This window comes from Lonchura striata, chromosome 1 (genome assembly GCF_050655825.1).
Source record: "Lonchura striata isolate lonStrDom1 chromosome 1, ASM5065582v1, whole genome shotgun sequence".
NCBI lineage: Eukaryota > Metazoa > Chordata > Aves > Passeriformes > Estrildidae > Lonchura > Lonchura striata.
In genome coordinates this window covers 597,707-667,964 of record NC_140703.1, presented here as the reverse complement: position 1 = coordinate 667,964, position 70,258 = coordinate 597,707, and the positions used below count along the sequence as shown (strand labels likewise).

Here is a 70,258-nt window from a genome sequence, read left to right as displayed (position 1 = left end):
TTGTTAAGTAGGAAGTGGATGTGTTTCCCAAAGAAAACTTCAGAAATTAAGCTCCAGGGGCAAATACTGTGAGGTTCTACCACCTCCTTGAGGACAGCGTTAAAACCACAGAGGCATCAGCAGAGCTTGGAGCAGGACTGGCCAACCCCAGAGCGCCTCACGAAGCCCTCTGTGTGTCTGTGGCAGTCGAGTAGCACCTGGGGGGTGCTGAAAGTCCCAGTTCTGAGAGAAAATTCTGTTTAACTTGTACACGTTGGCTGGGTGTGTCCCCCCAGTACAGCTCGGTTCTTCTCTGAGGCGGTGCCTGACAGGGTCTCTCCCTGTTAAGGGCCGGGCGTGTTTTTGGCACAACACAGCAAAGTGGATTATTTGCCCGGCGTTCTCAGGAGAATAATGGTGAGCAGCAGAATTGCTGGGTTGTGGCTGCTGTGCGGCTGAGATCGTGCAGTGATGTTTGGTGTTCTCGATTGTAGCTGAGCACGGGACCACAGCCCGGTGACCATAGGACATTCCCCGCAGGCGAAGCAGCCTCCATTGCCACGCGACGTGGATTCTCATCCCCAGATGCCAGAGAGATAAGTGGAGGGCTAAGGCCCACAGAGGGGGTGAAAGTGGGGTGCTGGGAGGGCCTTTTGAATCAGCTTTGGGGGCAGGGATGTGCAAGAAGTGTCCCCTTAGACCAGCTAAAGGGAAAGTGTCTGTTTTGATCACAGTGCTGAGGTGCTCAGGGCAGAGCAGTTCTGGTGTGTGTCCTGTCGCTTGTCTCTGGTGCACTCTGTGTTCTTTGGGTCTCTCGGTCCTTTCTTCTCCTCAAAAGCTCTCTCTCCCTGTCCTGTGTCACGGGTGTCTGCACGTATTTGTCCCACAGCTGCTCTGCCCTGCTGCATAGCCTGTAATAGCACAAGTCCTGGGGACTTGAAATTTGTAATTTTAGGGTGTAGTTGGGCTCTAGATTGTATCAGGAGATTGACATAACATGTTTGGTGCTGTTAAGTTGTCCTGCAGCCATTTGACACTAGTCCTAACTTCCTTTCAGATGCAGACAGTTCAGATCAGTGGCAGAGAGCCCCAGTCCTGGGTGAGGGTTTTCCCATGATCGGGTCAGTCATTGTTTGCATTTTCAGGGGAAGCCTAAATAGTGACCATGTTACAGCAGTGTTCTTTGCCTTTATTTTTAGGAGGTCCAGGCAGATAGCAGCAGTCAAGGCCCTGTGTGCCAGGTGAGCAGTGGACAGAAGGAGTTGTTCTTGCTCAGGTTTCAGGTTTTGGTGCAATTGTAAGCATCCACTCTTGGTTACTTTGTTTTATTTTAGGCAGTCATCTTGCAAGATGTCTCTGGTCCGGATGTCTGGATGTCCAAGGCCAGGTGGGTGCAAGCGTAAGGTCTGGGTGGGTGTGCTTTTCAGGTCAGGGGGATGTTGTTTTCACAGTATCTCAGTGTGGGTTGTTTTGCTTTGTTTTTTTGCAGGTGCTGTCGCTGCCCTAGCTGTGTGAAGGAACAGAGGCGAGCGGGTGAGTTGGCATTTTGGCACAGTGACTCACAGGTGACCCTTATGCAGCAGCATGCTAAGTGTGTACCTTTTTGTTTTTCAGGTATCCTCCAGGCAGCTTGTGGAGTCAAATTAAGACTTCAGGTGAGCCGGGGCAGCGGTGTGTCGGAGTTTCGGGGATTCCTCTTTTCGTGGGCACTAGTTGCATTTTCTGTTTTGTCTTAGGTACCCTGAGGAGGAGCGTAGCTGAAGTTTGGAAACGGCAGCACCGAAGCTGATGCAGAGAACGTCTCGCCGTCCACATCCAACTGACATTGGATTCCATCCGGTTGTCTTGCAAAAGCCAAGTGCTGGGGCCAGTAGGTGGGAGATGGGGGGAAAACCTTTACTATCACAGGAGGCTATTTGATGTTAGCTTGGAGAATAGGCCCATAGTGGGACGGGCCCCTCGGGAGCAAAGGGAGAGGGTTTCTCCTCAGCCCCCCCAGAGTCTTCGCCGGGCAGGGCAGTTCCGATCCCTCTCTGGTTCTCGTGACGTTCGCATCGGCGGCCTTCTTTGACTCTTGACGTTGTCGTGGATCTTTTCACCATAGGAGCCCGCCTTCATGTCTGGAGCTATAGCTACAGTCACCCTGTAGTCATTTCTTCCTTCTCTAGGCCTACTGAGCTTCTTAGGCTTCCTCTTAAGTGCTTTGGCACTAACATCTTGAAAGGAGTTGCATGTCATCATCAAGTGCTACTGCCCTAGGGCTTTCTTTTCTTTGGCATCATCAGCCCATGGCTCATCTTGGGCTAGGAATCTTGGGTCCATAAGGTGAAATTGCCAGGCAGTTTCCACTTGTGTCCGTGTCACGTTGTCTGTGTCCGTGTCACGTTGTCTGTGTCATAGGCCTTTGTTACATCTCCATGCTTTAGCAACATCATTTTGTGCTGTATTGGCCATATTTTGCTCACGTACCTTCCCGGATATCAATTATTCTGGCATTTTTACATATTTACTTTTTGGGTCCGGACGATGTACACGAGATGTTCTCATCCGTCTTCATTCTCAGTTTTGGTAGCCCTTCTCATGGACTTCCGGACGGAGCTTATTAGCCCCTCATCACCTGACCACAGTAGTTCCGTAGCATCTGCCTTCTCAAAGGATATAGGGCTCAAAAATTAGTCTTCTGGAGAATTATATCAAGTCCTCACTTATCTTGTATCTCTGTCAGCTTATGTTGTATGCACTTATGATGCACCTACCTGTGTCTGCTTCTATTGTATGTGCGTATGTTGCACCTACCTATGTTAGCTTATATTGTTTGTGCTTACACTGTATGTACCTACGTTGCCTTATGTTGTTTGTGCTTATACTGTATGTACCTACGTTGGCTTATGTTGTTTGTGCTTATACTGTACGTACCTACGTTGGCTTATGTTGTTTGTGCTTATACTGTACGTACCTACGTTGGCTTATGTTGTTTGTGCTTATACTGTATGTACCTACGTTGGCTTATGTTGTTTGTGCTTATACTGTACGTACCTACGTTGGCTTATGTTGTTTGTGCTTATACTGTATGTACCTACGTTGCCTTATGTTGTTTGTGCTTATACTGTATGTACCTACGTTGGCTTATGTTGTTTGTGCTTATACTGTACGTACCTACATTGGCTTATGTTGTTTGTGCTTATACTGTATGTACCTACGTTGCCTTATGTTGTTTGTGCTTATACTGTATGTACCTACATTGGCTTATGTTGTATGCACCTCTGTTGTGGCAATTATGATCGGAGCTGCCTTGCCCGGGCAAGTAGTCACGCTCAGGTAGAGCAGTTATAAAGCTTTGCCGTTCATCTGTTCTCTACGGGGTTTGGGGTACAACACTGATGGGCCCAGAGTTGGTATAGCTCCTAGCTCTCAGATAGTCAGTCACTGACCGCCTCCCCTTGTCTCGTAGGTCCCCGGGTCCCTACAGAATTTCCTGGAATCTACCATTTGACATGGAGGTCCTGCGGTCAGAAGAAGCGTTTAAGCATATTCTTCAGTGCAGCGTTTCACGTAAGGGTGGCAGCCAGCGTGTCAGCAGAAGAATGTGTGAGAGTGTGACTGTCTGTGTCTGTCTGTGAGAGTTTGTGTGTGCTTGTGTCTGCAGCTGTGTGTGTGTGTGGAGCAGATACAACCTTGTGTGTATGGCCTTTGCCTTTCAGGGGGGGTTTTCATCAGGCAGGAGGATTTTTTGGGAGTCTCCGGAGCGAGTTGCCGTGAATGTGAGTTTGTGCGTAACGCGAAGGGGGCGTGCACGTCGGCGGAGCGTTTTGCGCCGTTTTTGTTCCGGGTGCGTCATAACAATAAAAGCGTTGTGGACTTTTCTGAAATGGAGACACGGTTATATTGTGTCAATATGTATTTGGCTTGTAGTACATTATATTGTTCTGTCTTTGCAGTTGTTCCTATCTTTTGATGTATTTTGCTGTATGTAAATTGGACTTGTACTTGTGTGCCTAGGTATGATGTATTCTTTGTTGTATTTGTCTCTGTACTTGCATTTGTATGCATTGTTTCCCTGTGTATTGCTGAAGTTTAAGGGAATAAAGATTAATCAGCCCTAATAATGATGCCTCTTACCCTCTGCCCTGCCCACCATTCATCTCCTGTCTTTCTTTGGTGTGGTTGAGTCCTATCATTTTCACCCTTTTTCTCCCTTTGCCTCTTACTTTCCTCTTTAGTCTATTCCTCACTTTATCCTTCCATGTGTAACTCTTTGTCTCTGGCTGTGTTTTCCTTTGTTTCCATTTCTAACACATCTCTATGTTTCTCTAACCCTATTTCCTTCTCACCCTATTTTCTTCCATTCCTCTACATGTATTTCCCCATGTCTCTTTGTCTGTCTCTTTCAATCTAGGTTTCACTATGTTTTCTTCTTTTTTTTTTCTTTGTCAGCCTTTGTCTTTCTAACACTTGCTATCATTGTCTTTGTCTCTGACCCTTTTTCCTTTTCTGTCCAACTTTAACTTTTTTGTCTAACTCTCTATTTCTTTCTCTCTTGAACCCTACCTTGTGTTCAGTCTCTCCATTTGTTTTCCTGTAGGTTTTCAGCTCTATTTCTTCTTTTTCTTGTCTCTCTATTTGCTTTTCTCTTTCATTTCAAGTGCTTCCTTTTCTGTTTGTCTTTCACTCTTTTTCTCCTTACCCCTCCTTTCTTTTGCCTTTCTCTTTCCAATCTGACTTTTTTAGTTTTTCTTTTTATCTCTCTTTTATTTTTCTTGCTCTGTTTTCTTCTTACTCTCTTCCTTTTCTTCTTCTCACTCTTTCTTCTTGCTCTCTTCTTCTCTCTTCTTCTTCCTCTCACTATCCTCGTCTTCTCCTCGCTCTCTCCTCTTCTTCTCACTCCTCTTCCTCCTCTCTCCTCACTCCTCTTCCTCCTCTCTCCTCACTCCTCTTCCTCCTCTCTCCTCTTCTTCTCACTCTCTCCTCTTCTTCTCGCTCTCTCCTTTTCTTCTCACTCCTCTTCCTCCTCTCCTCTTCTCACTTTCTCCTCTTCCTCGTCTTTCTTCTTCCTCTGACACTCTCCTCTTCTTCTTACTCTCTCCTTTCACTCTCCTCTTCTTCTCACACTCTCCTTTTCTTCATCTCACTCTCTCCTTCTCACTCGCTCCTCTTCCTCCTCTCTCCTCACTTTCTCCTCTTCCTCCTCTCCTCTTCTTCCTCTCTCCTCTTCTAGTTCTCTCTTCTTCTCACTCTGTCCTCTTCTCACACTCTCTCCTCACACTCTCTCCTCTTCTCACACTCTCTTCATCTCTCTCTCCTTTTCTCCTCACTCTCTCCTCTTCCTCCTCTCTCCTCTTCTTCCTCTCACTCTCTCCTCTTATTCTTCTCACCCTCTCCTCTTCTTCATCTCACTCTCTCCTTTTCTTCTCACTCTGTCCTCTTCCTCCTTTCTCCTCACTTTCTCCTCTTCTTCCTCTCTCTTCTTCTTCCTCACTCTCTCCACTTCTCACCTCTCCTTTTCTTCTCTCTCTCCTTTTCCTCCTCTCTCTCTCCTTTTCCTCTCCTCTTCTTCTCACTTTCTCTTCTTCCTCCTCTTTCTTCTTCCTCTGACTCTCTCCTCTTCATCTTACTCTCTCCTCTCACTCTCCTCTTCTTCATCTCACTCTCTCTTCTTCTCACACTCTCCTTTTCATCTCACTCTCTCCTTCTCACTTGCTCCTCTTCCTCCTCTCTCCTTTTCTCACTTTCTCCTCTTCCTCTCCTCTTCTTGTTCTCACTCTCTTTTCTTCTTCTCACGCTCTCCTCTTCTTCTCACTCTCTTCTTCATCTTTCTCCTTTTCTTCTCAGTCTCTTCCTCCTCTCCTCACTTTCTCCTCTTCCTCCTCTCACTTCTTCCTCCTCTCTCTTCTCACTCTCTCCTCTTCTTCTCACTCTCTCCTCTTCTCACACTCTCTTCTTCATCTCTCTCCTTTTCTCCTCCTCTCTCCTCTTCCTCCTCTCTCCTCTCTCCTCTTCCTCCTCTCTCCTCTTCCTCCTCTCTCCTCTTCCTTCTCTCTCCTCTTCCTCCTCTCTCCTCTTCTTCTCACTCTCCTTCTCTCTCTTATCTTCCTCCTCTCTCTCTCCTTTTCTTCCTCTCACTCCTCTTCCTCCTCTCTTCCTCTTGTCACTCTCTCCTCTCTTCTTCTTCTCACACTCTCTTCATCTCTCCTTTTCTTCTCACTCTCTCCTCTTTCTCCTCTCTCCTCTTCTTCTCACTCTCTCTTCTCACTCTGTCCTCTTCTTCTCACACTCTCTTCATCTCACTCTCTCCTTTCCTTCTCTCTCTTTCCTCTTCCTCTTCTCTCCTCCTTCGCACTCGCTGCTCTTCCTCCTCTCTCCTATTCTTCTTCTCTCTCCTCTTCCTCCTCTCCGTCTCCTCTTCTTCCTCTCACTTTCTCCTCTTCCTCCTCTCTCTTCTTCCTCCTTTCTTCTTCTTCTCACTTCTTCCTCCCACTCTCTCCACTTCTCACTCTCTCCTCTTCATCTCACTCTCTCCTTCTCACTCTCTCCTCTCTCTCATCTTCCTCCTCTCTCCTCTTCTTCCTCTCACTTACTCCTCTTCCTCCTCTCTCTTCCTCTTGTCACTCTCCTTTCCTTCTCACACTCTCTTCTTCCTCTCACGCTTTCCTCTTCTTCTTGCTCTCTCCTGTCCTTCTCACACTCTTCTTCATCTCTCTCCCTTTCTTCTCACTCCTCTTCCTCCTCTCTCCTCTTTTTCTTCTCACTCTCTTGTCTTCCTCATCTCTCTTTTTCCTTACTCTCTCCTCTTCCTGCTCTCTCCTTTTCTTCTTCTCTCTCTCTCCTTATCACTCTCTCCTCTTCTTCTCACTGTCTCCTTCTCTTTCTCTCTTTTTTTTCCTTTCTGTACTTAGAATAAAAAAGCAGGAGTAGAAAATACTGTGCTCCGAGGAAGTAAAAAAAGAAAACAACTTTAAAAATAAAAATTTCTACTCCCTGGGAGCATCAAAGTAAAAATAAAAATTTTTACTCCCTGGTAGCATCAAATTTTCTACTGCTGCGCCTGACAATATTTTTGGGTAGGGGAGGGGTCTGTCTGGTAGCCACACCCCCACCCTGAATCCTCCCTCTACCCTAACCCCTTCCCTGACCCACCCTCCACCCCCTCCCCCACACCCTGACCCCGCCCCTAACCACGCCCCCAATGCTGACCCCCTCCCCCTAACCCCCACCCCGTCCTTACCCCCTCCCCTGGCCTCGCCCCCAGCCACACACCCTCCCCTGACTTCTACTGATACCTATTAAGATACGTATAAAAATCTGAAATAAAATATAATAGGAATAAATGTAAGAAATTATGAAAATATAATTTTCCATCAATATCCATTACAAATCCGAATGTGAATATAAATATGAAAAATAGAAAAATAAAGCATATTGAAATGCAGCTTAAGAGGAAAGCTTTTTTCTTTCGGTTCCTATCGGGTCGCAGGCAGGCTTTTTGTTCCGTTCTTTCCCGCGCGGACGCTTTGGGGCGTTCGCTGCCGAGGCCGTGCCGGCGGGGACGGCGCGGTGCTGCCGCCGTGTGGGCAGAGAGCGGTACTGCAGCCCCCCAGCCAGTGCCCGGCAAAACCACCGAGTGGCTTGGCGCGGACTCGCTTGAAAAGTGCTGCCGCCTTGTGGGCACAGGGCGGTACTGCAGCCCGGCTGCCTTCTTGGGAGCGGCTAGGCACGGACTCGCTTGGAAAAGTGCTGCCGCCTTGTGGACAAAGGGCGGTACTGCAGCCCGGCCGCCCTCTTGGGAGCGGCTTGGCGCGGACTCGCTTGAAAAGTGCTGCCGCTTTGTGGGCACAGGGCGGTACTGCAGCCCCGCCACCCACGGCCGCCCTCTTGCGAGTGGCTTGGCGCAGACTCGCTTGAAAAGTGCTGCCGCCTTGTGAACACAGGGCGGTACTGTGGCCCCACCACCCACGGCCGCCCTCTTGGGAGTGGCTTGGCGCGGACTCGCTTGAAAAGTGCTGCCGCCTTGTGGACAAAGGGCGGTACTGCAGCCCGGCCGCCCGCGGCCTCCCTCTTGCGAGTGGCTTGGCGCGGACTCGCTTGAAAAGTGCTGCCGCCTTGTGGGCACAGGGCGGTACTGCAGCCCCCCCAGCCAGCGCCCGGCAAAACCGGCGGGAGGGGCGAGGGGCGGCAGCGAGCGGCGAGCGGGGCGGTGTCTGTGAGTGAGGGGAGGGCTGGAGGCGGCTCCGCGGCGGCGCCGGATTAGGATGGCAGCGGCGAGGGAGGCTTTCTGTCCCGTTCCGGCCGCCGTCCGTACCGGAACGCTTTGTGCCTTTCTGTCCCTCGCCGGCCGCCGTCCCCCACGTGTCGCGAGCCCGGCGCCGCCGTGATGGCGGCGGGCGGTGGGACCGGGCTCGGGCGGCTCTGGAGGCGCTGCTGGAGGTGGGATTCGGGGCCCGGCGCGCTGAGGGCGGCGGCACCGGGGGGACAGCGGGGGAGGGCGGGCGGGAGCAGCCGGAGGGGACCCGGCACCGGGAATGGGATTGGGGGGGGGCGGGACACACGGACAGGCCCCGGAGCCCTCGGGACCCCCAAAACTCCACCGGGACCCCCCAAAAAACCCCCCGGGAACCCCTCAGAACCCTCTGGGACCCCCCAAAAATAACCGGGAGCCCCCCGGTCCCGCAGGGCGAAGGCGCTGGCGCTGACCGGGAACCGGGGAGTGGAGCCGGCCATGGACTGGTGAGGGGGGACCCCAAGAACACTCCCGGGACCCCCAAAAATACCCGGCGGGATCCCCCCAAAACAGCCCCGGGATCACCAAAAACAGCCTCGGGAACCCAAAAATTCCCTTCAGAAGCCCCAAAAATCCCCCTGGGACCCTCAAAAACCCCCTGAGACCCCCAAAATTCCCTTCAGGACCCCAACCCCCCCCCCCAGGACCCCCAAAATTCCTCCCAAAAACCCCCTGAAACCTCCAAAATTCTCCCCAGGACTCCAAAGCCCTCCCTGGGACGCCCAAAATTCTCTTTGGGACCCCAAAACTCCCCCTGTGACCTCCAAATTTCCCTTTAGGACCCCTGAAATTCCTCCTGGGACCCCCAAAACCCCCTGAGACCCCAAAAGTCCTCCTGGGATGCCCCAAAAACCTTCCAGAACCCCCCAGGACCCCCTCCAATTTTGGGTCCCCCCCCGATTCGGGGTTCCCTCCGGTTTTTGGGTCCCCAGGCTGGTGGCTCATGAGGACGACCCCGACTCGGACCCCGAACTCCCCCCGGGTTTGGGGGCGCCGCCCGCGGGCCTGGGGGGGCCCCGGCAGCCGCCGGCCCCCGAGGACGAGACCCAGAAGTGAATTTTGGGGGTCGGGGGGGAATTTTTGGGTTGGGGAGGAAAATTTGGGGTATGGGGAGCTCAGGGATATTTTGGGGTTCAGAGTGGTTAATTTGGGGTTTCAGGGTGTTTATGGGCAGGGTTTTCGGGTATTCTCGGGAGGGCTTTGGGGTATTCTTTGGTGGGTTTTAGGGTATTTTTGGGTGGATTTTTTGGGATATTTTTGGGAGGGTTTTGGGCTGGTTTTGGGGCATTTTATGGTGAGTTTTTTGGATCTTTTTAGGAAGGTTTGGGTATTTTTGGGTGGGTTTTTTGGGGGCATTTAGGACGATTTTGGGGTATTTTTGGGTGGGTTTTGGGCTGAAGGCGGCTCAGCGGCGGCGCTGGAGAAGGATGGCAGCGGCGAGGGGGGCCCGGCGGGGCCCTGCCTTTGCCAGCCCCTCCTGCCGCCCTCCTTGGAATGGTTTGGGGCAGTATGGGGTTATTGAGGTAGGAGTAATTATTTTGTTGTTGTTGATTTAATGTGGGTTTTTTTTGTTTGTTTGTTTGTTGTTGTTGTTTGATGTATTTGGTTTGTAGAGCAGGAACTGTAGACAGAATCCTGCAGAAGTAATATGGAATTTGTCCTCCCAAAACCCGCCTGGCTTCCAACCACTTTCAGCACGTGGTCTTCCTTAGCAGCACATGGTACCCCACACTTGGGAGCCGGTGCACTCTACTTTTCTCTCCTCCTTTGCTGACAGATCCTGCTGAGGCTGAGGACAGAGCCCTACCCCTACATGGACAAGGCAGCAGACCTGGTTCGGGAAGCCAGCGTGCTCCAGGCTGCTCCAGGACTCTGATCAAACATCAGCATCCCCGTCTCTCACGTTGATGGTATGTGGTAACCCCTTAAGAACAGAATTCCACCTTTTCTAACCCTAAGCAGCAAACTGGGGATGGGTAACTCTAGAAATCTAGAAATCCTGTCATGTAAGGACCTCCAGGTTTCAGCCCTCCGTGTGTCCTTGGTATCAGAAGCTGGAATTGCAGAGTTGCCACTTTACCTCCAAACGTAATTTTTGATGTGGTTGTGCCACTTTAACAGTATATGAAATCTCTCTTCGTGTTCTTGCAGCAGCATTTTTGAACTACAAAGGAAATCTAGCCCTTCTGCCCAGAGCTGTTCACAGAATTGTGGAATTCCAGATGGGTTTGGATGGGAAGGCACCTTTTTTTTTGCAGCATTAGATTTTTGCAGCATTGCAGCTTTTCAAGCTTCTAAGTTACTTCATTCAGATTTAAACTCTCTTGAAGCATGCTTGATATGGTTTGTTTTTTTCATTGTTATGTTAGTTTTTGTTTTGGTTTTAATTTGGCTTTCTTTTTTGCCTGGCGTAGGAAAATTTTACAGCTCTCACTTTTTTCTTCTCCAGTTGAGTATTACCAGTGTTACCTTCTTAATTCAAAAACCATTTGCTGTATGGAAAAAGCACCTTGCCTTTGTGAAGGGCCAGGTGGGAACTGTTTTAATGGCCAGTGGCACAGCCCCGTAGCACACAATTCCCAGGAAGTGGGGAGCCCTCTGCCAGGCAGAGCCACCTGGCCAGGTTCCTGCGGGTGCTGCTGCTGTACCCGGCTGATGAGGTGAGAAGCAGCTTGGCTTTACTGCCAAAATAAAACTCACCCGTTTTCCTATGAATCCCAGCAAAGTGGTCCCAAAGGCTCTGTCACTCAGTCTCTGCTTCCATTGGTGTGGAGAGGCTGGATCCCAGTTATCACCCCAGCAGTGCCCCTGCCTCCCTTTTCCCCACTTTTCTGTTCCAGTCGTGCGAAACATTCAGGCTTTGTTTTCTTCCCCCTGCGGTTCACTGCAGGTCCCAGAAAACCCACAGGAGGGAAGATCATTCCTTGTGCTTCCACCTCCAGGTGAGAGAGGAGATGGTCACATCCTAGGAGCCTGATTTTGGAATGTTTTATGGAATTGGCCCAGTGGCTTTTACTTCTGGGGTTCCTGGAGTCTGTCCGTGGCAGGTCCAGCCCGTGCTTCAACTGAGAGCCCTCAGTCCGCAGGGAAATGAACCTTTGGGGAAGTTCTTACAGCTCTGCTTAGTGCTTTATGAATGGTGATGATTTTCTGGAAGTAGGCTGTCCATTCTGACCCTTTTTCTTCCCTCTCCCTGCAGACTGTACCTGCTGAGAGGCTGAGGTGAGACCAGGATCTGTAAAATCCCTGACTCTCCGTGTTTTCCTGAGGCTGAAGCCGTGTTTGCTGTCAGTGACGACAGGGTGGGAGATGCTAAACACTGAAAACTTTGGGGTTTTTCCCCTGAACTCCCCAAGACTCTCTGCAGCTGTGCCCTGTCTCTCTCTTGAAAGAGTTTCTGGATTTACAAAGGTTTTTACATTCTGCAAGATTTATCTATAACTCGATTAAAAAGAATCATACTGTATCAATGTGGTGTTAATTACTTTGTTTGAGTCGGTTAATTAAAGCAAATTGTTGGTAAGGGGTTTGAACATCCCTTAGTTGGAGCTGGCAGCTCTTATTTAATTTCTCTTCATTCCTTTAATTTCTTTCAATTATTTCTTGAGCCATTACTGCAATTAGGATGTACAGTAAGGACAAGAGCATTTCTGCCCTGCTGGATTGGGAAATCCGAGCCCAATTCCTTGGAGAGATTGAGGGGATGGGGATCTGTGCCTCAAGCTGGGTTTTGACAGTGGGAATTTGGTGAGGAAGGAAGAGGAGAGATCCCACGGAAAGTGGCTGAGGCCAGTTCCGCTGGCTTTGGGTGCTCCTACCCCCGAGAAAATCATCCTGGCTGAAGGGAACTGGAAGAAGCCAGGGGGCTGCGCCGGGGGCTGTGCAGGGACCCCAAACCCTGGTCAGGGGCGCTGGGCAGTGCCAGCTGCAGAGGAACGCTGCAGAGGGGCTGCGCTGGAGCCCCTCAGCTTCCATGCAGAGATGCTGGCACTGCGGGGCTTTCGGGACACTGCCGAGAGGCTCCGCTGCCAGAGCCGGGGAGTTCTCCCGTTCTTTTCTGTCGTGCTGGGCACTTGGCAAGTCCTTAGAGCCCCGCAGGCTGCCAGTGCCAGCGGAGCAGCTGGAATCACAGACGGTCACACAGAAATCGGGCTGGGAGAGCAAATGAGCCGTTCCATGTTGTTTTTCACAACGCGTTTTGGATTTATACCAGAATCTCTTCTCTCCCCTCAGACCCCGTACCCCTGAGTTCTGAGTTTCCTCACAGAAATGTCTCGGCCTGCACCGGGAAAAAGAAAATTCCCTGGCACGGCGGGGAGCGGCGGGGTTTGGGGGTGCTGGGGCGGCACGGGGGTCCCCGCGCCCCGGCCGGTCTCGGTCAGCCCCGGGAAATCGCCGCCGCCGCCGGCTCGGCCCCGGCGCCGCCCCGGTGCTCCGGCCCGAGAGAGACCCCGACCCGCCCGCCGGGGCAGAGGCGGCACCGCCGGGAGCCGAAGCGGCAGCCCCGGGCCCATCCCGGCGGGCCGGGAGCGATGGCCCCGCCTCCATCCCGGGCGGGCCGGAGCCTCAGGGGCGGGGCCGGGCCGGAGCCTCAGGGGCGGGGCCGGCGCTGGCTCAGGTGCGCGGGACCGCGGGGCACCTGCGTGGGGTGGGGCCGAGCTTATTTAAGTGCCGGGAATCGCTGCAGCCGCCATTTGCTCACTCGGAGCGCAGTGAGGGTGGTGGGTTCTGTGCGGGCTCCGCAGCTTCGCCCGTCTCTCCTTCTCCCCCTTTACACTTCCTTCCTCCTGCTCCCATTCCCCTTCTTTCCCTGCCTTTCCCCCGTTTTCCTGTCCTCCCCAAAGCCGACTGCTTTCGCTCCCCTTTTGTGCCCCCTTCTACTCTTCCTTCCTTCTGCTCCTATTCCCCTTCTTTGTCTTCCTCCTTTTCCTTCTCGTCCCATTTCGGCCTCCCGTCCCACCATCTACCCTTCCTTCGTTTTCTCCATATTTCTGTTTTTTATCCCCTTAACCCACTCTCCCTCCTCCCCCAAACGCGACCCCCCCCACTCGTCCCTCACCTGTCCCTGCCCCGCTGCTCCGTTCCATTCCCCCTCTGTCCCTCCTCTGTCCCGTCCCTCTTTCCCCCTGCCGGCCTTTCCCTTCCCCGCCCGCTTTCCTCCGCAGCCCGACCTCCCTCCCCACCTTCCCGCATGCCCCGCTCTGCCTCCTCTCTTCCCGTCCCTTTTTCCTTCTTTCCTCGCAGCCGCGGGGCTCGGGGCGCCGCAGAATAAAGCCCAGAGGGCCGGAGCCGGCGCCCCCCGCCCTCGCTGGGGTCCCCACACGGGGCCGGAGCCGCTCTGCGGGTCCCCCCATTGCAGTCTAATACACGGCCCGACACTGCCGGGGTGCGGCTTTCCCGACATCACACTGGGGGTCGGGCTGGGGGTCGGGAGGGGGTCCTGGGGGGAGGAGGGTGGGGGGGTTAGGAAGGGCCCCCTCATTAGGAGGGGGTCCCGGGGGAGGAGGGTGGGGGGGGGGATAGGAAGGGCCCCCTCCGGAGGAGGGGGTCCGGGGGAGGGGGGCCAGGGTGGGCCCCCTCCGGAGGAGGGGGTCCGGGGGAGGGGGGCGGGGTGGAGGGGGGGGCCTTCCCCCCTCCAGCCCCGGCCCCTCCCCGGGACCCCCTCCTCCGGACCGGGGCCCGGGGGGGTTGGAGGGGGCGGGGTTGGGCGGGAGGGGGGGTAGGGGGGGGCGGGTGGGGGCGGGAGGGGGGGGCGGGGGGGGGCGGGTGGGGGGGGCGGGGGGGGGCGGGTGGGGGCGGGAGGGGGGGGGCGGGGGGGGGGGCGGGGAGCACAGGGGGGCATGTCACTCTGTGCCGTGAACAGACATTAAAAAAAACAAAACAAATGGCCGGCCGTCCCCCCCGTGCCCCCCCCCTCCCCTCCCTCCCTCCCACCCCCCCCTCCCCCCCCTCCCCCCCTCCCCTCCCCCCCTCCCCCCCTCCCCCCCCTCCCCTCCCACCCCCCACCCCCCCTCCCCCCCACCCCCTCCCCCCTCCCCCCCCCCCTCCCCTCCCCACCCTCCCACCCCCCCTCCCCTCCCACCCCCTCCCCCTCCCCCCCCTCCCCAACCCCCCCGGGCCCCGGTCCGGAGGAGGGGGTCCCGGGGAGGGGCCGGGGCTGGAGGGGGGAAGGCCCCCCCCTCCACCCCGCCCCCCTCCCCCGGACCCCCTCCTCCGGAGGGGGCCCACCCTGGCCCCCCTCCCCCGGACCCCCTCCTCCGGAGGGGGCCCTTCCTATCCCCCCCCCCACCCTCCTCCCCCGGGACCCCCTCCTAATGAGGGGGCCCTTCCTAACCCCCCCACCCTCCTCCCCCCAGGACCCCCTCCCGACCCCCAGCCCGACCCCCAGTGTGATGTCGGGAAAGCCGCACCCCGGCAGTGTCGGGCCGTGTATTAGACTGCAATGGGGGGACCCGCAGAGCGGCTCCGGCCCCGTGTGGGGACCCCAGCGAGGGCGGGGGGCGCCGGCTCCGGCCCTCTGGGCTTTATTCTGCGGCGCCCCGAGCCCCGCGGCTGCGAGGAAAGAAGGAAAAGGGGAATGGGGAACGAGAACAGGGGAGCAGAGGGGGCGCTCAAGGGGAGGGTGACAGGGACAGGGGGCAGGTGGGGGCAGGTCGGGGTGTGCAGGGGGCTGGGGGAAGGCAGGGTGAAGGAAGAGAAAGATTGAAGGCAGCTTTGGGGAAGGAGGCGGAATATGTGGAGGGGGAAAGGTATCACGGAAAGGCGGCAGGAGGAACCGGGAGCGCGTGGGGGGGAGCAGGGAGAGGGGGCACGGGGGAGCCCGGCTGGGGAGAGAAGGAACAGGGAAAGGATGGAGGAACAGGGTAGCGTAGGGGTGAGTAGGGGAATAGAGAGGGAGGACAAGGAAAGGAGAGTAGGGGGGCCCGCCCGGGAGGGAGGGAGGGGAGGGCTAGGGGGGAGAGGGAGGGGGGGGGGTTTGGGGGGGGGGAGGGTGTAGGGGGTGGGGGAGGGGAGGAAGGGAGGGTCGATAAGAGAGGCATAGAGAAAAAAAAATACAAAAGAAAAGAAACGCGCAACAAAAGCAAAAGAAAAAGAGATATAGAGCCCGACCGGCCGCAACCTCCCGCTCCGAGCGCCCAGCACCAAATGGCTCCGCCGGGCTCGCCCCGCGGTTTAAATACCCGCGGCCCCGCCCCGCGCAGGCGCGCTGGGGCCCCGCGCACCTGTGCGCGCACCTGTGCTGGCCCCGCCCCCGGCCCCGCCCCCCGCCCGTAAATGGCGGCGGCTCCGCGCCCGCCCCGTGTTCTGTGTGGATGCTCGGACGGACTGCGGCGGGACCGGCGCTCGGAGCTCCGTGCGGGGATCGGATCGGGGCAGCTCCCGGCCTGCGCGGCGTCCGAGGCGCTCAGCTGAGATCGGGATCGGGATTTGGGTTCTGGTCCCGCCGGTGTCTGCTGGGGGAGCCGGGCGGAGCCGCTCCTTCCTCGGCGGGCAGGGAGGGGGTGCCGGGGCCGGGGGGTCGAGGCGGGATCGGGGCTGGGATCGGGACCGGCAGCGCCGCGGCCGGGAGGAGCCGCTCCGGGACGGGCGCCGCCGCTCCAGCTGCGGCCGGCCCGGGGCTCGGGTCCCGCCGGGGCTCGGGTCCCGTTCTCGCTGTGGCCGCGGGGAGCTGGGGCTGCGTCGGGGCCGGGACCCCATCGGCACCGCCGCTCCCGATGCGCCGCTTCCGGCCCCGCGGGCGGACACGGAGCCGCCCCGCAGCCCCCGCGGGATGCCGAGCCCCCCCGCCCCGGTAGCCCCGTGGCCACCGCGCTCCCCTGCGAGCAGCAGCGCCCGCCTCCCCCGCCCCGTGTCCGCATCCCCGGGGGAGCCCCGCCGGACGAGCGGGGCTGCGGCGCCGCGGCCGGGAGCGGCCGCTCCGCCGGGGCCGCTGCTCCCGCTCCGGCTGTGCCCGGTGCGGGGCTGGAGGAGCCGGAGCTCCGAAGGGCAGAGAGCACCTCCTGTCCTTGGCTCTGCGGGGCGGGAGCTGCCGTGCCCTGCCCGTGGCTCGCAGCGTGCCGAGCGCACGTCCCGGCACGGGCACCGGCGCACGGGACAGCGCTGGCACGGACACGGCTGAAGGGCTGCCCGCGGCTCCTCGGCCAGGGGCTGCTCCCCACAGGCACGCAGGGATGCTTCAGCCCGGACAGACGCCACCGACAGCCCACAGGGACCCCAGGGAACGGCTGGCATTACCTGGGAATGGAGGCACGGCCGTTTGCAGAGGGGCTCTGACAGCAATCCCTGTTTCTGACCTCCCACACAGCTGCCAGGTATGTTCCAGCCACCCCAAATCTCCTCCCTCTTTTCCAGCCGGAGGCTATCATTCACCAGCAGCATTTGAGCCAAGGCAATCTTCCTTCACAGGTACTAAATGCCAAGCAAGAGCCTTGGAGATGCCTTGAAATCAGAGGTTGGAGTGCAATTACGTTTGGAGATTTCCAGGGAGCCAGCTGGAGGTGCAGAAGGGATGGAAAACTCTCACAGGTGGGTCCCACTGGAGATGTGCTGCAGGCAGGGATGTGCATCCCTTTCCTGAGGGGAAAGGACATGCAGAGGCCACTGCCGAGGCTCTGAAAGGAGCTGAGCTTCTGCAGGAGAGATGTTCTGCCTCAGCACAGGCCGGGAGCTCATCCAGCCACTGCCTTGTCCTGCTTTAAAACATCAACTGGAGCCTGAGCTCCGGGGAGTGAAATCAGTTGAATTCCAGGGAACTCTGTCAAGTGACCCCAGACACATCCCTGGGGCTGGGGGATGAGGGTTTTAAATAGCAAGTTCTGTGGAATAGAGACCTGTCCTTGTCCTGATCCCACTGAGCTTCCCTGGAACCTCTGCTGGTTCCTGACACAGCTGGTGCTAAAGTGGCAGCTCTGCATGGGAATTTCCAATCTCCACGAGGCACTGTCAGGTTATTCCAGCAGGAATTCAGCAGGGAACCTGGGGCTGTGGGTATAATTCATCTGAACTAGCAAAGCTGATACTGAACCCCAAATCCAGGCACCATACAAAGAACAATCTTTGTGCTAAAGCCCCTGGGCTGGGAAATTTCAGCAGCCAAATGTATGGAATGATCTAAATCCCAGCAGGCAGCATCCCCCAGCGGGACAATCCAAGTGCCAGGGTGGGAGCTCTTGTCCTTCCCCTGCTGCTGGTGGGACAAATTCCCTTGGCACAGCTGGTGGGGCAGGAGCTGAGAGCAGGAGGGGCAGGAACAGGGATGGGAGATGAGGCTGCTGGAATGTCACCTGGAGCACCTGAACACGTTCTGTCCCTGCAGGAGCCAAAGCAGATCCCTCCTGGCCGGGCTGGAGGGCAGCTGCTGGATCTGCTCTGGGGGAAAACTCCCTGCCCCTGCCAGGAGCACTGGCTCTGCTCTTCCTCCAGCTTCTGAGCAGTGTCAGGGCCACTGTGAGGGAGTTCAAACCCGAAAAATCCCCACAGCCCACGGAGTGAATGATCCCAGGAGAGAAACGCAGCATTGAAATAAAAATCTTACAGCTCTGTCAAAAAGGCTGTGACATCACTGCAACGGGATTCCCAGGAACCTTCTGGTTTGCTCTCGGAATGCTCTTGGTTCTCTTTTATGTATTTTTAGTCCCTCAGTGGGCAGCTTGTAGGATTTATTCTGGGACTTAGAGGTTGAGCAGGGTTGGCTCAGGATTGACCTTCACCTCTGGTGCCTCTTTGTGCAAACACAACGTGGCCGGGCTGGGTGAACTCGTGACCTCAGCTTTCCCCTCCAAAATGTCCCTCACTAATTTCCCTGGGGTGAGCTGGGATTTTGGCCCAGACTGTCACTCCTCGCCTCCCCGTGCCCGCGCAGTGTCCGTTCTGTCCCCACGGTGCCCTGGGGACACTGGGGGGTCCCTTTGCCTTTCTCCTGCCCCTTTCCAGCCCGAGGCTCCTCTGCCCGTGTCCCACACAGCACAGGGGCACCGAAGGGGAAAGGCTCCAGAAAACATTTCTGCAATTCCTCAGCAATTATTTATTTATTTATTTATTTATTTACTTATTTAATCACATTCTTCTCCTCTTCCCCAGGGAGAAGAACATGAACTCACAGCCACCGAGGCCTGACGGGTTCCTGCAGCGAGAGCTCGGTGCGTGTCTGCAGAGGTGAGTGCAGCACCTGAAAGGAAAAAACACAGGGGAAAATGGGATTTATTTTGCTTCAAAGTTATTGCAAGTTCTTAAAGCCCAACCAACTTTTGCTCTTGCTTTTGGTCAGGTGGAGCAGGAGCAGTAGGCAGAGGTGGTGCCATCGATGTGGACGTGCCCGATGCTTTCTGGGGCAGAAAAAGGAGATTAAGCTCACCTTACATCAAGCAGGTATTTAAAAAGATTTATAGCTCTTCAAACGTAGCACCCTTTAATTACCATAATGTTTCTTCCATGATTTTAACTAATTCTCAGTGTATTTTATAAAACTTAAAATAACACCTCCTCCCCATAAAACAGACTCATCAAGCATTAGATAAAAAGTCCTTGTGCCAGTCTCAGGCTTCCACATCTAACAGGAGACCCTCCCCGTAAGCAAACAAAAAAAATCAAAATAACGTACCAAAACTAGTCCTTGCTAACACTAAAAATACAGCTCGACCGTATCCAAAAAACCCCCGATTTTATTTATTCCAAACACCAAATATTCTTAAAATTCTAAATCAATAACTCTTAAAAAAAAACCCCATCAAAACTTACTTCAAATATAGAAAAGCCTAACTGTATAGATAAATATTTGTCCAAGCCCACAAAAAATATAAAACAATCTAATCAATATCCTACATTTAACAAAACCCACTACACAAATTAGTACCATTTAAAATGTAACATAAATAAAAATCTATTACTGAGAAACATATTTCCCAATAAATAAAACCACCCTGTAAAGATATAAGTAATAATCTTAACTCAACAAGCTAAAATGTCTCCAAAACCAAAAGACTTAAAATACCTTCAATATTTATAAATAACAACATTCAATATGTTAAGTGTTAATAAAATCAAACAAAATTAAATGTCAATACATTTAAATAAATACATTAAGTTTCTTTTTATCTATTAAAATTAAGTTTATTATTCCTTACTATCAAAATTCATTCAATCTAAATTTAAATGTTATTTAATATAACCTATCCTAAGTTTTATTAAAAATCACTTCTCTAAACTATACAGTATATGGTTAATATTCTTAAAAAAAATAAAACAACTCAAATTAAAACAACTAAAAGAAAACACTACCAAACGCCTATTCAGAAGTAAAAAAAATACAGTGTATTGTATCATCAATTTCATCAAAAATTCTGTTCTTCATTACAATCTCTACTCTTACATAAAATTTCTAATTCCTACTTTTTTTTTCTCTACTTTTACAGCTCTTAAAACAAGTTAACTCTCTAACTAATCTCTACACTAACTCTATAATTTAACCTAAATTTATCTCATAGTTTTAAATATTTTTCAAGACTAAAAAAAATATATTTCATTAAAAACCTCCTCCAAACTGTTAATCTGATCACTTTCCTCAGTTATTATTACAAAATCACTTCAATATAAAACTCAACTACAACATTAATTTCTTTTTCTAAGTTTCACACTAAGTAATCGCTCTCTCATACATTTCCTCCACCTTCACACTCTCAATATCCAAATCCAAACTCACAATCCTGTCCATAACCACTTTCAAATCTTTAAAAAAAAGTTTACTATATTCAAATATATTCTAAAAACACTTCTAAAAAATCCAATTATTAAATAATGTGATTCATCTTTAATCCTAACATTTTTACTCTTAACTACTATTTTTAAAAACATTATATAAAAATATATTAAGTAACATACACCAATTAAAATTTAAACTATAACCTAACCCTATATCTACCTAAATAAAATAATTAACAGGAAACCCAAATATTTTCTGCGTCAAAAATAAAATTCAAATAATTTTAACTTAACAATTTAACTTTATCAATATAACAAATAAACTTATTATTTTAAACTTAAAAAATCATTATCCACACATAATTATTTAACTTACTACTAATTTAACATTTATCAATTGTTAAAAACTCTAAAATAATGTACCATCTTTTAATACTTACTAATGATATAATTTCACCTATGTTACTAATTATAGATATTATCTAAGTAATTCCTAATTATTATCAATTTCTTCTTTACTACATATATTATTTTATTCTTATATTTCTTCATGCTTATAACTGAAAAATTATAACAACTTATACCATTATCTTGCAAGTCTATACAATTTTATAAAACAAAACTTAACAATACTTATTTCTTATATCAAAACATAAAGTTTACTTATATCTCAACAAGTACAAAAACCCAAGTAAATTTCAATAAGGAACATAAAACCAGATCACACAAAAAACACACTCACCACTCCACAAAACACCAATGTAAATACACAGATAAATTACACTATGTAAATACAAATGTAGATTATGCAAGAATTGCAACTTACACCTGACGTCTTGTACTGCACCCACCAAAATATATAAACTTTAGGTTTCTTTATAAATATAAAAATCAATATTATAAAAATCTTATTTAATAACTTTCAAAGTATAAAATTCTATCAAATATTATACTTCTACTCTATTTACTTTATTTACTTTTAATTATATCACTTTACCAATTAACCAACCTAAAACAAACATTTAAGTAACTTTCACTAAAGTTTCAAGTTTAAATACTTTGTATTTATCTAGCACTTCTCAAAAAAATCCATTTTTTACCTACTTACTTAATATACCAATAAAAAACATTACAAATAATCCATATAATTAAAAAGCCCTTACATTATTAACTCTTAATATAAAAATAGTTACCAATTTAAAACAAAAACCTCATTTATCCAAGGCGGGAGATGGGCATGCAAGGCAGTGAAGTGCCAGGGAGTGGTAAGAGGCCAAGGCAAGTCTAGGGTTGGCTTTGTCAGGAAAGCCAAGGGAATAAAAGCTGGCGGGAAAACACCAGAAAATTGTGAGAAAGGAAGAAAAGGGGTGTTCCTCTGGGAAGGTGACACGGCTGACAGGCAGGCTGAGGCGCCTTCCATCAACACCTGCAGCACGGGCAAGAAACAGGAGGAGCTGGAAGCCGCTGTGCTGCAGGAAAGTTACGGCCTTTTGCATCTCTGGGATGTGGTGGGATGAATCCCATGACTGCAGTGTCACTACTGAGAGCTCCAGCCTGGTCAGAAGATACAGGGGAGGAAGGGGAGATGGAGGGATTGCCCTCTGCACCAAGAAGTGGATTCCACGTGAGGAGCCGTGTTTGAAGAACAGCCACGAGCAAGTCCAAAGCCTGTAGGCAAGAACCCGTGACCAAGGCAGCCAAGGAGCCCTGTGGATAGTATCTACTCCAGGCTGCCTGATGAAGGGGATCCTGCTGACAAAGGCTTCTTTCTAAAGCTACAGGAAGCATTGTGCTCGTTGGCTTTCGTCCTGCTGGAGGGCTTCAACCACTGCGCAGTGCAGATCCTTTCTTGACAGGTGACTGAAACAGAGTTCCAGTGACCTTCTCAGTTAAGGTCTGTCACATGCAAAGAAATGCTGCTTTTAGCATCACTAGAAATTAATGCCAGCTGTAGATATGACAAAACCACAAGTGTCTTGCCCACTGAAAATTTTGAAAGAAAGCAGACTGTCTTCAGCAAGATTTAGGATCAAATGCAAAGAGCCACATATCTCTTACCTGATTAATTTCATAGCCACGATTTCGTGTCTTTTGGCTCTTAACATGGATAGTCTTAAGCTGTACTTTGTCATCATTTGGTCAGCTCATGAGGTTTTTTAGTTTTAAAAAAGGCAGAGAAACTGCAACTATCTATCTTTGAGTAGAGGAGCACATACAAAATGTCAGGGTGAAAGATTACTCATACCAGTGTGAAAAACGCTAATCACTTGGTTTTTAAAAGTTTAAAAGTTTAATAATAATAAAATGGTTATAAAAATAATAATATCACTAGAGTACTAAAGTTTAGAGTTAGGACAATTACAAGACAATAAAAAAAGTAAAGAATTACGGACGTCCGGATGTTCTCGGACATTAAGTTACGAAAAGCATGACTTGTGAATAAAGGAATCACCCTTAAACTAATATACTTGTTGCATATTTATATATCTTTTATGGTTACGAATGCATTCTATTTTAAACAAGAAACTCTGTTTGTTGTATGTTAATTGTTTCCTTTAATCCCCTGGCATCTTTGAGTCTGAGTAAGGCCTGAAGAAATTAACTTCTTCTGATAAAAGCCATAAATTCCTCTGCTTTGGAAGATTTAGGTGTTCTTTGAAGTAAGTATCTCATTCCTAAAAAAAAACTTCCCCACATACATAGTCTCTATTTTAACATTAGGTTAGAACCTAAAACTGTATTTAACACACTACTTAAGTGAATTAACACAGCATAACGTTCTAACATTACACATAGAATATTCATTATAGCCTTTGCGAAAAGCCAATCATAAAATATGCATTTTTCACACCAGCAAGGACAAGGAGGTATTGAAGGAGACTGTTGAAGGAGAGGTAAAGTCTTAAATGCTAAAACTGAAGACAGAGCATCACTAAGTTAAAGATTTGTCTATTTGCTTTTAAACTGATACAAAGCAAGACAAAGTAAATTATTATAACTACTTCAAATCTAGTTGAAAATGTGCTGAGGTGTGCATTAAGACCAAGGTGGAAGTTTACAAGTTACAAATGCTTAAGACAATTCTTGCTAGGGATAGATAGCATTGCATCAGGCAGTTTACTATTCCAACCATTCCTGAAAGATGTGCATCTCAAAAAGATATGGCATATGAATTCTTAAATTAGACCAATAATGACATGCACCCAAAAAAGAAAAACATTCTCTCTTCTCCCTTTCTTTTCTGCTTTCTTGTCATAGTGTGACTAAGGAGAAACTGAAAGAATCCATGAGTGACAGAGCTGATTCCAATCAGTCCTCCCCGATGGAGGGATCAAAGGCCAACTGTAGTGGACCAAACAGGGCTTTCCCCTTGGAAGTGTATTCCATCCCGTCGAGATCAGCACAAACACAAGGGATGAAACCGACTTCCCACGGCTGCCATCCAAGCTATGACACTGTAACTCAGTACCACCTGCACATTTTTTTTGCTTGAATCCTTAAAGTAATGATTCTCTCCATCTCCATCCCTTAAAATCCAATTCTGTCAGCTTTTCAGTGTTCAAAAATGAACTAGTTAAGATAGCACTGAGGAAAGAAAGAAGAAAATAAGCATATTTTATTGTGTAAGTAATTAGATTTGAGATGGAATTACTAAAAGGTAAGCATACATGGACCCCCCACACACACAGTTGTCTTTTTGCAGTTGCACTTAAGGATTGTACTTCAAATATGGTTACACAGATATCTTCCCCCCTCCACATTGACTGCCTCTTAATATTAGAACTAATCTGCCACAAAATTACATGAAATAAAACAGTGAGAAATATACTTGAGAATGACTGTTGTTTACGAAATGGGTAATTTATAGTATACAATTACTGATAAGGTAGAACAAGAGTTCAAAAACTGGACTGCATTACAAAGCACTTCTTCAAACATCAATTTTGGATTATTGCTGGAAGGTACTAACTGGTCTGTTATAGACTAATTTACAGACATTCATAAAATAGTGAAAAATGCATGCTTTAGAAACCTGGGACATTTCATGCCTTTGTGCTAGCAGAACATGAAAATGGAAGTGATTGGCATTTTTCAATGTAGGTTAGTAGCATTTAGAGTTTTTATTCTGGTGTACTAACTGATTCTTTGTATTTTTTCTCTTTTTCTTCAGGTGATTTTTCATCTTCAGGTTTAGTCCATGGAGGGCTGCGAAACTTCTGTAAAGGTAAAAATATGGTGTATAGAATACATATATACATAAACAGAAATAAAAAAGTCTGTTAAAATTGGAATTGTCCCTAGAAAAGGGTCCTGATCTCTAAGTGCAAAACCATACAAGTCTGATGCTACATACAGCTTCATATCACTGCATATTATATATATATATATAAACAACCACATAGGTATTTAATATTTAATTATTTTGGAAAACTCTCCTTACTCCTGCTTCCAGGGCTATACACATGACACTGTCAAATTAAGTAATTTGACTACCAGCTTTCTAAATATTTAATAGTTTGCAAATTGTTACCAGCCAGAAATAATTTTGAACAGATCAATTACAATCAGACACAGTCAAAGTCTGAATTAAGTAGTCTTCTCTTTTGAGACAGAACTTGGTGAAGAATGTGTAAGTCTACTTTAAGTAACTGAATCTCATGAGACCTTTTAGTAAAACCCCAAAAATTACTCTGGAAGAGAATACCTGAAAGCTTGTCTCTGTTTCTGCTGCTTCCAAACGAGATGTTGAATCATTACGATTCCCCAGACATGTCTTGGCCACCTGTCAATAGAAATGTCAGAGATAACTACTTCATATTTTTTCCAAAAATATTCAGTTTAAAAAAAAAAAAAACCAAAAAAAACCCAACAACAACAGCAAAAAAAAACAACCCAATTTGGGTCTTCTTTTAAGCCTCCTTGATGAAATGGAACTAAGTTTTCATAGCTAAACTTATCCCAGACTCCCATCATCCCTGTAACAGTCTTCAACAATACAGTCTTGTGACAGCGAGTTTAACAACTTCATACTTACCCAGCTTTTTTTCTTCGTGTTTAAATCTCATCACCAATAGTGAAGTTTACTTCTACAGGTGGTCCTAGGGAACAGAAAATTAATTACAAGTGCCTTTTATGGGTGAGGAAATAGTAACAAACAGTAGAAAATCAGCATTACAGTTAGAACTTCTCTATTACTATTCTCTTGGCTATACTCTGGATTCTTAGGTATAATAATCCCTGAATAGGAATATAAAGTCACTGAATGGAGAAGTCAGGTGACTCTCAAGGCAGAAAATCTTGCTGCATTACTTCCTGTCATTTTATTCAAGAAATAATGTCATATTCTTTGCCAATATGCTTTTTAATATCTGGGAAAGCAGAGTTGCACAGCATAAATAAAATTAATTACAAAGTGGATTTTTGAACTAAGGAGATCTTCAGGTATGAAACCAGAGATTTGCTCAACACTGGAAATTCTACTGTATTTAAATCCAAGTCCCTTCAGGAGTAGGGTTAAGGATGCAATAAGAAAAGGAGCTGAAAGATTAAATACAGTCAAATATTCATAATACTTGGTCATTGCTCTAAAATGAGTTCACATTGGAATTTCTCTACTTGTTTTGCTATTAAAAGTGACACATTTAAATGGAGTGAAAACGACAAGGTTTTTTTAAAGTTTTGAGTCATCAAGACTCTTTCCAGTGTAACAGTGGGAGGGGTTTAGTCATGTTTAAGCTACTGAAGGCAGCCTCTGAGATGATGCAGATGGATTTGATGTGGGGAACTCTTTCTCATATTTTCCCACTCTAGACAGTAGAAATAAAAATTGGATTCATGTAGGGAATAATCGAGGCAGTATTGATTAAAATAAAGTCTATTGATAAAGCACCTACTCCTTTTAGGACAAAAAATCAAACATCAAACAAACATGTGGTTTATGTCTTAGATAAAGACTAAAAAGTCAGATGACAGGGTAGCAATTTTTCGTAGTCTTGAAATACTTCAAAACCTTATACGTGTGGTCCTGTCAAAACTTCCATTTAAATTATTTACTCTTAATCTAGATTTAAAAAAATTATTCCAAGCTGAATTATCCTCAGAAAAAATGAAGATTTAGGTGACTTCTAGGTGTGTGGCTTGAGGACAAAAGATACTCTAGGTCCAACAATCAATAGTATTGCAAAATGTGTAATAAAGAGGATAGAAATAATGCTAATTAAATATGATAATTTACATATCCAGAATTTTCTCTGACTGTACCTACTAGAACATGAAATCAGGTGACCTATTTCACCAACATCATTTATAGGAGATAGGAAGCAAAAACTATTAATTGCATTAGTAAAGCTAAAGGTCAACTTCTTAAGACATATGCAAAGGAAAAAGAAAAAAACAACCCCGGTCTGCTTTAGAGAAAATAAAAGTGAACAATAAAACAATGCTGTATGAGTGAGTAGTCTTGCAGTGTCTTCATAGGCCAGACAACAAAGGCTATCTTGATAGGAAAAGAGCAATAAAGATTAAGTCTGTATTATTTCACATTTGTTCACTCAGAGATCTTCTCCTTTTAGTAGCACACCATATGGATCACTGTTGGAGAAAGACAGGGACTTTTTCCTAAGGATGTCTTTATGATGTTAAAGCATAACATATTCATTATTGACTCCTTATCACTGTGAAACATTGTATATCATTACCAAATAAATTACAGCTTGAAAACAACAACAGTTCAATAGCCAGCACTGTAACCAGCTCCTGTGGACGAGGTGCAAACACACACACACAGAGGGCTGGGTTTAACAGAACACAAACTGAATCCCACACACATATGACCTCAGGCATATATATATATATAAATACATACATATACATACACCCCCACCTGTGTGTATTTATGTGTTTTTATATGTCTATATCTACATGCATATATAAACACATAAATATGCAAACACGCATAACACATATATCTTTGTGTCCCTCAGCTAAAGATCAGCGGCAGAATATAAACTCAATGAACTAGAATACCTTTCACACCCTTAGGTGACAAAGAAAGCAAAATATTAAACTTCTGTTATTGTTGTTAGTTCCCTCTATGCCAAATAGTGGATTGTTTTGTATGTTTGTCCGTCAGATTTCCTCCCATGAGAGGTACAATCATTACCAATGGACAGAATGGGAGCTCAACATGGCAGAAACTATCAAAAAAGCAAAAACTATTTGCTGTGTTGCTTTCCTCAGCTTAGCGTGCAGCCCGATTAACAAATTATCTGTGTGTGAAATTATGGCTATAAAATCTGCATATTGATTGGTCACGTACACAAAATTTGGGAAGTTATGGTATTCAATTGTCCTAGTAAACAGCACTGCAAAGCTGGAGAGCTTCACAGCTGGATGTATAAATGACAAAGGTGGATAAACAAAGGGTGCATCTTTATTACTGTGAGAACCCCGGCCTTGCTCTGGGGTCTCATGTGGTGGTGAAATTCCTCCTCCCACCCGTGCTTCCAAAGAAAAACTCCGCAGGCTTTAGCTGTTCGGTCTCAAGGCAGTTTATCGCTAGTTATCTAACAGATTATGTTCTTGGACTGCGGCTGTTTGATCAGCGGCCTGGGTAGAGGCACACACACCCCCTGACATCCTCTCGATCTGCTGTCTTCTTCGTCTCCCTCTCCGCCCAGGGCTGCTGCTATCTTTTATAAGATATATTACGTATAACATGTTTACAATTATTCCCCAATACCTACTACCTACGTTGCCAAGTGTTTTTCTACTCTAAACCGATCTGTCAGTGCCAACATCACCAAGAACATGGAGGTAAGGAAAAAGAAGGAGGAAGAACAGGATCAGCCCACTTTCCTCCATCTTAGAACTTCTGACCCCCACCTACAAAGTGAAAACCCCCCTGTACAATACTAAAAAAATTTCCCCTCTACTTTGTAACTACTTTTACTATACTATCTAACCTTTTGTGATTGCTTGTTCCACCTCCAAAGTTGGCAATTCATTCCATGGCTCAAACTCAAAATCACAGCTGTTTTTCAGCTGTCTGCCAGGGTCTAGAATGCCTCTGACCAAGGCCTGGAACCTCTAAAAATGTCTGAGAGACATTTTGAGTTCCCACATATTAGAAAAATTTTAACACGCCAGTCAGAACTCAGCATGTCCAGTGGCTATTGAATCATGCAACTTTACCTGCGAACAGCTGGACAATGTAAATATAAGTATTTTCTACTGCATCAACTCAGCAAATCAGAACTGGCTTTATGGTCAAAAAAAACATAACAATTTAAGGTCAAATAATCAATTCACAAGTGAACAGGAAATCAAGTTTAAATAAGTGGTATTATAACAGTTTCTGCAGTTAGAAAAATCATTCTGCTGCTCCTAAAGAGCATCATCCAGATTTAGTTGACCAGACATTGGAGTTTCAGTGTTCCTGTGCATCACTGCTCCTCTTGGCTTCATAGGGCACAAAAAGCAGATAGGGAGGTTGTTTGTAAAGCACGATGGGGGAGAAAGTACTGGGTTAATTCTGAAGAAAAGAAACCAGATACAGGAGAAAAGAATGGTGTGGTTAGATCAACTGACAAACTATTTATCTTAGTTGTCAGGTTAGGTTCACAGTTTACTCAAAGACACGTTTTATCAGATTTGCTCATGAATTTGTTACAGATCTGTACTGGGAGCTGCTTTAATCACTGTTTAGAAGAAAGATACAGAACAAGAAGTATGTGAAATGTGCATATACCTTCTCAGAAGACACCTCTGCAGTTTTTCATACGCTTTTCCTGTTTTAGATCAGTGTGCTAAGGGGATGGTTAAACTCCGATGATGTAACTTCTTATGACCTTCCTCTTCCTAGTCCTCATTTACAGAATCAAATTTCCTTTAAGGATTTTATTTGCTTGAAATTTCGTTATAAAAATGGTTATTTTTTTTCTCTTATTACACCCTTTGGAAAACAATTGGAGAGTGCAATTTGATCAAAGCTCTGAAACAGATTTAAGAAAATAAAGCAAAATGCTGTAGTTGCTTAGAAATGTATACAATTTTGGCTCCAATACAGAATATCCTTTGTCGTTGAATGATTAATGAACATAGAGTGTTTTTTTACTGCAGGAAATTAAGGCGGTAAATAAAAAGCACTACCACTTCTATTTATCAGAGAAGATTCTGTAAGGACAAAGCAAAAAATCTAATAAGAGAACAAAGAATAATTTTATAAATTCTTTGATGTTGTAGCAATACCAAGCAGGTAGTTAAAAATGAGATGTTATATGCATAAGAATTATCTGACACGAAAAGGCAATTAAGTAAATTATGGTGTAAAAGCCAAAATCCCAAAAGCTTTTGGGAAGACAGAAAAGGGAAGGAATACAGGGGAAAAAGCTCTGCAGAACTCTGGTTCTGCACAGAGGCTTTCAGGAGTCAGACATAAGAAAGCATCTCCGGATAAGGCTAAGAAAAAGTAGTACTGACAAGATGCCTCTAATAAAGTACAAATAATAAAAAGAATGGAAACTTTTACAATACTGAAGGTAATTTGGAGGGGGGTTTTGATGAATTTCAGATGCTGTATCACAGGATATTCTACCTACTTCTGGCTATTGCTGGTCCTATGCCAAATTTCATTACAGATAAATATCAGCAGCGTCTAATTTCCAGATTTGCTACTCTGTATCCCATTTGCCAATAACTTTTCATTTTTTGTATTTCAGTATTTGTTCTAATGTAAACAACACTAATTACTCTGAACAGGCATAAACCCCATAAATACAAAATTGCAGAAAGATCACAAATATAAGATAGAGATGCTTAGCCGTACAGACTTAAAAATACCAGTTGGAACCAGCAACTAACCATTTTGCTTTATTTTTTGCCTCAGTATCTATAAGGTTGCATGTTCTTCTCCAGTTAGTCTTCACTACCTTAATTCTTTCTAAATAGAAATCACATTTTATTTATCAGAGACACAATAAAAGGACCTTTGTGAAGTTCTGAGAAAGGATTATTGAAATAATAGGTTTCTAAGCAATGCAGTTTCTAGTACATCTTCACTAATATTACTTTGAAATGCTGCATTACAACCTTAACCATCCAGCCTTAATCTTCCTTCATTTGAATGCAAGAAGCTGTAAAAACTTCAGAAAAAAATGACAGAGTCAAGTAATGAAAAAAACAATTAAAACTCTTCCTAAGTGTTGCATTTTCTCCAAGTGATACTGTTCACAGGTACAAATGGCAGCTTTGACTTACCAAAGAATTAGGATCCTTTGGGTATAAATTCCTTCCAGTACTTTCAGAACTTAAAGTGGTATTTCTAATGCCACTATATGTAGGCTAATTGTGGAAAGAAGATTTTTATTTCAGTTCTCAAAGCTAATAATTTGAATTCCTTGTGCCTTTCGTCTCTCTTTGTTAATGTGAGATGATGATGATGAAGAAGAAAAGGTTGCTAACCAATGTCATCACCTGCACTATTTTTATGGCCATCTTAGCCTATGTTAAGATGGACAGGGTGTCTGTCTGCTGATGGACTGAACAGTTAAAAATACAAGCTGTTAGAAGGACAAAAAACAACCACCTAAATAAGTAAACCACCATCTCACTAACTAAAACCTTGATTTTATGGAAAGGTGAAACTTTTAGGTGTCTTTGATTGCAATACTTGATGCAGAAATTAAATACTGGTTTGACTTTTGAAATATATTACCAGTTATTTTCTTTTCCTTTCTCTTTTAATGTATTCACTTCTGTATAAAAGACCTGTTTAAAATGTCTGATACAAGTATTTAGCCTAAGAGGAAGAAGAAGAGGAGAGAGGAGGAGAGAGTAAGAGGAAGAAAAAGAGAAGGGAGGAAGAAGGAGAAGAAAGAGGAGAAAGTGAGAAGAAAGAGGAGAGAGTGAGAAGAAAGAGGAGAGAGTGAGAAGAAAGAGGAGAGAGTGAGAAGAAAGAGGAGAGAGTGAGAAAAAAAAAATGAAGAGGAGAGAGTAAGAAGAAAACAGAGCAAGAAAAATAAGAGTCAGAGATAAAAAGAAAAACCAAAAAAGTCAGATTGGAAAGAGAAAGGCAGAGAAAGAGGAAAGAAAGGTGGGGTAAAGAGAAAAAGAGTGAAAGACAAACAGAAAAGGAAGCACTTGAAATGAAAGAGAAAAGCAAATAGAGAGACAAGAAAAAGAAGAAATAGAGCTGAAAACCTACAGGAAAACAAATTGAGAGACTGAACACAAGGTAGGGTTCAAGAGAGAAAGAAATAGAGAGTTAGACAAAAAAGTTAAAGTTGGACAGAAAAGGAAAAAGGGTCAGAGACAAAGACAATGATAGCAAGTGTTAGAAAGACAAAGGCTGACAAAGAAAAAAAAAAGAAGAAAACATAGTGAAACCTAGATTGAAAGAGACAGACAAAGAGACATGGGGAAATACATGTAGAGGAATGGAAGAAAATAGGGTGAGAAGGAAATAGGGTTAGAGAAACATAGAGATGTGTTAGAAATGGAAACAAAGGAAAACACAGCCAGAGACAAAGAGTTACACATGGAAGGATAAAGTGAGGAATAGACTAAAGAGGAAAGTAAGAGGCAAAGGGAGAAAAAGGGTGAAAATGATAGGACTCAACCACACCAAAGAAAGACAGGAGATGAATGGTGGGCAGGGCAGAGGGTAAGAGGCATCATTATTAGGGCTGATTAATCTTTATTCCCTTAAACTTCAGCAATACACAGGGAAACAATGCATACAAATGCAAGTACAGAGACAAATACAACAAAGAATACATCATACCTAGGCACAAAAGTACAAGTCCAATTTACATACAGCAAAATACATCAAAAGATAGGAACAACTGCAAAGACAGAACAATATAATGTACTACAAGCCAAATACATATTGACACAATATAACCGTGTCTCCATTTCAGAAAAGTCCACAACGCTTTTATTGTTATGACGCACCCGGAACAAAAACGGCGCAAAACGCTCCGCCGACGTGCACGCCCCCTTCGCGTTACGCACAAACTCACATTCACGGCAACTCGCTCCGGAGACTCCCAAAAAATCCTCCTGCCTGATGAAAACCCCCCCTGAAAGGCAAAGGCCATACACACAAGGTTGTATCTGCTCCACACACACACACAGCTGCAGACACAAGCACACACAAACTCTCACAGACAGACACAGACAGTCACACTCTCACACATTCTTCTGCTGACACGCTGGCTGCCACCCTTACGTGAAACGCTGCACTGAAGAATATGCTTAAACGCTTCTTCTGACCGCAGGACCTCCATGTCAAATGGTAGATTCCAGGAAATTCTGTAGGGACCCGGGGACCTACGAGACAAGGGGAGGCGATCAGTGACTGACTATCTGAGAGCTAGGAGCTATACCAACTCTGGGCCCATCAGTGTTGTACCCCAAACCCCGTAGAGAACAGATGAACGGCAAAGCTTTATAACTGCTCTACCTGAGCGTGACTACTTGCCCGGGCAAGGCAGCTCCGATCATAATTGCCACAACAGAGGTGCATACAACATAAGCCAATGTAGGTACATACAGTATAAGCACAAACAACATAAGCCAACGTAGGTACATACAGTATAAGCACAAACAACATAAGCCAACGTAGGTACGTACAGTATAAGCACAAACAACATAAGGCAACGTAGGTACATACAGTGTAAGCACAAACAACATAAGCTAACATAGGTAGGCGCAACATACGCACATACAATAGAAGCCGACACAGGTAGGTGCATCATAAGTGCATACAACGTAAGCTGACAGAGATACAAGATAAGTGGGGACTTGATATAATTCTCCAGAAGACTAATTTTTGAGCCCTATATCCTTTGAGAAGGCAGATGCTACGGAACTACTGTGGTCAGGTGATGAGGGGCTAATAAGCTCCGTACGGAAGTCCATGAGAAGGGCTACCAAAACTGAGAATGAAGATGGATGAGAACATCTCGTGTACATCGTCCGGACCCAAAAAGTGAATATGTAAAAATGCCAGAATAATTGATATCCGGGAAGGTACGTGAGCAAAATATGGCCAATACGGCACAAAATGATGTTGCTAAAGCATGGAGATGTAGCAAAGGCCTATGACACAGACAACGTGACACGGACACAGACAACGTGACACGGACACAAGTGGAAACTGCCTGGCAATTTCACCTTATGGACCCAAGATTCCTAGCCCAAGATGAGCCATGGGCTGATGATGCCAAAGAAAAGAAAGCCCTAGGGCAGTAGCACTTGATGATGACATGCAACTCCTTTCAAGATGTTAGTGCCAAAGCACTTAAGAGGAAGCCTAAGAAGCTCAGTAGGCCTAGAGAAGGAAGAAATGACTACAGGGTGACTGTAGCTATAGCTCCAGACATGAAGGCGGGCTCCTATGGTGAAAAGATCCACGACAACGTCAAGAGTCAAAGAAGGCCGCCGATGCGAACGTCACGAGAACCAGAGAGGGATCGGAACTGCCCTGCCCAGCGAAGACTCTGGGGGGGCTGAGGAGAAACCCTCTCCCTTTGCTCCCGAGGGGCCCGTCCCACTATGGGCCTATTCTCCAAGCTAACATCAAATAGCCTCCTGTGATAGTAAAGGTTTTCCCCCCATCTCCCACCTACTGGCCCCAGCACTTGGCTTTTGCAAGACAACCGGATGGAATCCAATGTCAGTTGGATGTGGACGGCGAGACGTTCTCTGCATCAGCTTCGGTGCTGCCGTTTCCAAACTTCAGCTACGCTCCTCCTCAGGGTACCTAAGACAAAACAGAAAATGCAACTAGTGCCCACGAAAAGAGGAATCCCCGAAACTCCGACACACCGCTGCCCCGGCTCACCTGAAGTCTTAATTTGACTCCACAAGCTGCCTGGAGGATACCTGAAAAACAAAAAGGTACACACTTAGCATGCTGCTGCATAAGGGTCACCTGTGAGTCACTGTGCCAAAATGCCAACTCACCCGCTCGCCTCTGTTCCTTCACACAGCTAGGGCAGCGACAGCACCTGCAAAAAAACAAAGCAAAACAACCCACACTGAGATACTGTGAAAACAACATCCCCCTGACCTGAAAAGCACACCCACCCAGACCTTACACTTGCACCCACCTGGCCTTGGACATCCCGACATCCGGACCAGAGACATCTTGCAAGACGACTGCCTAAAATAAAACAAAGTAACCAAGAGTGGATGCTTACAATTGCACCAAAACCTGAAACCTGAGCAAGAACAACTCCTTCTGTCCACTGCTCACCTGGCACACAGGGCCTTGACTGCTGCTATCTGCCTGGACCTCCTAAAAATAAAGGCAAAGAACACTGCTCTAACACGGTCACCCTTTAGGCTTCCCCTGCAAATGCAAACAATGACTGACCTGATCATGGCAGCACCCTCACCCAGGACTGGGGCTCTCTGCCACAGATTTGAACTGTCTGCATCTGAAAGGAAGTTAGGACTAGTGTGAAATGGCTGAGGGAATGAAGCCCCTTAGCAAAGGCTGGGGTTAATATACCCTGATTGGGCCCGCCGCTCATTCCCGTGGCACCCAGGAAAAGGGAAGGGGCAAACCCCACCGAGTAGAAAAGCCCTCAGAGCAGCTGCAGCTGTTCGGCTCCTCTGGCTTGAATTCAAGGGGAATAAAGGGCTGGATATAGAAGGAAACTCTTCAGGGAAATGACAGCTCTTTTTTCTACAACTACTTGGAGCGAAAGGGCAAAAAAACTGGTAAGAAATAAAACTTTGTTTTTAGGCAGCATATCTAGATAAGTTGGGTAATTTGCTGTTAACTTACATAATTATTCCTCAGTGACTACTAAGTAGTGCTCAACATGAGACTAAGGGTGGAGAAAAATACTAATTATATGAACAGTCTAAGTCTTCTTCTTGGGGTTACTAATTAGGACTAACTACATTATAAATAAGAAAAATAATAGGCTCCTGGGCAGCATAAAGGTTAAGTATGTGCTAGGCTTGCCTTTCTCTGAGGTACTTAGTCCTAGGGCACAGAAAGAAGTGCCCTGAAAGGTAGTTTTAAATGCTGAAAAATCATTTTAAAAGAGCCTCCTTCAAGTGAATCCCTTAAAATGAGGAAATGGGGAATTTACCTCCACTGAAATGGATACCGTGGCAAATAAATGGCTTCTGCCCTTTCATTTAATCCCTTGAATACTGGGAAAAGAGAGGCTTTCCTCACTTTAAATCTCTCCAGTGATGAAGACAGAGGGATTTTCCCCTCAATCCAAACCCTTAAGAAAGAGAGATAGCTGGGCTTCCCCCTCAATTTAAGCCTTAGGACAACAAAAATGGTTACTCTTAATTCAAACCCATAAACGACACTGTCAAGGTTTTCCCCCTCTATTTAAACTGGAAAAAAATGGAATATGGGGATTCCCTGTCAATTAGCACCCCTAACAGCATAGAAAAGGCAGGGACTCTTTCAAATGAGACCATTAAAATTGCAGGGGAAGTGCGTTTCCTCATTATTTGAACGCAAGAAATGACGGAAAAGGAAGCTTTTTCCCATACTTGAAACCCCTTTTCTCTCCATAACCCCTCTTTTTTCTGGGAGTGCTGTGGAAGGTCTGGGGGTTCTAGGGGAGGACTGACATAATAAAAGGGGAAAGTTGAAAGCTCTCCCGTGGAACCCCACATGCTGCCTGGCCTGCTCAGGTGCTGCCCCTTGGCAAGAGGGCTCTTCCCTTGGCATTTTCTCCAAGGGACGCTCCGTGCCTGGGTGGGTCCGGCTGCTCCCTGGTCCCTGCTGGATGTTCCGACCATAGCTCCTGGCAGGTGTGCCCAGGTAGCTGCACTGAAAGCAGCTGCTCACGCAGGGAGCTGCTACACCTAGGAGTGAGGGATGAGGTGAAGAAAGGTCCTGTGGGGTGTTCCCTCCCCTACACAGCCCCTTGCCAGACCCTTAAACAATGGGGTGCCAGATTTTCATTTCAAAGATAATTAACAGTCTTTCCCCTGGCCAAACAGGAATTGCGCTTCCAAAATTGCAAACAGCGAATGATTTCTCACAGACCACACCTGCCGACACCAGAAACTCCCACAGCCCTTGGAGAGCAGCACGCCTTGAGTGAACAGACATCAACACACAGGGAGGGTGAGGTTGGTTTTACAGGGAAAAAGGGCAGAGGTCAGGTCACGAGGTCTGTGGCCCCAAGTGACTTTCAACATCTTTTCGTTCTGAATGGCACAGGATTAATCCTGGAGCAAAACTGCTGCCAGCAAGAGTTCTGCCTGCCCTGGAAGAGACAAGCACCTCCTCGAAACCAACATCAGGAAGTGTAGAGGGTGAGCGGTGTTTCACAGAGAATAGGGCCAGCAACAGAGTCCAAGAGCCAGGGGCCCCGAAAGAAGGGCCACCCCCTGAAAATCTGAATGAAGAAGGAGGTGTTGTGGACCCAAGCTGCCCTCATGTCGATGAGGAGTTGCCTTGAAGATCCCAAGTACAACTTGCAAATTGACATCAGGAACCAGGACTGGTGAGTTTTCTTTCCCATGGAAAAGGGCCAGAGTATGTGCCCAGGTGCCCCTGGCCCTCAGCTGGCCCCTGACTTCACAAAATCCAAATATCAAAGAACGTATCCCAGACCAAAGCTGTCCCCGCCTCAAACTTGTGCTGCCCTGAGAGTCCCAAGGGAGCCCTACAAACTGACATCAGGAACCTGGACTGGCGAGTTTTCTTTCCCAGGTGTTTGTGCTCATGGCCCTGTGCCCACCACTGGGCCTCCTGAAATTCCGAATGGGATGCCAGATGCCTCCCACACCAAAGCTGCCCCTGGCTCTTGGCCTGGCTGCCCTTGCCGTGGTCCTGGGTGGCCCCGGGGTCTCAGTATGGAATATCCTGTGGCTCTGGGATGACATCAGCTCCCTTTGTCTCCTTTTCCATGGCAGATCGCTTCCAGGAGTCCCCGAGTCCTCCCAGCTGCCCCAGTTCCCTCCCAGTGTGCTACCCAATGTTCCCGCTTCCCTCCTGATTTTCCCAGTGTCCCTCCCAGTGTTCCCAGTGCAGGTACTGGACACAGTAGAAGTGGTTCTGTAACTGCTTTGAGCCTTTATTGCCACTATGGGAAGGCTCTGAGGGTTCTCGGGGAGGGCGGGAAGGGATGTGGGGGTCCCAGGGGTGCCACTCTGGGGGTTGGAGGTCCCAGATGGATTCCGGAAGGGGGGCATGGAGTGCTTGAGGGGGTCTCTCAATTGTCACACCGGGAGGGGCCCCAGCGGGTCTGGGGAGGCGGCCCAGGGTGTCCTGGGGGCCACTGGGGATTCTCAGGGATCCCTGGGGACTATTCAGGGGGTCCCAGAGAGTTCAAGGTGGATCCCTGGGGGATCGTTTTGGGGGGTCGCAGGGGTCAGGGGGATTTCCCAATGAAGATCTGGGGGGGAAGGGGGAGTCCTTCAGGGCCTGGCAGAAGGAGGACAACTAAGCATCACCAAACATGTTACGTCAATCTCCTGATACAATCTAGAGCCCAACTACACCCTGCATTACAAATTTCAAGTCCCCAGGACTTGTGCTATTACAGGCTATGCAGCAGGGCAGAGCAGTTGTGGAACAAATACGTGCAGACACCCGTGACACAGGACAGGGAGAGAGAGCTTTTGAGGAGAAGAAAGGACCGAGAGACCCAAAGAACACAGAGTGCACCAGAGACAAGTGACAGGACACACACCAGAACTGCTCTGCCCTGAGCACCTCAGCACTGTGATCAAAACAGACACTTTCCCTTTAGCTGGCCTAAGGGGACACTTCTTGCACATCCCCACCCCCAAAGCTGATCCTAAAGGCCCTCCCAGCACCCCGCTTTCACCCCCTCTGTGGGCCTTAGCCCTCCACTTATCTCTCTGGCATCTGGGGATGAGAATCCATGTCGCGTGCCAATGGAGGCTGCTTCGCCTGCGGGGAATGTCCTATGGTCACCGGGCTGTGGTCCCGTGCTCAGCTACAATCGAGAACACCAAACATCACTGCATGATCTTAGCTGCACAATGGACAAAACCCAGCAATCCTGCTACTCACCATTCTCCAGAGAATGCTCGGGTCACACACTTTGGCCAGGCTCGGAGGCTGCCACCGTCATCGCAGGGTCTGCCTGGGTTAAGAAGAGACAAAGAGACTCGGCATTGCTGAAACACGAGTGGACCTTGGCTCCCCCTCCCTACCTCGGCGACTCACCGCAACTTCTCAGCCATTGCCAAAGGCAACCCTGATGCAATCTTGAAATACAAAATTTCAAGGCTTCATCACAGAGTCCTGCAATACTTCCCAAGAGCTCACAAGCACAGAAAATCCAGGCCATCAGCTGTTGGTGACAAGGGCTTGGCATACGCTGAGTGGATTCCCTAAAGCACACAAACAACAATGGATGCTTACAATTGCACCAAAACCTGAAACCTGAGCAAGAACAACTGCTTTTGTCCACTGCTCACCTGGCACACTTGGCCTTGACTGCTGCTAACTGCCTGGAGCTCCTAAAAATAAAGGCAAAGAACACAGCTGTAACACGGTCACCCTTTAAGCTGCCCCTGCAAATGCAAACAATGACTGACCTGATCATGGGAAAACCCTCACCCAGGACTGGGGCTCTCTGCCACTGATTGGAGTTGTCAGCACCTGAAAGGAAGTTAGGACTAGTGTCAAAAGGCTGCAGGACAACTTAACAGCACCAAACATATTAAGGCAATCTCCTGATACAATCCAGAGCCCAACTACACCCTGCATTACAAATTTCAAGTCCCCAGGACTTGTGCTATTACAGGCTATGCAGCAGGGCAGAGCAGTTGTGGGACAAATACGTGCAGACACCCGTGACACAGGACAGGGAGAGAGAGCTTTTGAGGAGAAGAAAGGACCGAGAGACCCAAAGAACACAGAGTGCACCAGAGACAAGTGACAGGACACACACCAGAACTTCTCTGCCCTGCACACCTCAGCACTTTGATCAAAACAGACACTTTCCCTTTAGGTGGCCTTAGGAGACACTTCTTGGACATCCCCATCTCCAAAACTGACTCAAAAACCCCTCCTGGGGAGTCCCAACCCGGCACCTCTCTTCCATCCCCTCTGTGGGTGGTAGCCCTCCACTTATCTTGCACATATCTGGGGATGCAAATCCCCATCAGGTGCAGAACGAGGCCTCCTGCCTGTCTGGGAAGTTCCAGTTGTCACCAGGCTGTTATCTCTTGCTCTGCCAAGAGAAAGAAAACCAAATGTCAGTGCACTACCTTAACAGCACATGGGGCAGAACCTGACAATTCTGCTACTCACCGTCTCCCGAGAAGTATCGGGCCACACACCTCAGGCGTGCTTGGATTCTGACACCGTCATCTCAAGGCACACCTAGGTTAAGGGCAGACAAGGTGACATGGCACTGCTGCAACTTAAGTGTACCCTCGCTCCTCTTCCCTGCCTCACCACAACTCCTTGCCCATTCCTGTGGGTTACCAGGAGGGGACCTTGAAATGCAAAATTGGAAGGCTCTGTCACAGGGTCCTGTAATGCTTCTGGCAAGACCACACGTGCATGAAACCCGGTCCATCAGCCAGGTGGAGACAGAGGTATGAGTACTCTGAGTGGATTCCCTAAAGCACACAAACAACAGTGGATGCTTATAGTTCCACCAAAAACTAAAAGCTGAGCAAAAACAACTGCTTTGGTCCACTGCTCACCTAGCACAATGGGCCTTGACTGCTGCTATCTGCCTGGACCTTCTAAAAATAAAGGCAAAGAACACTGCTGTAACACGGTCACCCTTTAGGCTGCTCCTGCAAGTGCAAACAATGACTGACCTGATCATGGCAACACCCTCACCCAGGACTGGGGCTCTCTGCCACTGATTGGAGTTGTCAGCACCTGAAAGGAAGTTAGGACTAGTGTCAAATGGCTGCAGGACAACTTAACAGCACCAAACATGTTATGTCAATCTCCTCATACAATCTAGAGCCCAACTACACCCTGCAAATTACAAATTCCAAGTCCCCAGGACTTGTGCTATTACAGGCTGTGCAGCAGGGCAGAGCAGCTGTGGGAAAAATATGTGCAGACACCCGTGACACAGGACAGGATGTGACAAACCAGGGGACAGGACAGGGAGAGAGAGCTCTTGATGAGAAGAATATCTGCAAGGACCGAGAGACCCAAACAACACAGAGGACACCAGAGACATGTGACAGGACACACATCAGAACTGCTCTGCCCTGCATGCCTCAGCACTAAGATCAAAACAGACACTTTTCACCTTTAGATGGTCTAAGGAGACACTTCTTGGACATCCCCAATTCCAAACTGACTGAAAAACCCCTCCTGGGGAGTCCCAACCTGGCACCTCGCTTATCACGCCTCTCTGTGGGTCATAACCCTCCACTTATCTTGCACATATCTGGGGATGCAAATCCCTGTTGGGTGCAGAAGAACGCCGTCTCCCTGTCTGGTAAGTTCCAGCTGTCACCTCTTGGTCTGCCAAGGGAAAGAAAACTAAACATCAGTGCACAATCTGAACAGCACATCGGCCAAAACCTGGTAAATCTGCTACTCACCATCCTCCTCAGAATGCCCGGGTTCTTGGCCCTCACGCTTTGGGCGTGCTTGGATTCTGACACCGTCATCGCAGGGGACACCTGGGTTAAGGGCAGACAAGGTGACATGGCATTGCTGAAACACCAGTGGAATCTCATTCCTCCCCGACTCACTGCAACACCTTGGCCATTCCTCAGGGCTACCAGGATGGGACCTTGAAATGCAGGATTGGAAGGCTCCATCACAGGGTCCTGTAATGCCTCCAGCGAGATCCACAGTGCATGAAACCTGGTCCATCAGCCAGTTAGTAACGGAGGTATGCACACTCCGAGTTGATTCCCTAAAGCACACAATCAAGAATGAATGCTTAGAATTGCACCAAAAATTGAGACCTGAGCAAAACCAACTGTTTCTGTCCACTGCTCACCTGGCACACTTGGCCTTAACTGCTGCTACCTGTCTGGACCTCCTAAAAATAAAGGCAAAGAACACTGCTGTAACACAGTCACCATTTAGGCTGCCCCTGCAAATGCAAACAATGACTGACCTGATCATGGGAAAATCCTCACACAAGACTGGGGCTCTCTGCCACTGATTGGAGTTGTCAGCAACTTGAAAGGAAGTTAGGACTAGTGTCAAATGGCTGCAGGACAAATTAGCATCACAAAACATATTAAGGCAATCTCCTGATACAATCTAGAGCCCAACTACACCCTGCATTACAAATTTCAAGTCCCCAGGACTTGTGCTATTACAGGCTATGCAGAAGACAGAGCAGTTGTGGGACAAATACGTGCAGACACCCGTGACACAGGACAGGGAGAGAGAGCTTTTGAGGAGAAGAAAGGACCGAGAGACCCAAAGAACACAGAGTGCACCAGAGACAAGTGGCGGGACACACACCAGAACTGCCCTGCCCTGAGCACCTCAGCACTTTGATCAAAACAGACACTTTCCCTTTAGGTGGCCTTAGGAGACACTTCTTAGATATCCCCATCTCCAAAACTGACTCAAAAACCCCTCCTGGGGAGTCCCAACCCGGCACCTCTCTTCCATCCCCTCTGTGGGTGGTAGCCCTCCACTTATCTTGCACATATCTGGGGATACAAATCCCCATCAGGTGCAGAATGAGGCCTCCTGCCTGTCTGGGAAATTCCAGTTGTCACCAGGTTATTATCTCTTGCTCTGCCAAGAGAAAGAAAACCAAATGTCAGTGCACTACCTTAACAGCACATGGGGCAGAACCTGACAATTCTGCTACTCACCGTCTCCCAAGAAGTATCGGGCCACACACCTCAGGCGTGCTTGGATTCTGACACAGTCATCTCAAGGCACACCTAGGTTAAGGGCAGACAAGGTGACATGGCACTGCTGCAACTTAAGTGTACCCTCGCTCCTCTTCCCTGCCTCACCGCAACTCCTTGCCCATTCCTGTGGGTTACCAGGAGGGGACCTTGAAATGCAAAATTGGAAGGCTCTGTCACAGGGTCCTGTAATGCTTCTGGCAAGACCACACGTGCATGAAACCCGGTCCATCAGCCAGGTGGAGACAGAGGTATGAGTACTCTGAGTGGATTCCCTAAAGCACACAAACAACAGTGGATGCTTATAGTTCCACAAAAAATAAAAGCTGAGCAAAAACAACTGCTTTGGTCCACTGCTCACCTAGCACAATGGGCCTTGACTGCTGCTATCTGCCTGGACCTTCTAAAAATAAAGGCAAAGAACACTGCTGTAACACGGTCACCCTTTAGGCTGCTCCTGCAAGTGCAAACAATGACTGACCTGATCATGGCAACACCCTCACCCAGGACTGGGGCTCTCTGCCACTGATTGGAGTTGTCAGCACCTGAAAGGAAGTTAGGACTAGTGTCAAATGGCTGCAGGACAACTTAACAGCACCAAACATGTTATGTCAATCTCCCCATATAATCCAGAGCCCAACTACACCCTGCATTACAAATTTCAAGTCCCCAGGACTTGTGCTATTACAGGCTATGCAGCAGGGCAGAGCAGTTGTGGGACAGATACGTGCAGACACCCATGACACAGGACAGGGAGAGAGAGCTTTTGAGGAGAAGAAAGGACCGAGAGACCCAAAGAACACAGAGTGCACCAGAGACAAGTGACAGGACACACACCAGAACTGCTCTGCCCTGAGCACCTCAGCACTGTGATCAAAACAGACACTTTTTGCCTTTAGATGGCCTTAGGAGATGCTTCTTGCACATCCCCACTCCCAAAGCTCATTCATAAGGCCCTCCCAGCACCCCACTTTCACCCCCACTGTGGGCCTTAGCCCTCCACTTATCTCTCTGGCATCTGGGGATGAGAATCCACGTCGCGTGCCAATGGAGGCTGCCTCGCCTGCGGGGAATGTCCTATGGTCACCGGGCTGTGGTCCCGTGCTCAGCTACAATCGAGAACACCAAACATCACTGTACGATCTCAGCCGCACAGCAGCCACAACCCAGCAATTCTGCTGCTCACCATTATTCTCCTGAGAACGCCGGGCTCCTCGGGCCGCACGCTTCGCCCACGCCCTCCTGGCAGGGTCTGCCTGGCTGAAGAGCAGGCGAGGTGAGGTGGCGTTCCCAAAACTCGAGTGGACCCTGGTCCCCCTCACTAGTAGTTCCCCCACTTACAGCAACTCCTTGGCCGCTCCTGAGGCTCCCTGGTGCCACCTTCTAGTGACAAAGATCAAGGCTTCGTCGTAGAGCCGCGTGCCGCTCCCCGAATTCCCAGGAGAGCGAAGGAGCGGCTCTGCGGCCGCTTGCAGGGGGGACTCGCTGGTACACGAGTGGACTGCCTAACGCACACAAACATGAATGGATACTGAGAGTTGCAGCAGAGACACTACAGCTGCAGGCACACAAATCCATAAATAAATAAACTAATGAAATGCAAAAATTCTACCAAAATATTAATTTTATTTACCCAGTATCCAAATTGCCAAATAGATTAACAGAGACACCCTGTCCTATCCCCTCAATTACACCTCTAAAATCTATGCCAAACAAATCCTGAAAACTAAGAAAACCCTGCCTGTATTGAAATAAAAACAAAAAAAAGTCTTGTAAACGTTATAAATTCGTTAACCTAACACATCAGAACCATAAAAATATTAAACCTTTATGAACACCAGTATGCACTACCCTCGTTTCAACGTATAAAAGTAAAGCTATCCCTACTACTACCTAACACAAATATCACAAAATATAGCAGTAAGAAAAGAAAAAAAAAAATAATCCTCACTATAACTAGAATATAAATTTTTTATTTTAAGCCAAAAAAATTCATACATTCTAAATAGGAACTTCCTCAAAATCAAGTATTTCAATAAACCCAAAAAACTCTAACATATTTCAAATAACTACAAAAAGGCTAAAAAACATAAAACAATCAAGCAACCCACCACAACTATCTAAAACTATCTACAATAAACCTTCTTTAAAAAAACCCAACAAATACTCCTTACCACCTCAACAATACATCACCAGCGACACCAAACAACTCAAAATACTCTAACTCCCATCCAAAAAATGCCCTATCAACTGAAACACTAAAACTCATCTAAAACACCCGCTTACCCTTCAATAACCTCCTCTAACTTACACACAAATCTAAAACCAATAAGAATTAACTATAAACTATCATACCTTAAAGAACTCCACCATTAAACACTACCGTACCAGACTTACTATAAATCAAAAACCCCAAAAAAACACACCACTGTTAACATCACCAAAACATTTTTCTCTATTCCTCTAACAACCAAATACAAACCTTGATTTACCTTCACTTGAAAAACATACAATACATCTACAACCAACTGCCCCAAAAATAAGAACACAGTCCTACCATCCAGCATAAATTCATCCAAATGAAACTTAAAAAAATAAAGCTCCAAAACATCTGTAATAATCCAGCAACATTAGATGAAAAGTATAACAAAAATACTTTTAAAATCATCCAAATTCTTCTAAAAGACTATTACACCACAAAAAAAAAAAAAAAAAAAAAAGCAAAATCAAAAAGCATCAAAGTCCCACCAATTTCATCAAAAACAGCCAGAATGGCTCCACGAGCCAACAAAAAAAAACCCCAACCTACAAGAAAATGCCAAACCACCTCAGAAACAAACAATAAAACACAGCCCCTCTTACCATGGTATTATTTTAGTACTATGATTAAAATACACATTCTATACAAAAATGTCCTCTACCCTGCCATCAATGCCACATAAAGCAAATAAATTAACTGTTATCATACAGGACATCCATATAAAAAAATCTCAATCACCCTAAAACCTTAAAAATAATTAAAAATTAACCCCAAAATGAAAACTTTAACAAAAGAAACCCAAAAACAAACAACAGAGACTAAAAATACACCACCATAGAACTAACTACCAGCAAAAACAACCCCACACTACACTCTTTTCACTAACAGTTGTCAGTGAGACACATCACAAAAATGAAACAAAAATAAAAATCCCTAGAGAAAATCCCTAGCCCTAGAGAAACCCACAAAACAAATCACAAAACCCACTAGAAAAAGAAGTCCAACCAACTTACTAAACTTCAAACCATACAACAGACCCTGAAAGCTGCTAAAAATTAAAACCGTACCTCTACACTAACTCAAAGAGTAACCAGTATTCTGCTAAGTTAGCTTTAAAAATCAAAGTAATAAAGGAGATTAACAAAAACCTAAACCACTAGACAATAAAAAGAGAAGCACCCACATAAATAACTACCTAAAAAAATCCACTGTATAAATACACAAGTTCCTAAAAAAAAACACTAATAAAAAGCAACCAACAAATACATCAAACTGAAACAAAAACCCAAATAAATACAGTAACAACAACAAAAAATTATTCCTAACTCAATAAACCCATAATGCCTCAAACCATCAAAATACAAATACCACAGCAGAGCTTCACAGGGGGAGCGGCCGCCCATTCTCTTCCCTCTCGCAGCCCAGCACGGCACCGCTCGGGGTGCCGCGGCGAGGGGAGTGCCTGCCGCGTCACAACAAGAAATAAACACGTCACCAAAAGAGAAATGTAACCACAAACAATAAGTCCCAAATTACCGGTAACAATAAAACGTCCAGAACAATTAAACAAACCAAATGAATAAAACCTCTATCGGAAAATTTAAAAAATGCAATTACCAAGATTAAAAAAAAACCTCACTAATTCACTACAGCACACTACCTCAAGCCCACCAAAACTAACACTACATACTCATGCTAATAAAAGCCACCACAACCTAATTAAAAACCAACCCTGTACTTCAGGCTACGACCCATAAAAATCAGTGTAAAACCTTAAAAAAACATATCCTTTAAGAAGATAACTACAATCATATTTTCACAATATGAAAATAATCAAAACAAAACAAACATCCAACATATCGCACAAAAAAAAAAATCCAACAACAAACTCAATCCAATAAAACCCTTGTCACAGCACCTGAAGCAAGAACCGTAACAACCAACAAGTACACCGTGACCGTTCTCATACACCAACTACGAACAAAAGAAAACGACCCAAAAAATTCCTCAGGAGCGCCTCAAAAGCAGCGCAGCGAGGGAGGCTGGAAGATGCGGAGCCGCGCTCCCGGCCCCGGGCGCAGCGCGGCTCCGGCAGGAAAGCGGCTCCTCCGGCAGGCAGAGGCGGCGCCGCGCCGGCAGACCCCCGCCCGCTGCCCCCGGCCCGGCGGGGCCGGCACCGGGCCCGGGGGGCCCCGGCGGCGCCCGAGCCCCGCGCCCGGAGCGGACGGAGCGGCGGCACCGGCCGGCACCGGCCCCGGCCGCGCCGCCTCCCCCGCCCGCCGGCCCGGCCAAAGCTCCGCTCGGCTCCGCACGGCTCGCACCGGCGCGGCTCCGGCGGGCCCGCGGCAGCCCAGCCGCGCCCAGCTCCCCTTCCGCCCCGGCCAGCCCCGGCACTGCCGGCAGGGCTCCGCGCCGCACCCTTCGCTGCCGGGCCGGGGGCAGAAGAAGCGCCCCGAATGCAGCGGCACAGCCCGACCCCCGCCCTGCCAGCGCTGCCACGGCTGCAGCTCCCTTCCTCTGCAGCCCCGAATCTGACGCCACGCTCCGGCGCTCACCTCACCCCAACAAGGGAAAAGAAATGTAGGCTTCCCTTCAATCGCGTCCCCTAGAAGAGAAGAAAAGAAGCGCCTTGCCTCAAACCATGGCAAAAGGGGGCTTTTTACCTCAGTCCAAACCCCTTAAAAGGGGGGACAACAGGACTGCCCCCTCCAATTCAACCTCAGGATGACGAAATCTCAAAGGGAAAGGGGAAAAATCCCCGCTACAAAGGCGCACCGGCTCACCTCCTTGGCTGCTGCTTCTCGACACAAAGATTTGTCCCTCGGCCCCTCCTTTGAGCAATGCTCCACGTATCCAGGTGGGGATCCAGGTGATCCCCCGGACCCTGTCCGAAGCGCCCACCGTCCTTCCAGGAGACAGCCGCGGGAACCCCCAAAAACTCCTCTCCTCCAGCAGCTCCGTGCAAAAGAGATGTGAGGAAAACCCCCTAAATCAGCCACCGAAGGAGCCGCCCCCTCCTCATCATCCTCACAGCTCACACCTGCCGCTGTTGCCACTCTCCAACAGCGTCTCTCCATCTCCAGCACGCATCCCAGTTCTCACAGACACAGATCCAACAGAAATCTGCTACGGGTGTCCGATTTCCTTAATCCATCTGGTTACACAATTAAAAAATATATATATACCAAACATCCTGATCCAGTCTCAGTCACAAGCCCAGCCCCAGCATCCATGTCAGAGGCATAAAAGGGATGTGGCAGCAAGAACCCCACAGTCCCTGTGCCAGCCCTTCGGATCCTATGGAGTGTGCAGCCCCCTTTCCCAGCCCTGCAGTGATTACAGCAGCCGCCCTACAAATCCCCTTTCCCAGCCCCAGTGATTTCAGCTCTTCACCCACAAGCTTTATTTCACTGCCATCTCTTCCGTTTCACTTCCTCCTCAACACCTTCCCAGCAGTGCTACGTAACACTGCTTCTGGCTCTCAGGGCAGGATCTTTGCTTTTGCTTTAGCTCTGTATGGTTTCAGTTCAGCTCTTGAGCCCATATTCCTGCCCCATCCTAACCATCCCTCCCCCAGTAACTGCTCTACACTCTCTATCAGAGCCCTTGAAGCAATTTCAGCTCCAGCCATGCAATTCCCATCCCAGCTCCATATTCCCTATCCCAGCTGCACAGGGGTTTTACCCCGAACCCTACCACATTTCTGTGTCCTCCGGCTCTGCTGCCTCAGCTCCAGCTCCTCAGCTTCCTACTGCCTGCATCTAAAAGCTGCTCCTGCTTCTCACTGCTGCTTGGAGCTGTTGATAAGGGCAGAAATCAGTTACTGTCATAATGTCAATGCCTCTTGCAGCTATCCCACCCACCCTAATGGGATCCCAACTTTAGGGACCCCTGAGCCCTGAAGCCAAACATCTACCTTCCCCCACAGCCTGGGTTTCAGCCGAGCACCTCCCCAAAGGCCCCCTCACCTCCCCCAGGCAGCCCCAGGGGCTGGGAATAGCCACCGGGCCCCTGCTCCCACATCCCAATAGGTGCCCTTGTGCTGCTGCGTGGGCCCTGGAACCCTCCGAGCCCCCACATCCTCAGCCTCTGCTTGGTACCACGGGGCAGGAGCTGGGAACCCCCAGGCATCTCCTGCAGGCCCTGCACTGCGGCTCCATGCCCCTCTCCCAGGGCATTTATCCAACTCCAGCCCCAGCATTTCCACTGCTCCACATTGTTTCGGGCTTGACTCGTGCCAAAGTCCTTATTCCACACCCTGAGCCTTTATGTCTCCGGTGACCTCACAACCCGTGATTCAGCCCCAGCCGCACAACCCTTACTAAATCAAAATCGGAAAAAGAAAACAAACAGAAACAAATTAAACTTAATAAAACGAACAAAACAATGAAGTAATGCAATATAGATAAAATTATTAAGTAAAATCAAAATCAAATAGTAAGAAAGCAAACAACCGGCTTTATTCCCAGTATTCTCAATGTTACTTTAAATCCAGAAAGCGCGAAAGGGCTACTCCCCAGTGACAGCAGCCGGTCCCCCCTGCGCCACGCCAGGCCCCGCACCAGCCTCTGGCCGCCCGAGCCGGGCAGGGCGCGGCGCAAACAACTGGACACCGCCGGCCCCCGGACGCCGCCGCAGGCAGACGCGGGAGTCGCGTGCGTGCTCACCAGCGCTCCTCGGATCGGCAGCCGCGGGGGACCCGTCCCGGCGCAGCGGCGCTCCTCCTCGGAACGCGCTTCCGCAGCTCCCGTCGCCTCCAGCCCCGCCGCCGAACTGACGCCCCCGCCTCCCCCACGCACGCTACTTATGCCTCAGAGCCGGGCCAGCCAGCCAATCACAACCCGAGGCAGCGCCGGCCCCACCAATCCGAGCCCGCCCATTCCCGCCGCGCTCGGCTCGCGACCACCCCGCGCTCCCCTCACGCGCCGCTCCCGCCGCCGCCATTGCAGGGGCCGGGTCCGCCCGCTCCCCGCCGTCAGCCCGTTTCCCTGGGAGAAATCCCGGCCGGCGCCTGACGGGGAGCTCCCGCCCGCCCTTCCCGGCCCCAGCGCCTGCCGAGGTTGCGGCAGCAGGGATAGCGCTCCGCCGGCTCCCAAAGCGGCGCCGGGAGCGGCGCCTCAAGCGCACGGGGGAGCGGGGCCAGGCTGAGGAGTCGGGCCGCGACTGAGCGGGCCGAAATCGCAGGAACCGCGCCCGGATTGGAAGGGCGGCCGGGATTGGACAGGGCGGAGAAAGGCGGGCCGGGATTGGCGGGGCTCGGGAGCTGCGCGGCCGGGCCCGTGGCAGCATGGGGCGGAGCCCGCGCTGCTCGAAGGGCCCGCGGGCGCCCCGGGTCCCGCTCGGAGACCCCCTGTCCCCTTCTCGGCCCGTGCTCGTGCCCGGCTCCCGGCGAAAAGGGCCCCGCAGAGCCCGAACTGCAGCCGCCCGTCGGCACTCGGGGCAGGGGAGAGGCGCAGCCCGGCATTGGTTCCGGGCGGCAAAGGCGGACTCCGCGCTAGCAGCTCGGATCGGGGAGCGGCGGCGACGCGGCGGGGAGGCGACTCGGTGGCGGGGAGTGGGGAGGGCGCGCAAAAACAGTGAAGTGCCCGCGGCCCCCTACCCGCCCTCCGCCTGTTGCGAGCCCGCTGCTCACCCTCTTTCTCCCCACACAGTCGTCGGATGCTATAGAGGGGACAATAATATTGACGTTCACATTCATAGATCAGCTTTTTGCAGCACAAGTATTTCGATATGGTACAACTTACTTTTAACTGCTTTGTATAGTATAATTTTTATAATAAAACCCCTACCTACTACCAAATAGAAAATAAAAATCCCCTTTATTCTAAACTATATTTAATTATTTCTATATTTCTATTTTTGATTTTTACAAGTACTTATCTATCACAACATATTGAGGTACTATATTTCGATATATAATATTTATGACACGTAATGTGTTATAATAAGACACATACAGTAAAATACGCATTACGTACTGTATTGATTCCTATTGTTTTGTAGTATTCATATATCCACACATATTAATTATACATTTCTAGATGGATATTTATATTATATAAACATATAAAATACTCTACAGCAAACAATATAATACCTAATAGTAATGGATAGCATTATTTATGTTACATGTTTAATTTATATGTTTGCCGTTTATATTTAAAATTGAAGTTTTATATTCCCATTTTCATGTTTATGCATTTGTTTTGTTTCATTAGAGTTCTAGTTAAAACACTGCAGTTATAATCTAATTCCTAAAAATAAAATGCCAAAACAAACAGCATCAAATTCCCACCAGTACCGTCCAAAAAATTCAGAAAGGCTCCACCAGCCAGCCAACTACCAGCAAAAAAACCCGCACTACACTCCTTTTACTAGCAGCTCTTATCACGTCACAAAAACGAAACAAATATTTTTAAAAAGACAGATAGAAACCCACACAGCAAATCACAAAAACCACTAAAAAGAAAAGATAAGAGCGGGTGGGTGGCGAATGAGGGGAGGGGGTCACGCTGGGTGCCGTCCCGCAGAGGGACCCAAAGCTGCCCCAAAATTCCCAGGGAGGGGTGTGTGTAGAATACCAAAACCTGGCAAGTGTTTCATTTTTATAGCTATTGGTAAAGAACAGGAATCTATGGCTAAACTCATTTGGAAAGAAGCCCTCTCTCTATCCACTCATTTGTACCCACGAATGTAGGAAACTCTGACTGGGGACGGGCAGTAGTTTTGAAAATCATGCCCTAGCGTTTTTTTCTAGGAACGAACCAAGCGAGTGCCCTGAAACCAGCGGAGCAAGGGGCTGAAGGGAACAGAAAGGGCTCCCGGCACCTTTTGCCTCCGTTCTCAGCTATTCCCCAAAACGTGTCGCAGTCCTGGAAGAGGCGTTTGCCATGCAGCCTGCCAAAATAAAGACCTGTCAAATCCTAGCTCTGCCTTTTGTTTAACGTGTTCTTACTTCCTATTTATGTCATCACAGAAAGCAAGGAAGGAAGAAATGTGACTGGTTCCCACTATTGCTCCGTGCAGGCATTTTTAAAGGCTGCTGTACTTCTATCCTCTTTTTCCCCTCCAAGCTTGACTTTTCCCCTCCTTTTTCGAGGTCTGCTGCTTTGGGTGTCCCAAGGAGGGCTGAGTTCCTCGGCAGGGGTCTTAGGAATTGGTGCTGATTCTGCTTTTTGCGAAGGTGTATCAAAGTGTGCCAGCAAAAGGACTGTTTTCTCCAGGGGAAAGCTTTCTCTCAATGACCATCAATGCATGTACGTGCTTTAATCGTGTACCCAGATGGATTAAGAAAAGACAACACCCGTAGCAGATTTCCAATGGATCAGTGTCTGTGAGAAGTGGGCTGTGTGCTGGAGATGGAGAGACGCTGTTGGAGGGTGGCAACAGCGGCAGGTGTGAGCTGATGTGAGGATGATGAGGGCTCAGAGCAGCCCCAGGTGTGAGCTGTGAGGATGAGGAGGAGGGGCGGCTCCTGCCGGGGGGAGGTTATTTTAGGGCGAGGGTTTGTCTTTGCTGGCTTTTGCACGGAGCTGCTGGAGGAGAGGAGTTTTTGGGGGGCTCCCGGGGCTGTCTCCTGGAAGGACGGTGGGCGCTTCGGACAGGGTCCGGGGAATCCCCTGGATACACACTTGGGCACGTGAAGCATTGCTCAAAGGAGGAGCTGAGGGACAAACCTTTGTGCCGAGAAGCAGCAGCCGAGCAGGTGAGCCGGTGCGCTTTTATAACGGGGACTTTTCCCCTTTCCCTTTGAAATTTCGTCATCCTGAGGTTGAATTGGAGGGGGCAGTCCTGTTGTCCCCCCTTTTAAGGGGTTTGGACTGAGGTAAAAAGCCCCCTTTTGCCATGGTTTGAGGCAAGGCGCTTCTTTTCTTCTCTTCTAGAGGACGCGATTGAAGGGAAGCCTACGTTTCTTTTCCCTTGTTGGGGTGAGGTGAGCGCCGGAGCGTGGCGTCAGAGTCGGGGCTTCAGAGGAAGGGAGCTGCAGCCGTGGCAGCGCTGGCAGGGCGGGGGTCGGGCTGTGCCGCTGCATTCGGGGCGCTTCTTCTGCCCCCGGCCCGGCAGCGAAGGGTGCGGCGCGGAGCCCTGCCGGCAGTGCCGGGGCTGGCCGGGGCGGAAGGGGAGCTGGGCGCGGCTGGGCTGCCGCGGGCCCGCCGGAGCCGCGCCGGTGCGAGCCGTGCGGAGCCGAGCGGAGCTTTGGCCGGGCCGGCGGGCGGGGGAGGCGGCGCGGGCGGGGCCGGTGCCGGCCGGTGCCGCCGCTCCGTCCGCTCCGGGCGCGGGGCTCGGGCGCCGCCGGGGCCCCCCGGGCCCGGTGCCGGCCCCGCCGGGCCGGGGGCAGCGGGCGGGGGTCTGCCGGCGCGGCGCCGCCTCTGCCTGCCGGAGGAGCCGCTTTCCTGCCGGAGCCGCGCTGCGCCCGGGGCCGGGAGCGCGGCTCCGCATCTTCCAGCCTCCCTCGCTGCGCTGCTTTTGAGGCGCTCCTGAGGAGCTCCTGGGATCGGTGGCTTTTGATCGGCGTCGCTGTAGGAGAAGGGCCCCGGGCACTTCTTGGTTGTTACGGTTCTTGCTTCGGGTGCTCGTGGCACGGTTTTTGTTTTTGGGTTGAGTGTTGTTGTTGGATTTATTTTTGATCGGTTCTTAGGTTTTTTAAGGATGCGTTTCTAAAGGTTTACACTGGTTTTTATGGGTCGGAGCATGGAGTAGAGGGTCGTTTTTCAATTCGGTTGTGGAGGCTTTTATTAGCGCGAGGGCGTAGTATTTGTTTTGCTGGGCTTGAGGGAGTGCCCTGGAGTTAATCGGTGAGGTTTTTTTTAATATTGATGAATGCATTCTTGTTTATTACACTATAGGGGTTTCATTCGTTTGGCTTATTTGATTGCCGTGTATGTTTCATTGTTGCAGAGAACTTGGGAGATATTGTTTGTGGTTACATATCTCTTTTGGCGACGTGTTTCTTTCTAGGTGGTATTTGTGTTTTGATGGTTTGAGGCAATTTTTGTTTCTTGAGTTAGGAATACTTATTTTGTTGTTGTTAATTTAATTTTTTTGTTGTTGTTGTTTGATGTGTTTGGTTGTTGTTTTTATTGGTTTTATTTTTGGGAGCATGGGCATTTCCATGGTGGATCTCTTTAGGTGTTTATTTTATTTGGGGGGTGAATTTTTTGTTTCTTCGTGGTTCCCATATTTTTATATCTGTAATTATTTGGTGGGTTTTTTTAGTTAATTTTATAGAGCATTGGGTTCTCTTTATGAGTTAAAGTAGTGGTAGAGTTTTGGTTATTATTTTTTTTAGAATCGTTGGGAGTCTCTTGTATGGTTTGGAGTATGGTAAGTTAGTTGGCTTTTTTTTTTTTCCTTTAGAGTGGTTTTTGTGATTTGCTGTGTGGGTGTCTATAGGGTTTTTAAAATGTTTGTTTCGTTTTTGTGACGTGATAAGAGCTGCTAGTGAAAGGAGTGTAGTGCGGGTTTTTTTTTGCTGGTAGTTGTTTGGCTGGTGGAGCCTTTCTGAATTTTTTGGACGGTACTGGTGGGAATTTGATGCTGTTTGTTTTGGCATTTTATTTTTAGGAATTAGATTATAACTGCAGTGTTTTAACTATAACTCTGATGAAATAGAACACATGCATAAACATGATAATGGGAATATGAAACTTCAATTTTAAATGTAAATGGAAAACATATACATTAAACATGTAACATAAATAATGCTGTCCATTACAATTAGGTATAACCTTGTTTGATATGGAGTATTTTATATGTTTATATGCATATAAATATCGATTATAAACATAAATGTCCATACAGAAATGTATAATTAATACATGTGGATATATGAATATTACAAAACAATAGGAATCAATACAGTACCTAATGCGTATTTTACTGTATGTGTCTTATTATAACGCATTTCATGTCATAAATACTGTATATCGAAATATAGTACCTCAATATGTTGTGATAGAATAGATGAGTACTTGTAAAAATCAAAAATAGAAGTATAGAAATATTTAAATATAATTTAGAATAAAGGGGATTTTTATTTTCGATTTGGTAGTAGGTAGGGGTTTTATTATTAAAATTATGACTAGAAATAAAATAAAATTAGAAGTCTTTGTATAGAAATATATCCTAAATACGTTAAGATCTATATGAAAATTCAAAGGTAAGTAAATATAAGTATTAGCAGTGTGTACGAAATAGAATTTAAAAAATAATTTATCTATCTCGCTACCTTATTATATATATATAAAATATATTTATAAATACATCTATATAAAGTAGAAGTTCAAATGTGACTATAATGATGAAAAAAATATAAAAATATTCGAAAATCGTTTAAAGAAAGGGCTTTTTTTGTTTTTATTTGGTTGGAGGCAGGGCTTTAATGGAAAAGATATGAATATATATTTTAGTTTGATATCATTCTAAATATGGAAATATATAATCAATGTCTACAGGTGTATATATAGAAATATAAAATAGAAATAAAAATGAGTATTAGGAAGAGAGAGACTATAGATAGCATCATACTTCAATCTACATTTAAAATATACATTTGAATATAAATGCGAAAAATAGAGATACATTTAAATGGAGTTTAAATAAAGGGTTTTGTTTAAAAGATTTTTACTTGGATAGAGGCAGGGTTTTTTTTTAAGCAATATAAACCTTTTAGAAATCTAAATCTAACTATAGAAATATATAAGCAATCTAATAAGATATGTATAAAAAAATAAAATGTAATAAAATCTAATAGGAATAAATGTAAGAAATGATAAAAATACAATTTTCCATCAATATCCATTACCAATCCGACTGTGAGTATAAATCTGAAAAATATAAAAACAAGCCTTGTTGAAATGCAGTTTAAGAGGAAAGCTTTTTTCTTTCGGTTCCTATCGGGTCGCAGGCAGGCTTTTTGTTCCGTTCTTTCCCGCGCGGACGCTTTGGGGCGTTCGCTGCCGAGGCCGTGCCGGCGGGGACGGCGCGGTGCTGCCGCCCTGTGGGCAGAGAGCGGTACTGCAGCCCGCCGCCCGCGGCCGCCATCTTGGGAGTGGCGTGGCGCGGCCTCGCTTGACCTTCTCGAGAGGGCGCGAAAACGAGGACGTTGAAATTCGAGGACCCGTGTCTGTTTTTTACACTGCCTGAATTGCGCGCACCGCCGGCGCCCCCCGACGGGATTTTCCGCGGCGGTTCTGGTGCCGTGCACACGGGCTGTGGGGTCAGCAGCACCGCGAGCGTGCGGGTTTTTGGCGGGAGCCGACAGGCATGGGCGAAAAACGCCTCTCTCCGTCAAGGTCCCCACGGGCCGCCATCGTGTCGCGGACCCTCTGGACAAGTGCTGCCGCCTTGTGGGCACAGGGCGGTACTGCAGCCCCCCAGCCGGAGCCCGGCCGAAGCGGCGGGAGGGGCGAGGGGCGGGAGCGAGCGGCGAGCGGGGCGGTGTCTGTGAGTGAGGGGAGGGCTGGAGGCGGCTCCGCGGGCCGAGGGCGGCCGGGGCCGGTGCCGGCCGGTGCCGCCGCTCCGTCCGCTCCGGGCGCGGGGCTCGGGCGCCGCCGGGGCCCCCCGGGCCCGGTGCCGGCCCCGCCGGGCCGGGGGCAGCGGGCGGGGGTCTGCCGGCGCGGCGCCGCCTCTGCCTGCCGGAGGAGCCGCTTTCCTGCCGGAGCCGCGCTGCGCCCGGGGCCGGGAGCGCGGCTCCGCATCTTCCAGCCTCCCTCGATGCGGTGGCTTTGAGGCGCTCCTGAGGAGCTCCTGGGATCGGTGGCTTTTGATCGGCGTCGCTGTAGGAGAAGGGCCCCGGGCGCTTCTTGGTTGTTACGGTTCTTGCTTCGGGTGCTCGTGGCACGGTTTTTGTTTTTGGGTGGAGTGTTGTTGGATTTCTTTTTGATCGGTTCATATGTTTTTAAAGGATGTGTTTTTAAAGGCTTCCAATGTTTTTTCTGGGTCGTAGCATGTAGTAGAGGGTAGGTTTTTAATACGGTTGTGGAGGCTTTTATTCGAGCGAGTGCGTAGTATTTGTTTTGGTGGGCTTGAGGGGAGTGTCCTGGAGTTAATCGGTGAGGTTTTTTTAATATTGATGATTGCATTCTTGTTTATTATATTATAGGGATTTCGTTCATTTGGCTTATTTGGTTGCCGTGTATGTTTTATTGTTGGAGAGAATTTGGGAAATATTGTTTGTGGTTACATTGCTCTTTTGGCGACGTGTTTTTTTTTTCTAGGTGGTATTTGTGTTTTGATGGTTTGAGGCAATTTTTGTTTCTTGAGTTAGGAATACCTATTTTGTTGTTGTTAATTTAATTTTTTTTTTTTTGTAGTTTGATGTATTTGGTTGTTGGTTTTTTTAATTAGTTTTATTTTTGGGAACATGGGCATTTCCGTGGTGGATCTCTTTAGGTATTTATTTTATTTGGTGGTGATTTTTTTGTTTCTTCGTGGTTCCGATTTTTTAATATCTGTAATGATTTGGTGGGGTTTTTTAGTTAATTTTATAGAGCATTGGGTTCTCTTTATGAGTTAGCGTAGTGGTAGAGTTTTGGTTATTATTTTTTTTAGAAACGTTGGGGGTCTCTTGTATGGTTTTGGAGTATGGTAAGTTAGTTGGCGTTTTCTTTTCTTTTTAGTGGTTTTTGTGATTTGCTGTGTGGGTTTCTATCTGTCTTTTTTAAAATGTTTGTTTCGTTTTTGTGACGTGATAAGAGCTGCTAGTAAAAGGAGTGTAGTGCGGGTTTTTTTGCTGGTAGTTGGCTGGCTGGTGGAGCCTTTCTGAATTTTTTGGACGGTACTGGTGGGAATTTGATGCTGTTTGTTTTGGCATTTTATTTTTAGGAATTCGATTATAACTGCAGTGTTTTAACTAGAACTCTAATGAAACAAAACAAATGCATAAACATGAAAATGGGAATATAAAACTTCAATTTTAAATATAAACGGCAAACCTATAAATTAAACATGTAACATAAATAATGCTATCCATTACTATTAGGTATTATATTGTTTGCTGTAGAGTATTTTATATGTTTATATAATATAAATATCCATCTAGAAATGTATAATTAATATGTGTGGATATATGAATACTACAAAACAATAGGAATCAATACAGTACGTAATGCGTATTTTACTGTATGTGTCTTATTATAACACATTACGTGTCATAAATACTATATATCGAAATATAGTACCTCAATATGTTGTGATAGATAAGTACTTGTAAAAATCAAAAATAGAAATATAGAAATAATTAAATATAGTCTAGAATAAAGGGGATTTTTATTTTCTATTTGGTAGTAGGTAGGGGTTTTATTATAAAAATTATACTATACAAAGCAGTTAAAAGTAAGTTGTACCATATCGAAATACTTGTGCTGCAAAAAGCTGATCTATGAATGTGAACGTCAATATTATTGTCCCCTCTATAGCATCCGACGACTGTGTCGGGAGAAAGAGGGTGAGCAGCGGGCTCGCAACAGGCGGAGGGCGGGCAGGGGGCCGCGGGCACTTCACTGTTTTTGCGCGCCCTCCCCACTCCCCGCCACCGAGTCGCCTCCCCGCCGCGTCGCCGCCGCTCCCCGATCCGAGCTGCTAGCGCGGAGTCCGCCTTTGCCGCCCGGAACCAATGCCGGGCTGCGCCTCTCCCCTGCCCCGAGTGCCGACGGGCGGCTGCAGTTCGGGCTCTGCGGGGCCCTTTTCGCCGGGAGCCGGGCACGAGCACGGGCCGAGAAGGGGACAGGGGGTCTCCGAGCGGGACCCGGGGCGCCCGCGGGCCCTTCGAGCAGCGCGGGCTCCGCCCCAAGCTGCCACGGGCCCGGCCGCGCAGCTCCCGAGCCCCGCCAATCCCGGCCCGCCTTTCTCCGCCCTGTCCAATCCCGGCCGCCCTTCCAATCCGGGCGCGGTTCCTGCGATTTCGGCCCGCTCAGTCGCGGCCCGACTCCTCAGCCTGGCCCCGCTCCCCCGTGCGCTTGAGGCGCCGCTCCCGGCGCCGCTTTGGGAGCCGGCGGAGCGCTATCCCTGCTGCCGCAACCTCGGCAGGCGCTGGGGCCGGGAAGGGCGGGCGGGAGCTCCCCGTCAGGCGCCGGCCGGGATTTCTCCCAGGGAAACGGGCTGACGGCGGGGAGCGGGCGGACCCGGCCCCTGCAATGGCGGCGGCGGGAGCGGCGCGTGAGGGGAGCGCGGGGTGGTCGCGAGCCGAGCGCGGCGGGAATGGGCGGGCTCGGATTGGTGGGGCCGGCGCTGCCTCGGGTTGTGATTGGCTGGCTGGCCCGGCTCTGAGGCATAAGTAGCGCGCGTGGGGGAGGCGGGGGCGTCAGTTCGGCGGCGGGGCTGGAGGCGACGGGAGCTGCGGAAGCGCGTTCCGAGGAGGAGCGCCGCTGCGCCGGGACGGGTCCCCCGCGGCTGCCGATCCGAGGAGCGCTGGTGAGCACGCACGCGACTCCCGCGTCTGCCTGCGGCGGCGTCCGGGGGCCGGCGGTGTCCAGTTGTTTGCGCCGCGCCCTGCCCGGCTCGGGCGGCCAGAGGCTGGTGCGGGGCCTGGCGTGGCGCAGGGGGGACCGGCTGCTGTCACTGGGGAGTAGCCCTTTCGCGCTTTCTGGATTTAAAGTAACATTGAGAATACTGGGAATAAAGCCGGTTGTTTGCTTTCTTACTATTTGATTTTGATTTTACTTAATAATTTTATCTATATTGCATTACTTCATTGTTTTGTTCGTTTTATTAAGTTTAATTTGTTTCTGTTTGTTTTCTTTTTCCGATTTTGATTTAGTAAGGGTTGTGCGGCTGGGGCTGAATCACGGGTTGTGAGGTCACCGGAGACATAAAGGCTCAGGGTGTGGAATAAGGACTTTGGCACGAGTCAAGCCCAAAACAATGTGGAGCAGTGGAAATGCTGGGGCTGGAGTTGGATAAATGCCCTGGGAGAGGGGCATGGAGCTGCAGTGCAGGGCCTGCAGGAGATGCCTGGGGGTTCCCAGCCCCTGCCCCGTGGAACCAAGCAGAGGCTCAGGATGTGGGGGCTCAGAGGGTTCCAGGGCCCACGCAGCAGCACAAGGGCACCTATTGGGATGTGGGAGCAGGGGCCCGGTGGCTATTCCCAGCCCCTGGGGCTGCCTGGGGGAGGTGAGGGGGCCTTTGGGGAGGTGCTCGGCTGAAACCCAGGCTGTGGGGGAAGGTAGATGTTTGGCTTCAGGGCTCAAGGGTCCCTAAAGTTGGGATCCCATTAGGGTGGGTGGGATAGCTGCAAGAGGCATTGACATTATGAAAGTAACTGATTTCTGCCCTTATCAACAGCTCCAAGCAGCAGTGAGAAGCAGGAGCAGCTTTTAGATGCAGGCAGTAGGAAGCTGAGGAGCTGGAGCTGAGGCAGCAGAGCCGGAGGACACAGAAATGTGGTAGGGTTCGGGGTAAAACCCCTGTGCAGCTGGGATAGGGAATATGGAGCTGGGATGGGAATTGCATGGCTGGAGCTGAAATTGCTTCAAGGGCTCTGATAGAGAGTGTAGAGCAGTTACTGGGGGAGGGATGGTTAGGATGGGGCAGGAATATGGGCTCAAGAGCTGAACTGAAACCATACAGAGCTAAAGCAAAAGCAAAGATCCTGCCCTGAGAGCCAGAAGCAGTGTTACGTAGCACTGCTGGGAAGGTGTTGAGGAGGAAGTGAAACGGAAGAGATGGCAGTGAAATAAAGCTTGTGGGTGAAGAGCTGAAATCACTGGGGCTGGGAAAGGGGATTTGTAGGGCGGCTGCTGTAATCACTGCAGGGCTGGGAAAGGGGGCTGCACACTCCATAGGATCCGAAGGGCTGGCACAGGGACTGTGGGGTTCTTGCTGCCACATCCCTTTTATGCCTCTGACATGGATGCTGGGGCTGGGCTTGTGACTGAAACTAGAACAGGATGTGTAGTGTGCACATGGGGGCTCTAACATTGCGCCTGAAAATCCCGGCAAATCAGTGATATGTTCTCGGTCTGCGACGGCACCTGTGGGGCTGGGGGCAAAGTCACTGTGAGGCTGGGATTGTGTCTGAAAATGGAAAAAGAATTCTATTGCTGAGAGCGGGGTTCTGGGCTTTGAATTGAAATAATATAGGCTAGGCACAGTGGCTGGGCATTGGTGGGTGGCAGCTGAAATCACTTCAGAACTGGGATATTGATTCTGGGGTGGGCTTAGACACCCTGGGGCACGAGCTGAAGTGTTGCAGAGCTGCAGCCAAGGCCAAGATCCTGCACGCTGAAGATGGAGAAAGGCACAGCTGGAGCTAAAGAAGAGAGCTGGCAGTTAAATAAAGCTTGTGGGTGAAGAGCTGAAATCACTGGGGCTGGGAAAGGGGATTTGTAGGGCGGCTGCTGTAATCACTGCAGGGCTGCGAAAGGGGGCTGCACACTCCATAGGATCTGAAGGGCTGGCACAGGGACTGTGGGGTTCTTGCTGCCACATCCCTTTTATGCCTCTGACATGGATGCTGGGGCTGGGCTTGTGACTGAAACTAGAACAGGATGTGTAGTGCGCACGTGGGGGCTCTAAGATTGCGCCTGAAAATCCCGGCAATGCAGGGATATGTTCTCGGTCTGCGACGGCACCTGTGGGGCTGGGGGCAAAGTCACTGTGAGGCTGGGATTGTGTCTGAAAATGGAAAAAGAATTCTATTGCTGAGAGCGGGGTTCTGGGCTTTGAATTGAAATGATACAGGCTAGGCACAGTGGCTGGGCATTGGTGGGTGGCAGCTGAAATCACTTCAGAACTGGGATATTGATGGTGGGGTGGGCTTAGACACCCTGGGGCACGAGCTGAAGTGTTGCAGAGCTGGAGCCAAGGCCAAGATCCTGCACGCTGAAGATGGAGAAAGGCACAGCTGGAGCTAACGAAGAGAGCTGGCAGTTAAATAAAGCTTGTGGGTGAAGAGCTGAAATCACTGGGGCTGGGAAAGGGGATTTGTAGGGCGGCTGCTGTAATCACTGCAGGGCTGCGAAAGGGGGCTGCACACTCCATAGGATCTGAAGGGCTGGCACAGGGACTGTGGGGTTCTTGCTGCCACATCCCTTTTATGCCTCTGACATGGATGCTGGGGCTGGGCTTGTGACTGAAACTAGAACAGGATGTGTAGTGCGCACGTGGGGGCTCTAAGATTGCGCCTGAAAATCCCGGCAATGCAGGGATATGTTCTCGGTCTGCGACGGCACCTGTGGGGCTGGGGGCAAAGTCACTGTGAGGCTGGGATTGTGTCTGAAAATGGAAAAAGAATTCTATTGCTGAGAGCGGGGTTCTGGGCTTTGAATTGAAATGATACAGGCTAGGCACAGTGGCTGGGCATTGGTGGGTGGCAGCTGAAATCACTTCAGAACTGGGATATTGATGGTGGGGTGGGCTTAGACACCCTGGGGCACGAGCTGAAGTGTTGCAGAGCTGGAGCCAAGGCCAAGATCCTGCACGCTGAAGATGGAGAAAGGCACAGCTGGAGCTAACGAAGAGAGCTGGCAGTTAAATAAAGCTTGTGGGTGAAGAGCTGAAATCACTGGGGCTGGGAAAGGGGATTTGTAGGGCGGCTGCTGTAATCACTGCAGGGCTGGGAAAGGGGGCTGCACACTCCATAGGATCCGAAGGGCTGGCACAGGGACTGTGGGGTTCTTGCTGCCACATCCCTTTTATGCCTCTGACATGGATGCTGGGGCTGGGCTTGTGACTGAAACTAGAACAGGATGTGTAGTGCGCACATGGGGGCTCTAAGATTGCGCCTGAAAATCCCGGCAAATCAGTGATATGTTCTCGGTCTGCGACGGCACCTGTGGGGCTGGGGGCAAAGTCACTGTGAGGCTGGGATTGTGTCTGAAAATGGAAAAAGAATTCTATTGCTGAGAGCGGGGTTCTGGGCTTTGAATTGAAATAATATAGGCTAGGCACAGTGGCTGGGCATTGGTGGGTGGCAGCTGAAATCACTTCAGAACTGGGATATTGATTCTGGGGTGGGCTTAGACACCCTGGGGCACGAGCTGAAGTGTTGCAGAGCTGCAGCCAAGGCCAAGATCCTGCACGCTGAAGATGGAGAAAGGCACAGCTGGAGCTAACGAAGAGAGCTGGCAGTTAAATAAAGCTTGTGGGTGAAGAGCTGAAATCACTGGGGCTGGGAAAGGGGATTTGTAGGGCGGCTGCTGTAATCACTGCAGGGCTGCGAAAGGGGGCTGCACACTCCATAGGATCCGAAGGGCTGGCACAGGGACTGTGGGGTTCTTGCTGCCACATCCCTTTTATGCCTCTGACATGGATGCTGGGGCTGGGCTTGTGACTGAAACTAGAACAGGATGTGTAGTGTGCACATGGGGGCTCTAACATTGCGCCTGAAAATCCCGGCAAATCAGTGATATGTTCTCGGTCTGCGACGGCACCTGTGGGGCTGGGGGCAAAGTCACTGTGAGGCTGGGATTGTGTCTGAAAATGGAAAAAGAATTCTATTGCTGAGAGCGGGGTTCTGGGCTTTGAATTGAAATAATATAGGCTAGGCACAGTGGCTGGGCATTGGTGGGTGGCAGCTGAAATCACTTCAGAACTGGGATATTGATTCTGGGGTGGGCTTAGACACCCTGGGGCACGAGCTGAAGTGTTGCAGAGCTGCAGCCAAGGCCAAGATCCTGCACGCTGAAGATGGAGAAAGGCACAGCTGGAGCTAAAGAAGAGAGCTGGCAGTTAAATAAAGCTTGTGGGTGAAGAGCTGAAATCACTGGGGCTGGGAAAGGGGATTTGTAGGGCGGCTGCTGTAATCACTGCAGGGCTGCGAAAGGGGGCTGCACACTCCATAGGATCCGAAGGGCTGGCACAGGGACTGTGGGGTTCTTGCTGCCACATCCCTTTTATGCCTCTGACATGGATGCTGGGGCTGGGCTTGTGACTGAAACTAGAACAGGATGTGTAGTGCGCACGTGGGGGCTCTAAGATTGCGCCTGAAAATCCTGGCAATGCAGTGATATGTTCTCGGTCTGCGACGGCACCTGTGGGGCTGGGGGCAAAGTCACTGTGAGGCTGGCAAATGGACTGTGGGGCTGGGATTGTGTCTGAAAATGGAAAAAGAATTCTATTGCTGAGAGCGGGGTTCTGGGCTTTGAATTGAAATAATATAGGCTAGGCACAGTGGGTGGGCATTGGTGGGTGGCAGCTGAAATCACTTCAGAACTGGGATATTGATTCTGGGGTGGGCTTAGACACCCTGGGGCACGAGCTGAAGTGTTGCAGAGCTGCAGCCAAGGCCAAGATCCTGCACGCTGAAGATGGAGAAAGGCACAGCTGGAGCTAAGGAAGAGAGCTGGCAGTTAAATGAAGCTTGTGGGTGAAGAGCTGAAATCACTGGGGCTGGGAAAGGGGATTTGTAGGGCGGCTGCTGTAATCACTGCAGGGCTGGGAAAGGGGGCTGCACACTCCATAGGATCCGAAGGGCTGGCACAGGGACTGTGGGGTTCTTGCTGCCACATCCCTTTTATGCCTGTGACATGGATGCTGGGGCTGGGCTTGTGACTGAAACTAGAACAGGATGTGTAGTGCGCACGTGGGGGCTCTAACATTGCGCCTGAAAATCCCGGCAATGCAGTGATATGTTCTCGGTCTGCGACGGCACCTGTGGGGCTGGGGGCAAAGTCACTGTGGGGCTGGCAAATGGACTGTGGGGCAGGGATTGTGTCTGAAAATTGTAAAAGAACTCTATTGCTGAGAGCGGGGTTCTGGGCTTTGAATTGAAATAATACAGGGTAGGCACAGTGGCTGGGCATTTTTGGGTAGGAGCTGAAATCACTGCAGGACTGGGATATTGATTCTGGGGTGGGCTTAGACACCCTGGGGCACGAGCTGAAGTGTTGCAGAGCTGCAGCCAAGGCCAAGATCCTGCACGCTGAAGATGGAGAAAGGCACAGCTGGAGCTAACGAAGAGAGCTGGCAGTTAAATAAAGCTTGTGGGTGAAGAGCTGAAATCACTGGGGCTGGGAAAGGGGATTTGTAGGGCGGCTGCTGTAATCACTGCAGGGCTGGGAAAGGGGGCTGCACACTCCATAGGATCTGAAGGGCTGGCACAGGGACTGTGGGGTTCTTGCTGCCACATCCCTTTTATGCCTCTGACATGGATGCTGGGGCTGGGCTTGTGACTGAAACTAGAACAGGATGTGTAGTGCGCACGTGGGGGCTCTAAGATTGCGCCTGAAAATCCCGGCAATGCAGTGATATGTTCTCGGTCTGCGACGGCACCTGTGGGGCTGGGGGCAAAGTCACTGTGGGGCTGGCAAATGGACTGTGGGGCAGGGATTGTGTCTGAAAATTGTAAAAGAACTCTATTGCTGAGAGCGGGGTTCTGGGCTTTGAATTGAAATAATACAGGGTAGGCACAGTGGCTGGGCATTTTTGGGTAGGAGCTGAAATCACTGCAGGACTGGGATATTGATTCTGGGGTGGGCTTAGACACCCTGGGGCACGAGCTGAAGTGTTGCAGAGCTGCAGCCAAGGCCAAGATCCTGCACGCTGAAGATGGAGAAAGGCACAGCTGGAGCTAACGAAGAGAGCTGGCAGTTAAATAAAGCTTGTGGGTGAAGAGCTGAAATCACTGGGGCTGGGAAAGGGGATTTGTAGGGTGGCTGCTGTAATCACTGCAGGGCTGGGAAAGGGGGCTGCATACTCCATAGGATCTGAAGGGCTGGCACAGGGACTGTGGGGTTCTTGCTGCCACATCCCTTTATGCCTGTGACATGGATGCTGGGGCTGGGCTTGTGACTGAAACTAGAACAGGATGTGTAGTGCGCACGTGGGGGCTCTAAGATTGCGCCTGAAAATCCTGGCAATGCAGTGATATGTTCTCGGTCTGCGACGGCACCTGTGGGGCTGGGGGCAAAGTCACTGTGGGGCTGGGATTGTGTCTGAAAATGGAAAAAGAATTCTATTGCTGAGAGCGGGGTTCTGGGCTTTGAATTGAAATAATACAGCGTAGGCACAGTGGGTGGGCATTTTTGGGTAGGAGCTGAAATCACTTCAGAACTGGGATATTGATTCTGGGGTGGGCTTAGACACTCTGGGGCACGAGCTGAAGTGTTGCAGAGCTGGAGCCAAGGCCAAGATCCTGCACGCTGAAGATGGAGAAAGGCACAGCTGGAGCTAACGAAGAGAGCTGGCAGTTAAATAAAGCTTGTGGGTGAAGAGCTGAAATCACTGGGGCTGGGAAAGGGGATTTGTAGGGTGGCTGCTGTAATCACTGCAGGGCTGGGAAAGGGGGCTGCACACTCCATAGGATCCGAAGGGCTGGCACAGGGACTGTGGGGTTCTTGCTGCCACATCCCTTTATGCCTGTGACATGGATGCTGGGGCTGGGCTTGTGACTGAAACTAGAACAGGATGTGTAGTGCGCACGTGGGGGCTCTAAGATTGCGCCTGAAAATCCTGGCAATGCAGTGATATGTTCTCGGTCTGCGACGGCACCTGTGGGGCTGGGGGCAAAGTCACTGTGGGGCTGGGGGCAAAGTCACTGTGAGGCTGGGATTGTGTCTGAAAATGGAAAAAGAATTCTATTGCTGAGAGCGGGGTTCTGGGCTTTGAATTGAAATAATACAGCGTAGGCACAGTGGCTGGGCATTTTTGGGTAGGAGCTGAAATCACTGCAGGACTGGGATATTGATTCTGGGGTGGGCTTAGACACCCTGGGGCACGAGCTGAAGTGTTGCAGAGCTGCAGCCAAGGCCAAGATCCTGCACGCTGAAGATGGAGAAAGGCACAGCTGGAGCTAACGAAGAGAGCTGGCAGTTAAATAAAGCTTGTGGGTGAAGAGCTGAAATCACTGGGGCTGGGAAAGGGGATTTGTAGGGCGGCTGCTGTAATCACTGCAGGGCTGGGAAAGGGGGCTGCACACTCCATAGGATCCGAAGGGCTGGCACAGGGACTGTGGGGTTCTTCCTGCCACATCCCTTTTATGCCTCTGACATGGATGCTGGGGCTGGGCTTGTGACTGAAACTAGAACAGGATGTGTAGTGCGCACGTGGGGGCTCTAAGATTGCGCCTGAAAATCCCGGCAATGCAGTGATATGTTCTCGGTCTGCGACGGCACCTGTGGGGCTGGGGGCAAAGTCACTGTGGGGCTGGCAAATGGACTGTGGGGCTGGGATTGTGTCTGAAAATTGTAAAAGAACTCTATTGCTGAGAGCGGGGTTCTGGGCTTTGAATTGAAATAATACAGGGTAGGCACAGTGGCTGGGCATTTTTGGGTAGGAGCTGAAATCACTGCAGGACTGGGATATTGATTCTGGGGTGGGCTTAGACACCCTGGGGCACGAGCTTAAGTGTTGCAGAGCTGCAGCCAAGGCCAAGATCCTGCACGCTGAAGATGGAGAAAGGCACAGCTGGAGCTAACGAAGAGAGCTGGCAGTTAAATAAAGCTTGTGGGTGAAGAGCTGAAATCACTGGGGCTGGGAAAGGGGATTTGTAGGGCGGCTGCTGTAATCACTGCAGGGCTGGGAAAGGGGGCTGCACACTCCATAGGATCCGAAGGGCTGGCACAGGGACTGTGGGGTTCTTGCTGCCACATCCCTTTATGCCTGTGACATGGATGCTGGGGCTGGGCTTGTGACTGAAACTAGAACAGGATGTGTAGTGCGCACGTGGGGGCTCTAACATTGCGCCTGAAAATCCCGGCAATGCAGGGATATGTTCTCGGTCTGCGACGGCACCTGTGGGGCTGGGGGCAAAGTCACTGTGGGGCTGGGATTGTGTCTGAAAATGGAAAAAGAATTCTATTGCTGAGAGCGGGGTTCTGGGCTTTGAATTGAAATAATACAGCGTAGGCACAGTGGGTGGGCATTGGTGGGTGGCAGCTGAAATCACTTCAGAACTGGGATATTGATTCTGGGGTGGGCTTAGACACCCTGGGGCACGAGCTGAAGTGTTGCAGAGCTGCAGCCAAGGCCAAGATCCTGCACGCTGAAGATGGAGAAAGGCACAGCTGGAGCTAACGAAGAGAGCTGGCAGTTAAATAAAGCTTGTGGGTGAAGAGCTGAAATCACTGGGGCTGGGAAAGGGGATTTGTAGGGCGGCTGCTGTAATCACTGCAGGGCTGGGAAAGGGGGCTGCACACTCCATAGGATCCGAAGGGCTGGCACAGGGACTGTGGGGTTCTTGCTGCCACATCCCTTTATGCCTGTGACATGGATGCTGGGGCTGGGCTTGTGACTGAAACTAGAACAGGATGTGTAGTGCGCACGTGGGGGCTCTAACATTGCGCCTGAAAATCCTGGCAATGCAGTGATATGTTCTCGGTCTGCGACGGCACCTGAGGGGCTGGGGGCAAAGTCACTGTGGGGCTGGGATTGTGTCTGAAAATGGAAAAAGAATTCTATTGCTGAGAGCGGGGTTCTGGGCTTTGAATTGAAATAATACAGCGTAGGCACAGTGGGTGGGCATTGGTGGGTGGCAGCTGAAATCACTTCAGAACTGGGATATTGATTCTGGGGTGGGCTTAGACACCCTGGGGCACGAGCTGAAGTGTTGCAGAGCTGCAGCCAAGGCCAAGATCCTGCACGCTGAAGATGGAGAAAGGCACAGCTGGAGCTAACGAAGAGAGCTGGCAGTTAAATAAAGCTTGTGGGTGAAGAGCTGAAATCACTGGGGCTGGGAAAGGGGATTTGTAGGGCGGCTGCTGTAATCACTGCAGGGCTGGGAAAGGGGGCTGCACACTCCATAGGATCCGAAGGGCTGGCACAGGGACTGTGGGGTTCTTGCTGCCACATCCCTTTATGCCTGTGACATGGATGCTGGGGCTGGGCTTGTGACTGAAACTAGAACAGGATGTGTAGTGCGCACGTGGGGGCTCTAACATTGCGCCTGAAAATCCCGGCAATGCAGTGATATGTTCTCGGTCTGCGACGGCACCTGTGGGGCTGGGGGCAAAGTCACTGTGGGGCTGGCAAATGGACTGTGGGGCTGGGATTGTGTCTGAAAATTGTAAAAGAACTCTATTGCTGAGAGCGGGGTTCTGGGCTTTGAATTGAAATAATACAGGGTAGGCACAGTGGCTGGGCATTTTTGGGTAGGAGCTGAAATCACTGCAGGACTGGGATATTGATTCTGGGGTGGGCTTAGACACCCTGGGGCACGAGCTGAAGTGTTGCAGAGCTGCAGCCAAGGCCAAGATCCTGCACGCTGAAGATGGAGAAAGGCACAGCTGGAGCTAACGAAGAGAGCTGGCAGTTAAATAAAGCTTGTGGGTGAAGAGCTGAAATCACTGGGGCTGGGAAAGGGGATTTGTAGGGCGGCTGCTGTAATCACTGCAGGGCTGCGAAAGGGGGCTGCACACTCCATAGGATCCAAAGGGCTGGCACAGGGACTGTGGGGTTCTTGCTGCCACATCCCTTTTATGCCTCTGACATGGATGCTGGGGCTGGGCTTGTGACTGAAACTAGAACAGGATGTGTAGTGCGCACATGGGGGCTCTAAGATTGCGCCTGAAAATCCCGGCAATGCAGGGATATGTTCTCGGTCTGCGACGGCACCTGTGGGGCTGGGGGCAAAGTCACTGTGAGGCTGGGATTGTGTCTGAAAATGGAAAAAGAATTCTATTGCTGAGAGCGGGGTTCTGGGCTTTGAATTGAAATAATACAGGGTAGGCACAGTGGCTGGGCATTTTTGGGTAGGAGCTGAAATCACTGCAGGACTGGGATATTGATTCTGGGGTGGGCTTAGACACCCTGGGGCACGAGCTGAAGTGTTGCAGAGCTGCAGCCAAGGCCAAGATCCTGCACGCTGAAGATGGAGAAAGGCACAGCTGGAGCTAACGAAGAGAGCTGGCAGTTAAATAAAGCTTGTGGGTGAAGAGCTGAAATCACTGGGGCTGGGAAAGGGGATTTGTAGGGCGGCTGCTGTAATCACTGCAGGGCTGGGAAAGGGGGCTGCACACTCCATAGGATCCGAAGGGCTGGCACAGGGACTGTGGGGTTCTTGCTGCCACATCCCTTTTATGCCTCTGACATGGATGCTGGGGCTGGGCTTGTGACTGAAACTAGAACAGGATGTGTAGTGCGCACGTGGGGGCTCTAACATTGCGCCTGAAAATCCCGGCAATGCAGGGATATGTTCTCGGTCTGCGACGGCACCTGTGGGGCTGGGGGCAAAGTCACTGTGGGGCTGGCAAATGGACTGTGGGGCTGGGATTGTGTCTGAAAATTGTAAAAGAACTCTATTGCTGAGAGCGGGGTTCTGGGCTTTGAATTGAAATAATACAGGGTAGGCACAGTGGCTGGGCATTTTTGGGTAGGAGCTGAAATCACTGCAGGACTGGGATATTGATTCTGGGGTGGGCTTAGACACCCTGGGGCACGAGCTGAAGCGTTGCAGAGCTGCAGCCAAGGCCAAGATCCTGCACGCTGAAGATGGAGAAAGGCACAGCTGGAGCTAACGAAGAGAGCTGGCAGTTAAATAAAGCTTGTGGGTGAAGAGCTGAAATCACTGGGGCTGGGAAAGGGGATTTGTAGGGCGGCTGCTGTAATCACTGCAGGGCTGCGAAAGGGGGCTGCACACTCCATAGGATCCAAAGGGCTGGCACAGGGACTGTGGGGTTCTTGCTGCCACATCCCTTTTATGCCTCTGACATGGATGCTGGGGCTGGGCTTGTGACTGAAACTAGAACAGGATGTGTAGTGCGCACATGGGGGCTCTAAGATTGCGCCTGAAAATCCCGGCAATGCAGGGATATGTTCTCGGTCTGCGACGGCACCTGTGGGGCTGGGGGCAAAGTCACTGTGAGGCTGGGATTGTGTCTGAAAATGGAAAAAGAATTCTATTGCTGAGAGCGGGGTTCTGGGCTTTGAATTGAAATAATATAGGCTAGGCACAGTGGGTGGGCATTGGTGGGTGGCAGCTGAAATCACTTCGGAACTGGGATATTGATGGTGGGGTGGGCTTAGACACCCTGGGGCACGAGCTGAAGTGTTGCAGAGCTGCAGCCAAGGCCAAGATCCTGCACGCTGAAGATGGAGAAAGGCACAGCTGGAGCTAACGAAGAGAGCTGGCAGTTAAATGAAGCTTGTGGGTGAAGAGCTGAAATCACTGGGGCTGGGAAAGGGGATTTGTAGGGCGGCTGCTGTAATCACTGCAGGGCTGGGAAAGGGGGCTGCACACTCCATAGGATCCGAAGGGCTGGCACAGGGACTGTGGGGTTCTTGCTGCCACATCCCTTTTATGCCTCTGACATGGATGCTGGGGCTGGGCTTGTGACTGA

General features: G+C 49.2%; 1 protein-coding gene, 4 long non-coding RNA genes and 1 pseudogene across 6 annotated transcripts; 3 read left to right on the top strand and 3 right to left on the bottom strand.

Annotated features, from left to right (window-relative positions):
* Positions 1-8,258: 8,258 nt before the first annotated feature.
* On the top strand, positions 8,259-11,720 carry LOC146768546 (UBX domain-containing protein 1-like). Of its 2 annotated transcripts, XM_085571563.1 has the most exons (5): positions 8,259-8,400; positions 8,647-8,700; positions 9,187-9,306; positions 10,032-10,552; positions 11,454-11,720. In XM_085571563.1, the coding sequence occupies exons 1-4, from the start codon at positions 8,348-8,350 to the stop codon at positions 10,039-10,041; spliced, it is 237 nt and encodes a 78-aa protein (XP_085427689.1). In that variant the 5' UTR covers positions 8,259-8,347; the 3' UTR covers positions 10,042-10,552; positions 11,454-11,720. The 2 variants fall into 2 exon arrangements, 1 of the variants encoding a protein (XP_085427689.1); XR_014952772.1 differs by lacking the exons at positions 8,259-8,400; positions 8,647-8,700; positions 9,187-9,306; positions 10,032-10,552 and adding an exon at positions 10,559-11,196.
* A 3,511-nt stretch (positions 11,721-15,231) lies between these two features.
* On the top strand, positions 15,232-19,014 carry LOC146768545 (uncharacterized; annotated as a pseudogene).
* Positions 19,015-23,549: 4,535 nt separating this feature from the next.
* Positions 23,550-28,167, bottom strand: LOC144248497 (uncharacterized). The gene is made up of 3 exons (XR_014952930.1): positions 24,987-28,167; positions 24,657-24,734; positions 23,550-24,168 (listed from the first exon to the last, which is right to left on the bottom strand). It is a non-coding gene; the product is annotated as an uncharacterized LOC144248497 (long non-coding RNA).
* Positions 28,168-31,626: 3,459 nt separating this feature from the next.
* Positions 31,627-34,038, bottom strand: LOC146768544 (uncharacterized). The gene is made up of 2 exons (XR_014952901.1): positions 33,579-34,038; positions 31,627-32,281 (listed from the first exon to the last, which is right to left on the bottom strand). It is a non-coding gene; the product is annotated as an uncharacterized LOC146768544 (long non-coding RNA).
* A 63-nt stretch (positions 34,039-34,101) lies between these two features.
* On the top strand, positions 34,102-43,562 carry LOC146768542 (uncharacterized). The gene is made up of 3 exons (XR_014952928.1): positions 34,102-34,681; positions 35,939-36,256; positions 36,860-43,562. It is a non-coding gene; the product is annotated as an uncharacterized LOC146768542 (long non-coding RNA).
* Positions 34,222-38,280, bottom strand: LOC146768543 (uncharacterized). Its single transcript, XR_014952960.1, has 4 exons — positions 38,142-38,280; positions 35,687-38,058; positions 34,332-34,395; positions 34,222-34,253 (listed from the first exon to the last, which is right to left on the bottom strand). It is a non-coding gene; the product is annotated as an uncharacterized LOC146768543 (long non-coding RNA).
* Positions 43,563-70,258: the final 26,696 nt, after the last annotated feature.

Coding starts and splice junctions, on each gene's coding strand:
- LOC146768546 (XM_085571563.1), top strand. CDS start 8,348: ATGGCGGCGGGCGGTGGGACCGGGCTCGGGCGGCTCTGGAGGCGCTGC. Junction 8,401..8,646: donor CTCTGGAGGCGCTGCTGGAG/GTGGGATTCGGG, acceptor CCGGTCCCGCAG/GGCGAAGGCGCTGGCGCTGA. Junction 8,701..9,186: donor GTGGAGCCGGCCATGGACTG/GTGAGGGGGGAC, acceptor TTGGGTCCCCAG/GCTGGTGGCTCATGAGGACG.